The sequence below is a fragment of the Bufo bufo genome, chromosome 4 (assembly GCF_905171765.1).
Source record: "Bufo bufo chromosome 4, aBufBuf1.1, whole genome shotgun sequence".
NCBI lineage: Eukaryota > Metazoa > Chordata > Amphibia > Anura > Bufonidae > Bufo > Bufo bufo.
In genome coordinates, this window is record NC_053392.1 from 508,419,472 (window position 1) to 508,491,560 (window position 72,089).

The following is a 72,089-nucleotide window of genomic DNA, read 5'->3' on the forward strand; positions in this document are numbered from 1 at the left end:
ACCTCAGTGGTTTACAGAGTGACTCCAACCCAAGTTAGTTTATTCAATATATACGACAACTTTTACATATACAGTTGTGTTCAAAATAATAGCAGTGTGTTTAAAAAAGTGAATACAGCTCAAAATCCTTCTAATAGCTTTTATTTCCATACAAATTAATTGGGAACACTACACATTCTATTCCAAATCAAAACATGAAAAAAAATATATCAAATTTGTGTTCCTCTAAAAAAAATTGAAGAAAAGTGAATATTAGACTGTTCAAAAATTTTATTCTTCTTTACAAACTCAAACATTCACTATATAAACTGAAAAATGTTTGAAGATTTTGCTTTCCTTTGAATCACTTAACTAAAATTTAGTTGTATAACCACTGTTTCTGAGAACTGCTGTCCATCTGTGTTGTATGGAGTCAACCAACTTCTGGCACCTGTGAACAGGTATTCCAGCCCAGGATTAGTGTTGAGCGAACTTCTGTTTTAAGTTCGGCGTCTAAAGTTCGGCTTCCGGTTAGCGGAGAATCCCGATATGGATTCCGAATTCCATTGTGGTCCGTGGTAGCGGAATCAATAATGGCCGATTATTGATTCCGCTACCACGGACCACAACGGAATTCGGAATCCATATCGGGATTCTCCGCTAACCGGAAGCCGAACTTTAGACGCCGAACTTAAAACAGAAGTTCGCTCAACACTACCCAGGATGATTGGACTACATTCCACAGTTCTTCTCTATTTCTTGGTTTTCTATTGTATTAAGATCCGGGGATTGGGCTGGCCACTCCATAACGTCAATCTTGTTGGTCTGGAACCAAGATGATGCACGATTACTGGTGTGTTTGGGGTGGTTGTCTTGTTGGAACACCCTTTTCAAGAGCATTTCCTCTTCAGCATAAGGCATCATGACCTCTTTAAGTATTCTGATGTATTCAAACTGATCCATGATCCTTGGAATGCGATAAATAGGCCCAACACCGTAGTATGAGAAACATCCCCATATCATGATGCTTGTGCCACCATGCTGCACTGTCTTCACAGTGTACTGTGGCTTGAATTCTGACAAACTGTCTCCGGCCACTAGACCCAAAAAGAACAATTTTACTTTAATCAGTCCACAAAATGTCTCTTTAGGCCAGTCAATGTGCTCTTTGGCAAATTGTAACCTCTTCAGCAAATGTCTTTTTTTTTTTTAACAGTGGGACTTTGCGGGGTCTTCTTGCAGATAGCTTGGCTTCACATAGGCGTCTTCTAATTGTAGCAATACTCACAGGTAACTTTAGACCTTCTTTGATCTTCCTGGAGCTGATTGTTGGCTGAGTCCTTGCCATTTTGGCTATTTTGCTATCCATTTGAATGGTAGTTTTTCACTTTCTTCCACGTCTTTCAGGTTTTGCTTCCCATTTTAAAGCATTTGCGATCATTTTAGCTAAGCAGCCTATCATTTTCTGCACTTCTTTATATGTTTTCCCCTCTCCATTTTTAATCAAGGTACGCTGTTCTTCTGAACAATGTCTGGAACAACCCATTTTCCTCAGATTTTTTGAGAGAAATGCACTGTAATCAGCATGTACAACATTTGCTGCCTTCCTTCCTTAAATAAGGGCAATAATTGCCACCTGTTTTTCTAAGAATGAATGACCTCACTCATTGAACTCCACACTGCTATTATTTTGAACATGTCCCTTTCATTAAGTGATTGAATTACAGAGAATCAGCAGCATGCATGTCATGACTGTTGGGGCTGTTGGATTTCTATTACTTTACTACACCTCCTAGTAATTATTTGCCATGTAGAAATATAATTTCTACAAAAAACAGTGATTGATCAGGTTAGTGATGCCTGACTGCTACTATTTTGAACACAACTGTATATTGTATTATACACTTTTTTTTTTTTTTTTGCTACACCCAATGTATGAAAAGAGGAACCAATGAAACACCAGGGAGGGAATAAGGAAGGGTGCTGTCGTGGGGTCTGGAAAATCAGATTACTGGTAAGTGTAATTATAATTTTTTCCTTCCCCCACGACAGCACCACAGATAGAGATTACAGAGAAAACCCCTTCCTTACAGGGAAGCCACCACTTGAAGCACCTTGGTACCAAATAGGAGATTAGTGGCAGAATTCAGTTGGAGATGATAGTGCCTGTAGAAAGTAGAAGGAGAGGACCACATGGCAGCCTTACAGATTTGTTCAATTGAGACATTAGATCTTTCAGCTCAAGAGGTGGAGATTGCCCTAGTGGAGTGTGCTTTAACCACCTCAGCCCCCCTAGCTTAAACACCCTTAATGACCAGGCCACTTTTTACAATTCTGCACTACACTACTTTCACGGTTTATTGCTCGGTCATACAACTTACCACCCAAATGAATTTTACCTCCTTTTCTTCTCACTAATAGAGCTTTCATTTGGTGGTATTTCATTGCTGCTGACATTTTTACTTTTTTTGTTATAAATCGAAATTTAACGAAATTTTTGCAAAAAAATGACATTTTTCAATTTCAGTTGTAATTTTTTTTTTTTTTAAACTACATTTCTATATAATTTTTTCTCTAAATTTATTGTTCTACATGTCTTTGATAAAAAAAAATGGTTTGGGTAAAAGTTATAGCGTTTACAAACTATGGTACAAAAATGTGAATTTCCGTATTTTGAAGCAACTCTGACTTTCTGAGCACCTGTCATGTTTCCTGAGGTTCTACAATGCCCAGACAGTACAAACACCCCACAAATGACCCCATTTCGGAAAGTAGACACCCTAAGGTATTCACTGATGGGCATAGTGAGTTCATAGAACTTTTAATTTTTTGTCACAAGTTGGCGGAAAATGATGATTTTATTAATTTTTCCTTACAAAGTCTCATATTCCACTAACTTGTGACAAAAAATAAAAACTTCCATGAACTCACTATGCCCATCAGGGAATACCTTGGGGTGTCTTCTTTCCAAAATGGGGTCACTTGTGGGGTAGTTATATACCAGGGCAGTATAAATACCCCACATGTGACCCCATTTTGGAAAGAAGACACCCCAAGGTATTCCGTGAGGGGCATGGCGAGTTCATAGAAGTTTTTTTTTTTTTTGGCACAAGTTAGCGGAAATTGATTTATTATAATTTTTTCTCACAAAGTCTCCCTTTCCGCTAACTTGTGACAAAAAATAAAAATTTACATGAACTCGCTATGCCCCTCACAAAATACCTTGAGGTGTCTTCTTTCCAAAATGGGGTCACATGTGGGGTGTTTGCACTGCCCTGGCATTTTAGGGGCCCTAAAGCGTGAGAAGAAGTCTGGAATATAAATGTCTAAAAAATTTTACGCATTTGGATTTCGTGAGGGGTATGGTGAGTTCATGTGAGATTTTATTTTTTGTCACAAGTTAGTGGAATATGAGACTTTGTAAGAAAAAAAAAATAAATAAAAAATATCAATTTCCGCTAACTTGTGCCAAAAAAATGTCTGAATAGAGCCCTACAGGGGGGTGATCAGGGAGTCTATATGGGGTGATCACCACCCTGTCATTCATCACCCCCCTGTAAGGCTCCATTCAGAGGTCCATATGTGTTTTGCGGATCTACGGATCCATGGATCGGATCCGCAAAACACATACAAACGTCTGAATGGAGCCTTACAGGGGGGGGGTAATCAATGACAGGGGGAGTGATCAGGGAGTCTATTTGGGCTTTATGTCATTGATCACCCCCCTGTAAGGCTCCATTCAGACGTCCGTATGTGTTTTGCGGATCCATGGATCGGATCCGCAAAACACATACGGACGTCTGAATGGAGCCTTACAGGGGGGTGATCAGGGAGTCTAATATGGGGTGATCAGGGGTTAATAAGTGACAAGAGGAGAAGTGTAGTGTAGTGGTGTTTGGTGCTACTTATTACAGAGCTGCCTGTGTCCTCTGGTGGTCGATCCAAGCAAAAGGGACCACCAGAGGACCAGGTAGCAGGTATATTAGACGCTGTTATCAAAACAGCGTCTAATATACCTGTTAGGGGTTAAAAAAAAATCGCATCTACAGCCTGCCAGCGAATGATCGCCGCTGGCAGGCTGTAGATCAGCTAGTTTACCTCCGGTTCCGGTGAACGCGCGCGCGTTCACAGGAAGTCTCGCGAGAGGACGCGCCGGCGTGTCCACCCAGAATAACAGGGCCGCCGCAAAGACGCAATCCTGCGTACGGCGGTCCTGTAGTGGTTAAGAGAACTAGGAGTAGGACTTCCAGACAAGGAATAAGCTAGGGAAATGACTGATTTAAAGGGTTTCTGTCATGAGAAAAAATCGTTATGTAGCTGACTGACATTAGCGATGTGCTACTGTCAGCAGTGCATAACAGTATGCTTTATAACTCCCTGCCTACCGCCGTTCCCTCAAAATAAAGACTTTTATAATATGCTAATGAACCTCCTAGGACAGGTGCTAGTGGGGTGTTGCTGCAGCACCTAGAGGCTCCATCTTCTCACCCATTGGCACGCCCATGTACAGTTGACGTCCGAGTTCTCCTCAGTGTCCCGTAAATCCCACGTCTGCGCCGTCCCGTTTAGTATTCGGCACAGGCGCAGTGAGGAAGCTGGCAGCAGGAGCAAACAGCAGGTGGCGCTATACAGATAGATTTCATTGAATATCTCAATGGCTATAATACATTTTTAATTACATGCAATTACAAAAGTATTCAGATCCAGGTGCTGGTTTGAAACCTGTAGAATATTTTTCATGGGACAGCCCCTTTAAAGTAAGGTTTTCTTGTCATCCTTATATGTTCATCTCATTCTGCTATTGCATTTAGCCTTTCGACTAGAAACAAACTGACATATTTACCCTGTTAGGGCTCGTTCATACGAATGTATTTTGCACTCCGTATACAGGCCGTTTTCTGTGTTCCGCATACGGTCCATATACAGAACCATTCATTTCAATCGGTCCGCAAAAGATGCGGACAGCACTGGGTGCTGTCCGCATCTTTTGTTCCGTTCCATGGCCCCGCAAAAATTATGAGTCCTGTCCTATTCATGTCTGTTTTGCGGACAAGAATAGGCATTTCTATAATAGGCCTCCTGTTCCGGGGGGCCATCCGTGTCCAGCAGAGGAACAGCCCAGCAGAGTTTGCCATAGCCGGATACTGCCGATCCCCATTGACTTTGATTGCTCAGTAGCCAGTTGTATGGTTGCTGTATGGGTTCAGAAAGGGAAATTCCGAGCTCTTAGTTTATGCGACCACTAACATCTTTAAGTCCACTCAACAATAGCTGCGAGCGATAGGCCTATGAATCCGCAATAATGAATTTACATGTGCCACCAAATGAATTTTAGCAGCACATGCACAACCGCTTCTTTTTTTTGTAGTCATATCATAACTAATACTGCAAATAATGGCGCATGAGCGAGATTATTATGGCTTTATACTGCCTTTAGTTTGCGAGAAGAAAATCAAAATTGTACATTCCAAACATTAATTATCTGAAATAACGTTAGACTTTTGAACCCTCAAGACATAACAGTTTAGTGTCATATCAATTCTCTAGTAAGCAGAACAGCAATACATAGGGTGGTCATCAGAGACGTGTCTCTGGCTGGGGTCTTTAGGTGCCTTGGACCAATGGTCTATGACATTCAGTTCAACCAGCAACTAGTACGTCAAACTAACGTCCCTTTGAAGTTAGAATAAGCCTAGAACCTCAACTATGAGCTGACACAAACCACTGAAAGTACATCCCTGTTCGGTCAGCAAAAACTTGCCGGAAGTAATTATTAAAGGGGGTTGTCTTCAGCAAATGGTGTTTATCATGTAGACAATGTTAATACAAGTCACTTATTAAATGTACTGTGATTGTCCATTTTGCCTCCTTTGTTGGCTGGATTCTTTTTTCCATCACATTATACGCTGATCGTTTGTATGGTTACGACCACCCTGTACTCCAGCAGCGGTGGTCGTGCTTGCACACTGTACACACTAGTCTTTGTGTGCTCCTACGGTCCTGGCCAACAGAGGCCAGCACTTTTTCCTATAGTGTGCAAGCATGGCCACCACTGCTGGATTACAGGGTGGTGGTAACCATGGAAACGAGCAGTGTATAATGTGGTGGAAAAATGAATCCAGCCAGCAAAGGAAGCAATATGGACAATCACAATACATTAGTAAGTGGCTTTTATTAACTTCCTGTACATAATAGATGCCATTTACTGAAGTGAGACAACCCCTTTAAGAATAGGGAAGTGGGGGTGGGGGCACGGCACAGTTGCTGTGTAGGACATCTGCTCTCTGGACTTCCTTTTTAAACCTGGTCCCCTCTATAGTGATGGTTTAGAGACTCTAGGTTGATTCCACTTGCCATCGTAGACACCTTAGACTATGTTCACAGTGGCATTGTGAATCTGGTAGCCTGATCAGACAGGATGTACCTGCATAAATGCCAGTTGTCTACCAAAAAAAAAAAACCAGCACACAGCAGTATTTGTTTGGCCGAAACAGCTGCCAGATCTGGCAGTACATGGTTGTTTTTTAGCAATGCCGGATATGGTGAGCTCCGGTAGCTTTATCCTCAGCCAGATCAGGCCACTGGAATTCAAATGTAACTGAATGGAGCATTAATGAATTACCAACATGTTAATTGTATTCAATGCTATAAAAAAAAAAAAAAAAAACATTTACATGGACAGGATTGATATCATTTAGAAAGTTTGCTCACACAAAGTTTTTCTTCACTGTTCTCTATTATATGATTGTAAATTGTAACTGATAATTAGGTATTTTTTTTATTACAGCAAGATGTTTTGTTGAAATTATCGGGTGTTACAACCTATAAAAGACTCGTGTCTGCACGTTTCTACAAACACAAGTTGCAAATTTTCACAATATAGTGTGTGCTAAAAATTTTAAGTAAACATTTAGAAAAATAGGTGCACTACTGTGCGTGGACGCAATCAACAAAATCTAACTAAACCCTCACACTGATGTTAAAATGAGACTTTAGCCAACATTTCCTTATATGAAGGACATACCGGAGCCCGCGCACCACGTCAAGGTATCTCAGGTGGCACGGGACCTAACGCTAATCTACCTGTGCCATATGGGCAGCACCAGGGGCCAGTGGGCGAATTACAGAAGCGAAAAGGTAGAGATGTCTAGTTCTTGAACGAATCATTCTTTTGAATCTATTCCTTTTACTGAACTGGAGGAGTCGACGAGTCATCTGACTGAGCTGATCTGTTTGAAGGTAGCAGAGACTAACTGTTACAGGTCTTGTGTAACATGATCCTAGAGAGTGAAGGCTGGGCCCTCCCAACCCACCTGGTCTGCAACCATTTTAATTATATTAATTACTCCTCCTCTCCAGTCCTGAGTTTTCACCACCCCCTGGATGCTTGTTTTTTTAACTCCTGAGCTTCAGTTCACTTGCTTGTCAGCCGACTCAGCAAGTGAATCGAAGATTCGATTCATGAATCTGTTTGTTTGGATGAACGGATTCAAATGAACCAATTCATTTAGTAGATTCGAACTTCCCATCACTAGCGTACGGTCCGACTCACAGCAAATAGCTCCCAGGAGTTGACTCATATGATGCAGGCCTCACAGGTGCACCGAATGCTGCCTATAGATAAAAATCAGGCACATTCAAAATTTGGAGTTTATACACCTCCTGACATACATATACAAATGACATAATATAACGTGGTCTCCAGATTGCTCCCCCGGTTATAAATGTGCACAACTGCATATGGGGTTGAGCATTTCCTGCTTTTTGAGACCACGTTATGTAATTTCTAAAAATTTTAAGAAAACAGGACACATAAAAATATAAACCTTATTTTTATTAAAAGGCACCAGCACCCATTATATATAAAAACATAAAAGTACAATATTACAAAAAAAAAAAAATCTTAGGATACAAAGTAAATAATGACTTTGTTTTTACAATTGTTGGTACAGACACTTGGTATAGCTTTACATCTATAATATATCATAATATGTACACACTGTTCTTGTCCCAGCTCCAAAAGCATGGCATTAAATAACTGGCATGAAAAAATTTAGCACTTTTCCATTTTAATTTCTTTTTTTTTACGCTAATAGTCAGTAGTTTCCTCTATGAGAAATTCATTTATGATAAATATGGTGTACTAAAATGTAGTTATCCCTCTGCCATAGTAAAAATAATAAAATTAGCTGTAAAAATATAGAATTGTAAACATCTGTACAAAAAGTCTGTGTGTGCGTCTCACTCTCCCTCCTCTTCTGGTTCGGGACTTCCCTGGAGCACAGAATGAATTTTGTTTTGTAGAAGAGCATTGAGTTTTTTTGTGGTCTTCCTGAGAAAGGCACTGCCAGGGTGGGTATTGTAAACGTGCAAATATAAATCCTCCTGGGAGGGTCCGGTGTAACCGCATTCTTCACACACAAAGAGCTTGTCCCTTCTCTGCTTATATGCATAGCCTTGCTGCACCCCATGGATCTTCTTCAGATGAGATTCCAGTGAGCAGCGCTGGGTAAATGCTTTGTTGCAGATGTCACATTTATATGGCCGGATACCTGTAAATACATATTAATGATTAATAATTACATTAATATACTGTCTATATTCTCAGGTAGCATGTATGCACTAATATATACACACATATTGGCTAATAACTGGTTAAACCAGCAAATTAACAGAATGACTTGTCTAACCTGTAATTAGATGACTGATTCACTTTCTGATGTATCAATTATAGGTGTAGTGCTATGTGCGTGATATTCCTGGTCAGGCAATTACTATATTTTTCACTTGATGAGATGCATTTTTCCCCCAAAAGTGGGGGAAAATGGTAGTGCGTCTTAGGGCTCGTACAACGGGTCCGCAATACACGGGCACCGGCCGTGTGCCCCCCGCATCACGGATGCGGACCCAATCACTTGAATGGGTCCGCAATCCGCGCAGTGCGGACCGGAAGCACCACGGAGTGCTTCCGTGGAGTTTCAGTCCGCGCCTCCGCACGGCAATAATAATGTTCTATTCTTTTACTGTGCGGACGGATCACGGACCCATTCAAGTTAAATGGGTCTCGATCCGTCCCGGCCGCCGCACTGATGTTGCCCGTGAATTTGCGGTCCCCAATGCACGGAACGGCCGCACAACAGTCGTGTACATGAGGCCTTATAAAGCAAATACTAGTAAGCGCTACGTTATGGAAGCGGTCATTAGTATGCAGAAGGCTCAGGAAGTGTGGCGAGTCTAGAGCTGCTAGCACTGCCTGTACTCACCGCTCAGACCAGGGAGTGGTGAATGCAGGAGAAACCCCTGGATCTGCAGAGTGGCGGAGGAGCATAAATTTCTCTCTGATGGGGGTCTAATCTGAGCTATGATGGGTTTTGATCTGAAGTCTAATATAAACCTAGGTATGTTTTATCATCCAATGTGTCTTATAAAGCGGAAAATATACTACTTCCCTTTGATGTTAATATGAAAAATGCCACGGTTTAAAAAAAAAAAAAAAAAACACACACACACACACACACCACACAGAGCATGCTGTAATATAAAAAGAAAAAAAAAGAAAACACTGACCCAAAGAAGTAGCAAGAGAACAGCGAATTTCAGGTTATGAAATTAGTTCACGCTTCGTTTGGTGGTAAAAGCAGAATTACGTTATGGATTCCGTTACCACGGACCATAATGCAATTCTATGACGGAATGCCTTTAGAGGTATTCCGTCATAATAGAAAGTCTATGGCCTGCATAACGGATCCGTCCCGTTTCCATTATGCAGGAGAGGACTCCCCTGCATAACAGAAATGGGACAGAACCGTTTTGCAGCCCGTAGACTTCTATTATGACGGAATGCCTCTAAAGGCATTCCGTTATGCATTCCGTCATAGAATTGTGTTATGGTCCGTGGTAACGGAATCCATAACGCAATTCTGCTCATCTCTAGAAGTAGAATTTTTTTGGCATTAAAAAACTCAAACTTCTTAAAAAAAATATATATAATAATTCATGAATGCGAATGCACCTAGGAATGTGGAGATTATCTATAATCTTTCAATCAGGCAGATTGGTCCAGTCCTTGGAAAGTGAAGAATTTATCACTCATCAATTGCTGAACGGTAACTGCTCAAATTTGAAGAATTATCCGGAAAAAACTAAACGCATGTACATCCCTAGTGGTTTTAATTCATCATCTGTGTTTTCCAGGTGTTTCCTGGTGGGGATCCGATTCCCGGCACCACTGTTGATCAGCTGTTTGAGGAGGCCGCGGTGCTCAGGAGAATCCTGTGGCCTCTTCCTAGGCCAGTGATGTCATGTTCACCAGTCACATGCACTGCTGCTGTCCAATGGAGGAAGCCATGGCGCTTACCGGAGTGCCGCAGAGACAGCTGATCGGAGATGGGAGCCGTAACCCCACCAATCACATACTAATGACCTATCCTGGGGCCAGGTCATCAGTATAAAACACTCGGAAAACCTCCTTTAACTCCCTTGCATACAGTTCCCTACATGCAGGTAGCAGGAGGCCTGAACTCCCATTCCAGCATAGAATAATAAAACGTCACTACACAGGCTATGGTGCGTGCAGCTACTATCTGTGCTGGTTACGTTCAACCAAAACCATACAGATGAATCATACTTTTATCTCCTGGGTGGAGAACGAACTGCGCCTAACAACATAATGACTGAGCTCAAACAGGTTTAGTCAAGTGTTTTATATCTAGGATTACACTATAATATCTGCACATGACATAACCAAGGCCACTTAAACCTAATTCACACGTCCGTGGAACACGGTCCGTGAGATACCGGACTGGCATCCTGCTTAGTGCAGGAGCACATGGTGTAATTGGTTGCTATCACGTTGTGCGCTTTGTGCCGCCACCACAGCACAGTAATACACTCGTATGATCTATACGAGTGTATTACTGTACAGCAGCGGTGGCACAAAGCGGACCGTGTTCCACGGACGTGTGAATTAGGCTTTACTCAGATGTAGACTTTGGCCATGAGTTGTGCTTTATTATATATTAAAGGGGTTTTGACATCTGACAATGGGGGCATATCACTAGGATATGCCCCCATTGTCTGATAGGTGCGGGTCCCACCTCTGGGACCTGCACCTACAATGAGAACGGAGCAGGGAAATGAACGGAGGGCGCACTGTGCATGCCCAGCCGCCCTCCATTCATTTCTATAGGGCCGCCGAAAATAGCTGAGCGTTATAGAAATGAATGGGAGCAGGGGCCGTGCGCTCCTATTCACTTCTATGGGAGCAGTGCTTGGTGGTGAACAGACCCCAGGAAAACCGGGGTCCTCCAGCCACAGCTCTCCCCGCTCCATTCTCTGTGTAGGTGCGGGTCCCAGCGATGGGACCCGCACCTATCAGACAATGGGGGCTTGTCTCAGAAAAATTAACTGATAACTAAGGCCTCTTTCACACGAGCGTGGCGTGTTGGGGCCAGAAAAGATGCGGGTGCGTTGCAGTAAAATGCGCGATTTTTCCGCGCGAGTGCAAAGCGTTTTAATGCGTTTTGCACCCGCGTGAGAAAAATCGGCATGTTTGGGACCCAGACCCAAACCCGGACTTCATCACTGAAGTTCAGGTTTGGGTTAGTTGTTGTGTAGATTTTATTATTTTCCCTTATAACATGGTTATAAGGGAAGATAATAGCATTCTTAATACAGATTGCAAAGTAAATTAGGGATGGAGGGGTTTAAAAAAAAAAAAAAAAAAAGTTAACTTACCTGCTCCATAGCTGCCGGTCTCTGTTCTATCTTCAGGACCTGGCAAAAGACCTGTGGTGACGTCACTGTGCTCATCACATGGTTCATCACCATGGTGAGGGACCATGTGATTGGACGTCACCACAGGTCCTTAGCCGGCAGCAAAACATTGCAGAAGAAGACAGAGATCCGCAACTACGCGATCAAGTGGACTCGGTGAGTTAATTTTATTAATTTTTTTAACCCCTCCATCACTATTTTACTTTGCATTCTGTATTAAGAATGCTATTATTTTCCCTTATAACCATGTTATAAGGGAAAATAATACAGATTGGGTCCCCAGCCCGATCGTCACCTAGCAACCATGCGTGAAAAACGCAGAATATAGAGCATGCTGCGATTTTCACGCAACGCACAAGTGATGCGTGAAAATCACAGCTCATGTGCACAGCCCCATAGAAATGAATGGGTCAGGATTCAGTGCGGGTGCAATGCGTTCCACCTCACGCATTGCACCCGCGCGGAATACTCGCCCGTGTGAAAGGGGCCTAAGGCTACTTTCAAACTTGTGGCAGAGAGATCCGGCAAGCAGTTCCGTCGCGTTCATAGTAATTATCTGGCAGCGTAATACTGCTGGCGATTCCCAATTGGGCAATCCAAATATTTTGACATTGTTTGCAGGCGACAAATCGTAGTGTCTAATCACGCTCTGCTGCCGGCAAACAATGATTCAGTATAGGGAAGAGCGATGGTATAACGATCGTTCCTCCCTATACTGTGGAATCTCCTCCGCTAGCAAGTAGGCGATTGCCAGGAAGGAACGCTTCCTTCCCGACAATCGCTGGCAGAATCGGGCTGTGTAATGCAGCCTTAAAAGTGTCCAAAAAGATATCTGAAACTGAAAAAAAATGCATGTGGTTGGGACTGCATTTACATAATTCATATCAAATACCATGTTGAAAAACCACTATATCTATGTGAACGAAAGTCATAATTCCCATTGTAAGGGCCTCCACACACACACACACATTTTTTTCACCCTAGAGAGATGGGGATAAAAAAAAAATGCTAAAAGATACCACATGTTGTAATTGTAAAGAAATGCCAGCGAGCCCAAAAAAAAAAAAACACCAATTAGAAAAAAAAACATTATTAGACATTTTTTCCAGCCTAAGGCCTCATGCACACGGCCGTGGCCCGCAATTTGCGGGCACCGGCCATGTGCTCACTGCATCACAGATGCGGACCCATTCACTTGAACAGGTCCTCAATCAGGAGGTGCGGTGCGGGACGGAGGCACGGAACCACTACGGAGTGCTTCTGTGGGTTTCCTCTCTGTGCCTCCACAAAAAAAATAAAAATAATATATAGAACTTGTTCAATTTTTTTGCATTGCGGACGGATCACGTTCCTATTCAAGCTGAATGGGTCTGGACCAGTCGCACGTATAGTGCCCGTGCATTGGGGACTGCAAATTGCGGTCCCCAATACACAGGACGGTCAAGCAACGGCAGTGTGCATGAGGCATAAGGGTGCCTGCAGGTTGGGGATCATGTGCTTTTTTTTCCAGCACAGATTTCACCCTTTTCAATGGGGCGAGATCTGTGGCAAAACTGCATCAAATCCGAACCCAAAACTCAGCGAATATGTGCATTTTTCTGAGTGATTTTGGTCTGGATTTCCTGCACATAAATCTGCACTGTGTGCATATGTTGCAGAGTATGTTTTTTTCTATTTTTTTTATTTTTCACGTAGATTCCTGTGCGGAAAAACAGCAGCGTCGTGCAGTACCAGCAGATTGTATGAGATTACACAAATCTCATCTACACTTTGCAGACTGTTTCTGTGCAGAAATTCACCTACAGTTCAGATTTCCAAATCCTCAGCGTGTCAATTATGTTTGCGGTTTTAGCTGCAGATTTCATACTTTTCCATTGAAGGGTGAGATCCGAGGCCAAATCCACACCAAAAACCTGTTAGAAATTGCAAGTTATGGTGCGGATCTGCTGCAGAAACACACATAAATCAGTATGTATGCAGAAAAGAGCACCAAAACTGCATTAAAAACTCACATAAATCTGCACTATTTATTCCTGTTTTGGTGCTTTTTTTATGCAGTTTTTTTCGGTGGCCCCTGTTCTTGTGAATAATGGGGGTGCCTGTTGTGAGGCACCCCCAGTGATCATACAATTATCACTTATCCTGTGGGTCAACCTCTTTAACTTGCAGTCCCCACGTCAGTCTGAGGATTGATGGGGTCCAGGCAGTTGGATTTTTGTTTGCAGATTTTTAAATGTCGAACAATTGACACATAAAATAAATATGCAAGGCGTACATGACATCTGGCAACTTTCATTTACTTTGCTGGTACGGTATTACAAAACCGCACGTAATCAGCGGAGTTATATGCGGAAATTGTGCACCACAAATGCGGTTAAAAAGCGCAGCTATTTATAGCTTTCTTTGTGCAATGCAAGTGAACAAAAATATATTTGTGTTGCATTTCATAATTCCCATAGATTTACAGCTAACTTCTAAAATTGTGTTGTTTTTTTTAGCCTACAAAAAAAGTGCATTTTTTTTCAAAAATTAAACACTAGGAAAAAAAAACAAAAAACAAAAAAAACAAACATGTTTGAAACCAGCCTAAGGCTACTTTCACACTGGCGTTAATATTTTCCGGTATTGAGATCCGTCATAGGGTCTCAATACTGGAAAAAAACGCTTGTTTTGTCCCCATTTATTGTCAATGGGGACAAAACGTAACTGAACAGAACGGCATGCTCCAAAATGCATTCGGTGCATGCTGCGGTTTGCTTTCCGTCCTGGGATACGGCGCAAGATGGATCCGTCATGACTCACAATGCAAGTCAATGGGGACGGATCCGTTTTCTCTGACAATAGAAAACAGATCCGTCTTGGCTATGTTAAAGATAATACAACCGGATCCGTTCATAACGGATACAGCGGTTGTATTATCAGTAACGGAAGCGTTTTTGCTGAACTCTGCCGGATCCAGTCAAAGCGCTAGTGTGAAAGTAGCCTTAGGCAACCTGCAGAGGGTAGCAAAGACACTCATGACAGTGAGTAAAGTGTGCATACCTGTGTGAGTCCTCACGTGTCTCTTCAGATCGAACGTATCATTGAATCCTTTACCGCAGAAGGTGCAGAGGTGCCTTTTAACCTGGTTATGGCACTTGAGGTGACGATTGAGCATGCGCTGCAAGCGGAACCCTTTACCACAGATGTCACAGCTATAAATCTCCTCGCTGAGTGTCCCAGAGGTGACCTAAGAAAATGCACAAGGCATCTCACAGTTAGTACAAACATACCCCAAAAAAAAAAAAAAAAAAACACGCACACAACGGGCCAAATTTATGTTCCTGCAAAGAAAACAGAACATGTCCTACTCTTGTCGTTTTTTGCAAAGAAGAAAAGGCATTGTTACAATAGGTCTGCAAAGAAAAAGCGGATGCAATATGGACATCATCTATATTTTTGCGCACCGCAAAATACACATGGTCATGTGAATGCACCCTAAGAGGTAGTCCACTTGCAGATCTAGCGGTTGGACGACAATGTACATGGGCACCCTTAGGCCTCTTTTACACGGGCATTGCGGAAAAATGTGCGGGTGCGTTGCGGGAACACCCGCGATTTTTCCGCACGAGTGCAAAACATTGTAATGCGTTTTGCACTCGCGTGAGAAAAATCCCGCGTGTCTAGTACCCAAACCCGAACTTCTTCACAGAAGTTCGGGCTTGGGATCAGTGTTCTGTAGATTGTATTATTTTCCCTTATAACATGGTTATAAAGGGAAAATAATAGCATTCTGAATACAGAATGCATTATACAATAGCGCTGGAGGGGTTAAAAAAAAATTAAAAAATAATTTAACTCACCTTAATCCACTTGATCGCGGAGCCGGCATCTCCTTCTGTCTTCATCTGATCTCTGTGCAGCAACAGGACCTTTGATGACGTCACTCTGGTCATCACATGGTACGTCACATGATCTTTTACCATGGTGATGGATCATGTGATGACCAGAATGACGTCACCAAAAGGTCCTGTTGCTGCACAGAGATCAGATGAAGACAGAAGGAGATGCCGGGCTACACGAACAAGTGGATTAAGGTGAGTTAATTTTTTTTATTTATTTTTTTAACCCCTCCAGCGATGTTTTACTATGCATTCTGTATTCAGAATGCTATTATTTTCCCTTATAACCATGTTATAAGGGAAAATAATAATGATCGGGTCCCGATCGTCTCCTAGCAACCATGCGTGAAAATCGCACCGCATCCGCATTTGCTTGCGGATGCTTGCGATTTTCACGCAACCCCATTCATTTCTATGGCGCCTGCGTTACGTGAAAAACGCACAAAGAGGAGCATGCTGCGATTTTCACGCAACGCACAAGTGATGCGTGAAAATCACCGCTCGTGTGCACAGCCCCATAGAAATGAATGGGTCTGTATTCAGTGCGGGTGCAATGCGTTCACCTTCCGCAACGCATCCGCGCGGAATACTCGCTCGTGTGAAAGGGGCCTTAGGGTATTTTCACACTTGCGGTAGAAGATTCCGGCAGGCAGTTCTGTTGCCGAAACTGCCTGCTGGATCCGGAAATCCGGATGCAAATGGATAGCATTTGTTTCCGGATCCGGCTGACAAATGCATTGAAATACCGGATCCATCTCTCCGTTGTCTTCCGGAAAAATGGATCCGGTATTTATTTTCACAATTTTAAAGGTCTGCGCATGTGCAAATCGGGAAACCGGATCCGGTTTTCCTGAAGACTTGGTACCGGATCTGGCATTAATACATTTCAATGGAAATTAATGCCGGATCCGGCATGTGTTCCGGAATTTTGGCGAAGAAAATACCGCAGCATGCTGCGGTATTTACTCCAGCCAAATACCGCAAGAGGGACTGAACTTAAGACATCCTGATGCATACTGACTAGAATGCTCTCCATTCAGAATGCATTAGGATAAAACTGATCAGTTTTTTTTCCGGTATTGAGCCCCCAGGACGGAACTCCATATCAGAAAACCTTAACGCTTGTGTCAAAGTACCCTGAGGCCTCTTTCACACGAACGATACGGATGCGTTCAGTGAAGCTCGCACAATTTTGCAAGCAAGTTCAGTCAGTTTTGTCTGCGATTGTGTTCAGCGTTTGTTTTTCCGCGCGGGTGCAATCAGTTTTCATGCGTTTTTAGCAACCATCTGTGAAAAACGTTTCACTTCTATGGGGCCAGGGCTGCGTGAAAACCACAGAATATAGAACATGCTGCGATTCTAACTTAACGCAGAAATGATCCGTGAAAAACAACGCGCATGTACATAGACCCATTGAAATGAATGGGTTAGGATTTAGTGCGGGTGCTATGCGTTCACTTCACGCATAGCACCCGGATGGAAAACTCGCTAGTGTGAAAGGGGCTTTATCCTTTTTTTCTTTTGGGCAAATCAGTGTGGAAAAATGCCTCCAACCTGCCTCCGACTGGCGATTCTTTTTTCAGTGTGCTGAGAAAAAATAAATAAAAAAAAAACTCCTGCCCTATCCGGCCACAGCTTCAGTGCCGCAAACAGTGCTGAGACCGCAAAGGGTGCGCGCACACTGAATGAGGCTAGTCAGCACGAGGATGCGGAGCAGTTAGCTCAGCCTCGCCTTTCTGCAGGTTCTATAGGCCAAACACTCAAATTGTAACTTCAAGTATTTTGCCCATGTGAACAATACCCGGATAGGGGTTGCCATGAAAACTTTTTTTTTTAATTGAAGCTGGATGCTCTGCCCATCACCTGCTATTGCAAAGGAAACCACTTTTGGTCATACTTTGGCATTACATAATTATTAAAATGGGGAGAGGGTGGGCTCTAATGTCCACATGCACAGGGGTGGTCTTCATAAGGGTATGTTCGCATGGGAAGCTAATGAGGCAGTTGAGAGTCACATTACTACTATATTACATGAGAAACATATTTACATGAAGATTTGTTCTTGTATGACAATGGTATGGCTCTCTGCCAGTGTAATTACACTATATAAATATAGTGAACAGGTAAGTTTCATATATTTCATTATAGAAAACAATAAACACAGGGTTTTTTTAAATGTTAAAAAAAAGGAAAAAAGTGCACGAGTGCATTTGAACTATTGGGTAAACTCTGAACTAGGAATTTCCTAATATATTGATTTGATCGTCCTTGCACTCCCCACCACCACAGTAATGGGTGGTATAAGCTGTGATCCATAGGTTTGTGATCAGAATTTCCATGCTCTTCATATACCCATCTTACTCTTAGGGCTCATGAACACAAACTTATTTTTTTTCATTGTCAGTTAAAAAAAAATTGTGGCCCGTATATGGAACCATTCACTTCAATGGGTCCGCCAAAAACATTTTACGGACGTTAGCATGGCCGTTCTGCAAAAAAGATAGAACATGTCCTATTCTTGTCCGTTTTCAGACAGGGATAGGCATTGTTACAATGGATCCATGCAAAAAAAAATAAAAAATGGATGCACTATGGATGTCATACGGACGTCATCCATATTTTTAGCAGACCGCAAAATACATACGGATGACGTCTATACGGGCTCATGCACACGACAGTTAAAAACTGATAAACTGCCCATTTTTAAACAGACTTTTTTCACCGATGCTTTTCTGAGAAACGGACGTTAAAAACGGACCCATTCAATCTTATGAGGCAGTCTGTCTCTATTTCTAGTTCTATTTTTTGGACGTCCGTTTTTCACTGGCCGTCAAAAAAAGCTGCCGTGTGAATAACCCCATAGACAACCATTGGTCTTAAAACGGACGTGTGATGGCCGTTAAAAAAAAATGCCCATCACACATCCGTTTCTCACGGTGGTGTGCATGTAGCCTTTACTCTATTACTAGGATCACATTGCAATCTGGTATTAAAGTAGCAGTTGTGAAATGGTCAGATGTTCTGAATTAGACAGTCATATAAAAATATACAAACTTTACTAGTAAAAGTAGTAAACCTCCAGGAAAACCAAATAAAGTAATAAGTTAAGGCACATTTTATATATTATTTTATGTAATTATTTTGATAATAATATCTGATCAAGAAACCAGATTCAGGCACCAGATAAAACAAGTTCCCTAAAACATGCTTGTTCCCTTATTATTTCTACTGTAGTACTGGTTGCTATTGGCAAATCCTCCACCTTGTGCCTATTGTACCTGCATAAGCCAACAGAAGAAGATGTAACAATTACAGGATATATGGACACATTTGCGTCAGAGAAAACGGATGCGTCCCCATTGACTTACATTGTGTGTCAGGACGGATCCGTCTTGCTCCGCACCACAACGCGGACAGAAAAACGGTGCTTGCAGCGTTTTTTCTGTCCGCGATGAGGACGCAACCAAAAGGAACGGAATGCATTTTGGTGCATTCCGTTTCGTTCAGTTTTGTCCCCATTGACAATGGGGACAAAACTGAAGCGTTTTCTTCCGCTATTGAGATCCTATAACTGATCTCAATAGCGGAATTGAAAACGCTAGTGTGAAAGTAGCCTTAGAAATGTTCAATCTTTGGCTTCTGAAGCTTCTGTGTATCACCGTACATAGCAAGCTGCAGAATGCTATCCACAGCCAAATCCCTCAGAGAGCTTGGTCTCCAGCCACTCCTGGGTTACCCGCAACAATCATCTATACTCAGTTATGATCAAAGCAAACTCAGAGGTGTGAATAGAGTGTACTGCGCCCCACACCATACTTTACAATGTACTGTGCAGACCACAATCTAACCAGCACTCTGATATATTCCAGTATCGGGACACTAGTTTTTAACTTAGGCAAAAGAAAATCATTCCTAGCGTTATAGTATTGATTGTGAACATTGCTGTACATGCAATTTGGCATATCAGTAGCCGATTTACCAAAAAGATGACCAAGAAACACAATCAACCAATTTAATACCATAGAGCAAAGATTACCAATAATCTGTCTGACTCCTATGAGGTCCACTGAAAACCTGATATCTATAGATCAGACAGGTTAGAATTCTACTTATCTGATCCTTTCCCCTATGATAAGTAATGCCATAAGCTTGCTCCTAGATTTTAAAAGTTAGGACAAACTTAGACGTTTAATTGGTCGGCTGACCTCTCTCTCTCCCAGCCGCGCCATACACATGCATGCTCAGGTTGGCTTCGTGTACAGCTGTTCTGCATGGCGCGTCTGCCTTGAGAGCAAAAGGATCAGGCATGTTGTAGTAATATGTAGAGCAGGGGTAGGCAACCTCCGGCACTCCAGCTGTTGAGAAACTACAACTCCCAGCATGCATACTTGTTCTGCTCTTCTTAGAACTCACATCGAAATGAATGGAGCATGCTGGGAATTGTAGTTTCACAACAGCTGGAGTGCCGAAGGTTGCTGATCCCTGAAGTAGAGGATACGGCCAGCACTGCTGTAGGTGGGGGATTTCATTTGGTGCTGCACTGATCGAATGTGAGTAGTGGTGGTGCTCAGCATGAAAAACAAGTAGCATTTGCAACAAAGGAGAGAAAAGAAAAAAAGAATGCGGCACTCACCAAAAAATACTCTTTGCAGCTTTAGTCACATAAAAAAGGTCAGAGTCATGCGGGCAAAACACAGCTAGGAGGCAACAGCCGTTTCGCGCTTGTTGCGCTTTTCCAAGCCAGGATCAGGCATGTTGTAATTCAATAGTCTGATCCTTCTTTCTCCTGACATACTCATTAGATGGTCAGCTGGCCCTGCCAAAAATCGATAGGTTCAGATAATAAAAATCTAAAGTTTATGGCCAGCTTGAGCAGCCAAAGACACCCAATTGATTATATTAGCCTGGAGCCTGGGCCAGAAGTGGTCTTCACAGGCCGCAATCTTCATATTGAAAAAGAAAAAAAAAGCACATTCTGCCTGAGCCGTGAAGACCAGGCCGATAGCTGATTGTTTGGCCAGCAGCTATCTTGGGCCTTTGGCCAGCTTTACATTCCTTCAGTTCAACCATTTAGTTATTATTATTGATCTCTAAGGAAATAGCAAGTGACCGCACACCATAGGACGCTTCCTTTTATCTCTTCCCTATTTGTAATTAGAAGGAAACCCTCGCCTGTCACTGATCAAAGGCTCTGGTGCTGGGGCAATGTAAGGTTACGATCAGATGTGCTAGCTGAGATGTGACCAGCGGTGGTACCGTGCAGAAGACCTCATTGTGCTCTCCTGTATAACCCTAATCTATGAATATACGTACACATTCATTTATCATTTCCAGTATAAGCCCTAGCCATAATTGGGCTACCTGCAGACGTGGGGGGGGAATCATGCATAATTTTTTTTGCGTAGATTTTCATGCACAAAGAAAATCACAGCGTAATAACAGTACCAGCAAAGTGAGTGAGATTAGATTTGCTTTTTTTTTCTTCTGTGCGGAAATTGATCTGCCATGAGGATTTTAAAGTCCGCAGCATGTCAATAGTTTGTGCGAGGCCACACCTTAGATGTAGTGGTTTCCCCATAGATTTCATAAACGGCACCAAAAAACACATAAAAATGCACAAATAAAAAAAAAAACTGCAATAAGCAGTGCAGATGTGTGTTTTGGTGTGAATTTTTCTGCATACAAATCCTCATTGTGTGCCGTTACCCTTAGGGCTCATGCATACAAACGTATGTATTTTGCAGTCCGCAAAAAATACGTATGACGTCCGTGTGCATTCCGTATTTTGCGGAACGGAACAGCTGGCCCTTCATAGAACAGTCCTATCCTTATCCGTAATGCGGACAATAATAGGACATGTTCTTTTTTTTGGCGGAACGGAAATACGGACACGTGGAAACGGAATGCACACAGAGTAACTTCGATTTTTTTTATACAGACCCATTGAAGTGAATGGTTTCACATACATTCTGAAGGAAAAAAAACACGGAACGGACACACGGAAAGAAAATACATTAGTCTGCATGAGCCCTTAAGATACTAATTATTACCAATTAAAGATTTTTGCACATTTAAATCCAAAATTGGTGAAAAAGCAGTAGCTGAGTTTCCATAAGGGCTCATGCACACGGGTCCACAATATACGGGCACCGGCCGTGTGCTCACCGCATCAGGGATGCAGACCCATTCACTTGAATTGGTCCACAATCCAGAAGGTGCGGAACGGAGGCACGGAACTCCACGGAAGCAAAAAAAAATAAAATAGAATATGTTGCCCGTGCATTGGGGACCGTAAATTATGGAATGGCTGAGAAATGGCCGTGTGCATGAGCCCTAAAAAAAATAAAGGGGGCTCTGAATCCCCTGTCCCCCTAAAGATGAATTCACACACAGTAGATTTGGGGCAGAAATTTCTGCGACCCTTGCATTCCACTGTGAATGGCAAGTCCTTTCAGGGGAACAGTCACACAGATGTTGCAACAAATATAAATGATACCCTAACGGTTGTGGGCTGTCATGCAGAAAATCTGTGCGGTTTTTCAGGTGGATTTCTGCGCGAAATACTGCATGTGCTACTTGCGGTTTTTGGTTGAAATACGCACACAAAAAACACAAACATAATGGACATGCTGCAGATTTCTAAATCTTTTACAATCTGCACAGCATGTCAATTTCCACCTCCACGAGAGCGGGTGATCTCACATAAGATCCGCATGAATTCCAGCGCACACCAAAAACCGCATTTGTGACTTGTGGTTTTTGGTACAGATTTGATGTGGATTTTCCGCAGATCTCATACTTTCAGGATAAATTACGCACTAAGAGAAAAAAAAAAATAACAAAACAAGAACACACTAATTATATTGGCACGCTGCAGATTTGAAAGTCCACATGGCAGGTCAATTTCTCCACAGAAGAAAAAAAAGAGCAAAGCATGGCCTCTTGCACTCGACCGTACGGCTTTTTCAGTATTTTGCGGTCCGCAAAAAAATACGATGACGTCCGCGTGCATTCTGTTTTTTGCAGAACGGAACAGCTGGCCCCTGATAGAACAGTACTATCCTCATCCGTTATGCGGACAATAATAGGACATGTTCTATCTTTGAACAGAACGGAAATACGGAAACAGAAGGCATACGGAGTACCTTCGTGTTTTTTTTTTTGTGTATCCAATTAAATAAATAGTCCCGTATACGGAACGCAAAAAACGGAAAAAATAAAATAAAACGTTTGTGTGCAAGAGGCCTATACACGAGATTTGTCTAACCTCATACACTTTGCTGGTAATGTATTACGCTGTGGTTTTTCTGCGCACGAAAACCACATAGCTCCACACGATATCATGGTTTTTCTGCATTTCTACCGACAGCTTTGACGGAGGACTGGTGAGACATTTGTAATATTTCTCATCCAGGTATGCAAAAATAAAAATAGTCTGCACACAAGTCAGACCCCATAGGCTGCTGCCACACTGGCTTTTTTTTAAGCCACAAAACATTTTCATTTTTAGGCTGGGTTCAGACCTGAGCGTCTTTGATATGCGCGTTTAACGCGCGTTTTTGACGCGCGTTTTTGGCAATAGTAAACACGCGTTTGACTGCAATGTCCTATGGCCACAAACGCGCGTCAAAACGCCCCAAAGAAGCTCAAGTACTTGTTTGAGCGTAGGGCGTTTTACAGCGCGTTTTTCAGCGCTGTAAAACGCTCAAGTGAGAACCAGGGCCATAGGGAAGCATTGGTTTTCATGTGTTGAGCGTTTTACAGCGCGTTTGAACGCGCTGTAAAACGCTCAAGTGTGAACCCAGCCTTAAAGATTTTTTTTTTCTTAGAGGCTGAAAAAACACCACACCCACAGTATGCTGCAATTAAAAAGCAAAAAAGTAAGGTAACTGTCTCAAAACTCCACTACTAATGTCAGCGCACCTAGACACCGTCATCTGTGCCACATTTTTTACAAACTGGTGCATCCAGTTCTTGAGGACTCTTCTGCACCCTGCTCAACAAGGGGTTGTGGCTTCACCGGAGAAAGGTGTGCCCTAATACACAGTGCCAAAACTGCACCACAATTCTGGAATAAGATTATTATATTAGTCAGAGAAAAGGGTCTGTCCCTGCACCACATTTATCATTCAGCCTGAGCCCCTGTGATAAAGCTACACAGTGCGGGTTTACGTGCAGAAAAACCGCAGCTCCGTCCAGTACCAGCAAAGTGTATGAGATTAGACAAATCTGGAGTACACTTTGCTTCTTTCCTCCATGCCGAAACGGAGCTGATGTGTGGGCTTGGGCTTCGTTCACATCACCGTTCAGCAGCAGGAGAACGGAAAGGACGGATTCGCACATAACTGAGCCAGAGACTACAATGGGGTCCGTTATGTTTCCGCTCAGATGTGCATGCAGGACTTTGGTCTCCGCTTCAAAATCATCTTCTGAAATGTGTTGAGACGAAGGAGACCTTACATCATCCCCTGGAACACACGAGGAACCAACTCCAGCACCTTTTGCGCTATTCACTAAATGTCTGGTTGTCTAATGAAGTGTTGATTCACGATGTAAATTTATGAAACCTGCTTGTTCTTTTATTGATGACAACCAGACATTTAGCGAGTGGTACGGAGGGTGATGGAACTGGTTCCGCGTGTGTTACAGGAGATGATGTGAGGTCTCCTTTGTCTCAATACATATCAGACCGTTAGCTATGTAAATCCGTTGGCTCACAATGTAATTGTATGAAACATGTTTATTCTTTTATTGATGGAAAAAAAATCACTAAATAAAGAATAAAAAAATAATAATAATCATCATCTTCTGAGCGGAAACATAACGGACCGCATTATAGTCTATGGGGTCCTAAGGGCTCCGTTTGGCTCAATTATGTGCAAATCCGTCCTTTCCGTTCTCCTGCTCCGTTTAGGAAAGGCTGAACGGTGATGTGAACAAAGCCTTAGATATCCGCAGCATGTCAACTGTTTGTGCGATTTTTGGCGCGGATTACACGCTTTTCAATGAAAGGACGCAATCTGTGGCAAAACGCGACAAATCCGCAAGTAAACCACAAATCTGGTGCGGAAATGCATAGAAATCCACGGGTTTTCAGTTTTGAAATCGGGACTCGTATGCAGGTACCCTAAAGCTAACGTCACACTAGCAGCAAGCAGAGTGTCGCCTGTCAGTGTTCTCCGGATCCAGCACAGCCAGACAGTACCGCTTACCCCCCAGACTCCACTGACTGTAAGGGGATCTATCTGCCATTGCACACAACGTTCGGATCCGGAGAACACCTGCTGGACAGCTTTACCACAAGTGTGAAGTTAGCCTAAATGTACACCACCTATAGGAGAAGTAACTCTGACCTAGTGTTTATAGGGTTGTTTTTCTCTTTTACATAAGGGACCTAAATAGGTTTTCTAAGTTCTCTTTGCTTAGGCTACTTTCACACTCGCGTTTTGTGCGGATCCATCATGGACGGATCCGTTCAGATAATACAACCGTCTGCATCCGTTCGTATTATTTTTAACATAACCAAGATGGATCCGTCTTGAACACCATTGAAAGTCAATGGAGGATGGATCCGTTTTCTATTGCGCCAGATTGTGTCATAGAAAACGGATCCGTCCCCATTGACTTACATTGTGTGCCAGGATCCGTTTGGCTCACTTTCATCAGACGGACACCAAAACGCAAGCAGCGTTTTGGTGTCCGCCTCCAAAGCGGAATGGAGACTGAACTGATGCAAACTGATTCATTTTGGACCACTTGTGAGAGCCCTGAACGGATCTCACAAACGGAAAGCCAAAACGCCAGTGTGAAAGTAGACTTATCTAGCTTTTTGTTTATTTCATCTCTATCTTCATCTGTCAGTCATACAGTCAGTACACAAAACATGCAATGCAACAGCTCTCTGCAAACCAAATAAAGTACAAAAATGCATAATAATTGCTAATGCTATACTTATAAATTAGAGATGCTTGGCAAATGCATTTTGTACAAAATTATTTGAGCCCGTCTGCCGCACGTCAAGGCGATCTCTGTAAGACGGGGTCCTAACACTAAATTCTACCTGTTATGTGCCATGACGGCTACCATACAATTCAGCGAGTGTAGGTTCCACATGCATGCTGGGCCTGCTTTAATTTCTGTCATCTATGGTGCCAAAATGGCCTTCATTATAGCCAAGGAATGCAGGTACCAACATGCACCCGGGCACACTCCACACCACTCCTGGTGCCAAATGGCCACCAAAGACTGCAATGAGAGTCCACACTATACCTCTCCTGGTGCACAATACTATTTCGGTCATGTGAAGCAGGCTCCAAGCCCCAACTAGAAGGTCACTATACCAAAGCCCAATAAAGAACAGGACGATATCATACAGAAGTCTGAGATTATCATCTGAATAGTTGTATTCTAATGAAATGTATGTTCTCCTTTGGCTGCCTGACTAGAATGGTATTCTGCAATCAAACTGTACTGTAGTATCGTTAATTGTTTGAAATGAGAAATTCTATAAAAACTATTGAAACAGAACAATTTTATAATTGCCTATTGGTCAGTATGAAACATCTGGCCGCAGCATCGCTTGCCCTGGAAAAAAAGAAAACACATATATATATATATATATTTTTATTTTTTTGTGAAACCAGCCTTAGGCTACTTTCACACTGGCGTTTCTGGGTCCGCTTGTGCGATCCGTTTCAGGGATCTCACAAGCGGCCCAAAACAGATCAGTTCAGCCCCAATGCATTCTGAATGGATAAGGATCCGTTCAGAATGCAGCAATTTGGCTGCGTTTGGTGTCCGTTCCGTTTTTTAGATGTAAGTCAATAGGGACGGATCCATTTTTCACTGACACAATATGGTGCAATTGAAAACGGATCCGTCCCCCATTGACTTTCAATGCAAGTCAAGATTTTTCACTTAGACTTTTCTTTTTGAATGAATAATGCAAACGGATCCGTTATTAACAGATACAAGAGTTTGCATTATCGGTGCGGATCCGTCTGTGCAGATACAAGACGGATCCGCACAAAATGCGAGTGTCAAAGTAGCCTTTTACAAGCGACCTTTCCGTTCCCGGTTTGAAAAATCTGTGCTTCTGATGCATTACCTCCCGCCCCACCTCCGCATATTGTTTGCAAACCTGTTTCATACTACAGGTTTCCCATCAATATAAATTATTTGGATTCTGAATCGGTCATTGCCAATCTATATTTCCGCAGCTGAAACTGGAGGCCGACGCGCTCGAGCGTGCAGCAGATTACCGTTACCCTGCAAGGGGACTGATCCTCAGCAGTTCCATGTGAAGTGCCGCTTATTTCCGAAACACCCCATTTATATGCTGGGGGTGCAGCTTCTCATCAGATTTTGGTGTCAGAGTCCTCTCCTGCATAACGGAAACCGGACGGATCCGTTATGCAGCCCATAGACTTCTATTAGGCCTCTGTCTAAAGAGCATTCCGTCATGGAATTGCGTTACGGTCCGTGGTAACGGAATCAATAACGCAATTCAGTAAATACCACAACACGAACTAAGAACGAATTTCAAAATATGAAATTCCCTCATCCCTAATAATAATAATACTATAATAAATCTATCACTCATGCTGTGCAGCGGACTACAAGCTACTGCTGCGGTGATACCAACTGTAGTGTTTTTCAATGAGATCCAACAATCCCTGCCCCCATGATTACTACTTTATGTCACATATATCCAATTCTGTAAAAAAATAAAAACTCCAGAAATATTTACTTTAAATCTAATCATTCTCAAACATTTCAAAATGTCTTGCTCCTGTCTACAGAGGAGAATGCTGGCACTTTGCCCTTAAAATACCTTAATCTTGGATCTGACGGATGATTTCTTAAGATTCAGGGCTTGTTCCTCTACATTCTCTTCGCCGCTTCCTTTTGCTTCAGGGGACAACTCCTCTTCACACTGGTCGGCAGGGTTGGGGGTGGTCAGGCTGGAGTCACTGCTGCCCCTCTCAGGACTGTACCCTACAGGGTCGCCATTGCTGCTGCTGTTACTCAGGCTGTCTTCAGTCACATACTTTAAGATGCAGTCAATACTGTCTGAAGGCAAATCACAAGGGCGGAGGTGAGCAGATAAGTTGCATAAAAGGAGAGCATCACCTGCAGGGTAGAGTGAGGCAAAGGGTGGCTTTTTTCTAAAGTGAAATGAAAGGCAAATATGTAAAGCTGATCCCTTTTCCCCAGAGCAACAATCATTAGAGGAGGAGGAGGAGGAGGAGGAGGAGGGGACGGCAGGTGAGGGCCGCACTGTTTGAACTGAGGGTGTAGTCACAATGCAAGTCTCTCATTAACAAGTCAATGGCTTAAAGCAAACATATAGGAGCTGCAGTGATGGCGTGGACTTTCCGTTAGATTGTGAGCGAAGAAAGACAAACATAGAGCAGATAAGAGCCAGGCTCAGGCTGGGAGCCCCCCAATCTGAACTCGGACCCCCCTCGCCCACAGACAAGTCATTCCCTGAAGCCCCGGCCTAAATTGTTCCTATTGTTCCAAAGACAAACACGAGATCACCCAGCATGGCACCTGCGCCACTTGTGCAAACAGCACAGGTCCTGGAAACTTCACAATGGCCTCCACGGTCCCACGTACAAGGGGACGGTATACAGAGGCTAGCTGTAAAGATTACAGAAGTAGTAATGGGAGACGGTATACAGAGGCTAGCTGTAAAGATTACAGAGGTAGTAATGGGAGACGGTATACAGAGGCTAGCTGTAAAGATTACAGAAGTAGTAATGGGAGACGGTATACAGAGGCTAGCTGTAAAGATTACAGAAGTAGTAATGGGAGACGGTATACAGAGGCTAGCTGTAAAGATAACAGAGGTAGTAATGGGAGACGGTATACAGAGGTGTGTTTGTGTGTATATATATATAAAGCATATGTACGAATGTTGTACTACAGATATATGTATATACTGTATGGATTAAAGAGTATATATATATATATTCAATATGAGAAGTGTATGTATGAAGGTAGTTTGGATTTTAAGTCTCAGACTTATAAAGAAGTATATTATGTATGTATATAGGGAGGCAGTGTGTCTGCACATTATACAGCAGTGTGTGTGTATATATATATATATATATATATATATATATATATATATATATATATATAGTGTGCCTATAGGTTTGGAGGTTATACAGCAGTGTATATATTAGTGTATAGAGACGTTATATAGCAGTGTGTGTATATGTGTATATATATATATATATATATATATATATATATATATATATATATATATAGTGTGCCTATAGGTCTGGAGGTTATACAGCAGTGTGTATATATATTAGCGTATAGAGACGTTATACAGTGTATATATAATACAGGGAGGGTGCAGGTGAGTAGACGGCGGGTGTACGGGGCTCCCCTCACCTGGGATGTAGGTGTCCGCTCTCTCCTCGTCGGGCAGCTCGTCCCAGCTGCGGACCACAGGTGGCGGCGTCCTCCTCTTCACCAGGAAAGCTCTGGGCATGGCGATCCGATGGCTTCCAGAGATCTCACCTGCACCTGGAAGGTCCCGCCAGAAGTTTGCAGCAGCAGAAAGGGTCCGTCCCGCGTGCGCGGCGGAGGAGTCCGGGATATAACAGACCTCAGGTGTCCTCCGCTACCTGTATCCACTCTCCCAAAACTTCCGAGAACAGGAGCGCTAGAGAACCGCACCAGGAACTGCGGCAGTGCGCATGCGTGCTGCAAATATAACGGTGTCAACAAGCTCCTTACCTGTCCGACCGGTTGGAGCAGCTCAGCCCCGGCCCTTCCTCATGGAGCGGCTGCTGAGTGTCTGCACAGGAATGTAACAAAGCCCGGCAGAGCCCATTCATCGCTGCAGCCCACCCTGCAGATGGGGTTACCTGCTGGGGAACAGCAGGTGAAGGTGGGCACTGCCCCTGATAGTACAGTTCTATACACAAGCACCCATTCAGGGCACTTGGAGTCTGGTCCATTACATTAGGTTTGCTTTTGACATTGACCAAACAAACGTGTCCTCTGATGATTTTTTATTATTTTTAGGCTGGTAGTTGAGAAGGTCCCTCGTTCACACGACCGTATGTCTTTTTCAGTGTTTTGTGGGCCTTTTTTTTCCCAGATCCGTTTTTCCGGGGGGTGTTTCAGTAGTGTTTCCGGTTCCGTTCCGATTCTCCGTTGCATTTTTCTGTATGGCATATACAGTATATAGTAATTACATAGAAAATATTGGGCTGGGCATAACATTTTCAATAGATGGTTCCGCAAAAACAGAACGGATACAGAAGACATACTGAGTACATTCCGTATGTATTCCGTTTTTTGTTTTTTTTGCGGACCCATTGACTTGAGTGGAGCCACGGAACATGATTTGCGGGCAATAATAGGAAATGTTCTATCTTGAAACGGAAAAGGAATGCATACCGGGTACATTCCGTTTTTTTTGCTGAACCATTGAAATGAATGGTTCCGTATATGGACCGTATACAGAACACAAAAAACAGCCCTTATACGGAACGCAAAAAACGTTTGTGTGAACGAGCCCCAATTATCATCATTTCACAGATCACAGTAAATAATGACAATGGGGGACATTTATTAATAGTGTCATAATTTACAACAAAAAAATGGTAACATTACAAATCAAAAGTGGTGATTTCTTTTACCTCATATATCAAAAGGCGCAGGCCACTTTTAAAATGTGACTTTTTAAAATATAAACTTGATTTTCCCACCTATTTGTCTCAATTTGCGACATTTTAACGCCAATAGCACTAAAATGGGACTTAAAGGGATTGTCCGGGTTCAGAGCTGAACCCGGACATACCCCTATTTTCACCCAGGCAGCCCCCCTGAGGCTAGCATCGGAGTATCTCATGCTCCGATGCGCACCCTTGCCCTGCGCTAAATCGCGCAGGGCAAGCAATCTTTTATTTACAATAACACACTGCCGGGCGGAAGCTTCCGCCCGGCCGTGTGTTCGGTGAGGTCACTGGCTCTGATGGGCGGGCTTTAGCGCTGCCCTAGCCGTTTTACTGGCTAGGGCAGGGCTAAATCCCGCCCATCAGTGCCAGTGATGTCACCGGGCTTCCTGGCAGCCGCATGGAGAGCCCCGATACGTCACCGGATCTCCAAAAAATGCCTTTGTCCTGCGCGATTTAGCACAGGGCAAAGGAGAGCATCGGAGCATGAACTGCTCCGGAGCTCCTGTCAGGGGGGCTGCCGGGGTGAAAATGGAGGTATGTCCGGGTTCAGCTCTGAACCCGGACAACCCCTTTAATTTAAAACTGAAAAGCGCCATTTCATCCAACCCCTGCCAGACCGCACTTGCGACTTTTGAAGCATATTTGCCACATTTTCTGTGGTAAATTGCGACTTTTGTCTCAGACTCTGGACATTTTTGTTGGGGCTTATGCACACGATCGTATTTTCTTTCCGTGTCCGTTTCATTTTTTTTGCGGACCGTATGCGGAACTCTTCATTTCAATGGGTCTGCAAAAAAAAAAAAAGAAGGAAGATACTCCGTGTGCATGCCGTTTCCGTATGTCTGTATCACAAAAAAATAGAACGTGTCCTATTATTGTCCGCATTACAGACAAGGATAGGACTGTTCTATTAGGGGCCAGCTGTTCCTTTCCGCAAAATACTGGATGCACGCGAACATCATCCGTATTTTTTTACGGATCTGTCTTTTGCGGAAACACAAAACACATACAGTCGTGTGCATGAGCCCTTATTTTGTTTTTGTTAAATGTCAATTTTCTGACAAAACCTTGTTGTTTGGCTCATTTCTATTAGATAAAAATGAACGCATCCTGTTTTAACACTTACCTGCCACTTGTTCCCACGATGAGTTGGTTTTTCTTTTCATAAAAGCGACTTTCTGATAAAAGGTTGCATTTTTCTGCCATAAATGCGATTTTTTTACACAAAACGCCACCACATAAGCTGGCTTAATTGTACTCAACAATTTGAGCCATTTCTACTGATAAGAGGATGATAAATGAGGCGTAATATGCGCCAATTTGATAGCCCCGCCCACTTTGACATTTATAACCCATTTCTGGCGTGATGCTTTTTTTTATGGTGAAAATTCTGAAGAAAACTGTTGATATATTTGGTGCAAATCCAAACGCCATTCTTTTTGGCGCATTTTACGCCATTGTTCTGGCGCAACATGCTTACCGTAGTAAATGTCCCCCAATGAGTTTATATCACTATACGGAGCTATAGACATGTATTACAATCTTTACCATTTATTATTATTTTCAAATTTGTCCATAAAAATATTTGCTGTGATTTTTGGATAAATGTGCAGAAAAAAGAAAATTTCAGGTTGGCAGTGCTGCTGTGGAGGCGTTCAGCTTATCCGTCGGGCATTCCGTACACATACGGTGAAGGGAGAATAAATGCTGTGTGATCATAGTCTTAGGCTACCTGCACACACTGCGGATTACGCACGTTGTTTTTCCATGCAGGAAAAACCGCAGCGTAATACAGCACCAGCAAAGTGTATGAGTGTATTAGTCAAATCTCATATACATTTAGCTTTTTCGTTCAGTGTGGAAATCCACAGCATGTGTATTCTTTGTGCGGTTATTTTGTGTGGATTTCACCCTTTTCAATGCAAGGGTGAGATCTGTAGTAAAATCGCATCGAATCCACACCACAAGGCCTCATGCACACGACCGTTGTGTGTTTTGCGGTCCGCAAATTGCACATACGCAAAACACGGATGGTGTCCGTGTGCGTTCTGCAATTTGCGGAACGGTGCGGACAGCCATTAATATAACTGCCTAAACGGACAAGAATAGGACAGGTTATCATTTTTTTTGCGGACCACGGAACGGAGCAACGGATGCGGAAAGCACACGGAGTGCTGTCCGCATCTTTTGCAGCCCCATTGAAGTGAATGGGTCTGCATCCAAGCCACAAATACTGCGTCTCGGTTGCGGACCAAAACAACGGTCATGTGGATGAGGCCTAAACCGCAAGTAACACATGCGTTTTTTTGTGCAGAAACACATAGAAATCTGCCCAGAAATTCCTACAGAATTTCTGCTAAACAACCCGCAGCAGTGTGCAGGAAACCTAAAGCTTCTATAGTCTTCTTCTCAGGCAGCGGGATGTTATTCTTCCATTTTGAATTATTCGGAATATGTCCTTCAACCAGCGAGACAGCTAGATAGATAGAGAGTGTCTGGAACAACAGATAAATGTGGCACGTTAGGCAACAAGAGGGCTACATGGATAGATGTATAAGTGATAGATGGAGGTGGGGCGGCTGGAGAGATGGAGGCCTCATGAACTATTTTCAAGTTGTCATCAAGTCAATTATATAGAATTTAGTTTTTTCCCTGCCTATTAAGCTATAGTGTGAGAATGTACAATTACTTTCAGTTGCGATCACAACATAACTCAATCAGCCGATAGCACATTTACAATCTATGAGGATCATATGATGTGATAGATACATAGATAGATAGATAGATAGATAGATAGAGTAGGGATCTGCCCCAATGGTAGCCTTCAGATAATAACGCAGCAGCAGACGTTTAGCGATGAAAGCAAAGCAACGATTGTCTTTTATTCTTGACAAAACAACAAAGCAGTAATCGGCAGTGATCGGCTTGCTCCAGCCGGCCTCAAAGAAACAATAAAGTCCCATATCTATAGCACAATACAGGTATGGTTTTGCACAGTACCTTAACCCCACGGGGTGTATGTGGACTTCACTTTGTCCTCAGTCTTTTAGGCACTGCAACTCCAGCTCAGCACTCCACAGAGCGCCACTGTCAGAGAGAGGTAATCATCCCAACCTGACACTGCTGGCTGTTTTTTTTTGTAGGCCAGTCAAAACCTGGCCTGGAACGTGGGGAATAGTCACCCACCCAGCACTATGACTACTCCCAGTAAGAGCCGTCCCGGATCAGCTATTCACAGCTATACTAAATAAACGAAATGTCAACCACCTACTGCCGCTGACACATGAAATACTGGCTCTTACTTCACCAAGGCCAGGAACCTCGGTGACACATACAGTGGGGGAAATAATTATTTGACCCCTCACTGATTTTGTAAGTTTGTCCAATGACAAAGAAATGAAAAGTCTCAGAACAGTATCATTTCAATGGTAGGTTTATTGTAACAGTGGCAGATAGCACATCAAAAGGAAAATCGAAAAAATAACTTTAAATAAAAGATAGCAACTGATTTGCATTTCATTGAGTGAAATAAGTATTTGAACCCCTACCAACCATTAAGAGTTCTGGCTCCCACAGAGTGGTTAGACACTTCTACTCAATTAGTCACCCTCATTAAGGACACCTGTCTTAACTAGTCACCTGTATAAAAGACACCTGTCCACAGAATCAATCAATCAAGCAGACTCCAAACTCTCCAACATGGGAAAGACCAAAGAGCTGTCCAAGGATGTCAGAGACAAAATTGTAGACCTGCACAAGGCTGGAATGGGCTACAAAACCATTAGCAAGAAGCTGGGAGAGAAGGTGACAACTGTTGGTGCGATTGTTCGAAAATGGAAGGAGCACAAAATGAACATCAATCGACCTCGCTCTGGGGCTCCACGCAAGATCTCACCTCGTGGGGTGTCAATGGTTCTGAGAAAGGTGAAAAAGCATCCTAGAACTACACGGGAGGAGTTAGTTAATGACCTCAAATTAGCAGGGACCACAGTCACCAAGAAAACCATTGGAAACACATTACACCGCAATGGATTAAAATCCTGCAGGGCTCGCAAGGTCCCCCTGCTCAGGAAGGCACATGTGCAGGCCCGTCTGAAGTTTGCCAATGAACACCTGAATGATTCAGAGAGTGACTGGGAGAAGGTTATGATTCAGAGAGTGACTGGGAGAAGGTGCTGTGGTCTGATAAGACCAAAATAGAGCTCTTTGGCATTAACTCAACTCGCTGTGTTTGGAGGAAGAAAAATGCTGCCTATGACCCCCAAAACACCGTCCCCACCGTCAAGCATGGGGGTGGAAACATTTTGCTTTGGGGGTGTTTTTCTGCTAAGGGCACAGGACAACTTATTCGCATAAACGGGAAAATGGACGGAGCCATGTATCGTGAAATCCTGAGCGACAACCTCCTTCCCTCTGCCAGGAAACTGAAAATGGGTCGTGGATGGGTGTTCCAGCACGACAATGACCCAAAACATACAGCAAAGGCAACAAAGGAGTGGCTCAAGAAGAAGCACATTAAGGTCATGGAGTGGCCTAGTCAGTCTCCGGACCTTAATCCAATCGAAAACCTATGGAGGGAGCTCAAGCTCAGAGTTGCACAGAGACAGCCTCGAAACCTTAGGGATTTAGAGATGATCTGCAAAGAGGAGTGGACCAACATTCCTCCTAAAATGTGCGCAAACTTGGTCATCAATTACAAGAAACGTTTGACCTCTGTGCTTGCAAACAAGGGTTTTTCCACCAAGTATTAAGTCTTTTTTTGTTAGAGGGTTCAAATACTTATTTCACTCAATGAAATGCAAATCAGTTGCTATCTTTTATTTAAAGTTATTTTTTCGATTTTCCTTTTGATGTGCTATCTGCCACTGTTACAATAAACCTACCATTGAAATGATACTGTTCTGAGACTTTTCATTTCTTTGTCATTGGACAAACTTACAAAATCAGTGAGGGGTCAAATAATTATTTCCCCCACTGTATCTACCATCAACGATGGTCCCTTGTGCCTTCCTACATTAGATAAATAGGAGACATAGATAGATAATAGATATGAGATAGATGATAGATAGATACAGTTGAAACCAGAAGTTTACATACACTATATAAAAAGACACATATGCATGTTTTTTCTCAATATCTGACATGAAATCAGAATAAACCTTTCCTGTTTTTTTGTCAATTGGGATTACCATAATAATTATTATTTGCCAAATGCCAGAATAATGAGAGAGAATGTTTTAAGGCATTTTTATTACTTTCTGCAAAGTCAAAAGTTTACATACATTTCATTAATATTTGGTACCATTGCCCTAAAACTGTATGACTTGGGTCAAACGTTTTGGATATCCTTCCATAAGCTTCTCACAATAGTTGGTCGGAATTTGGGCCCATTCCTCCTGACAAAATTGGTGTAACTGAGCCATGTTTGTTGGTCGCCTTGCTCACATCTGCCTTTTCAGCTTTGCCCATAAATTTTCAATAGGATTGAGATCAGGGCTTTGTGATGGCCACTCCAAAACATTGACTTTGTTATCCTTAAGCCACTTTGTAACCAGTTTGGCAGTATGCTTCGGGTCATTGTCCGTTTGGAAGACCCATTTTTTCCCAAGCTTTAACTTCCTGGCTGATGTCTTGAGATGTTGCTTCAGTATTTCTACATAATCTTCTTTCCTCATGATGCCATCTATTTTGTGACGTGCACCAGTCCCTCCTGCAGCAAAACAACCCCACAACATGATGCTGCCACCCCCATGTTTCACAGTTGGGATGGTGTTCTTAGGCTTCCAAGCTTCTCCCTTTTTCCTCCAAAACGTAACGATGGTCATTATGGCCAAAAAGTTAAATTTTAGTTTCATCAGACCACAGGACATGTCTTCAAAAATGTAGGTCTTTCTTCCGGTGTGCATTTGCAAACATTAATCTAGCTTTTTTATGTTTCTTTTGGAGTAATGACTTCTTCCTGGCAGAGTGACCTCTCAGCCCATGTTTCACTGTGGATATTGACACAATCTTACCAACTTCCGCCATCATCTTCATAAGGTCTTTTGCTTTTGTTCTTGGGTTGATATGCACTTGTCGGACCAAAGCACGTTCATCTCTGGGACACAGAACCCGTCTCCTTCATGAGCGGTATGATGGCTGGACATTTCCATCTTGTTTGTACTTGTGTCTAATTGTTTGTACGGATGAATGAGGCACCTTCAGGTATCTTGAAATTGCATCCAAGGTTGAGCCAGACTTGTGCAAGTCCACAATTCTCTTCCTGATATGTTGGTTGACTTCCTTAGACTTTCCCATGATGCTACACAAAGAAGCAGTGTGTTTCAGGTGTGCATTTAAATACATCCACAGGTGTGTCTCATTAACTCAGATGTTGCCAACAAACCAAGCAGAAGCTTCCAAACACATGACATCATCATATGGGCAGTGCAGAATTGTTTAACGGCATAGTAATCTTAGTGTATGTATACTTTTGACATTGCAGAAAGTAATAAAAATGCCTTAAAACATTCTCTCTCTCATTATTCTGGCATTTGGCAAATAATAATAATTATGGTAATCCTAATTGGCCATAAACAGGAAAGGTTTATTCTGATTTCATGTCAGATATAGAGAAAAACATACATATGTGTATTTTTATATACAGTACAGACCAAAAGTTTGGACACACCTTCTCATTCAAAGAGTTTTCTTTATTTTCATGACTATGAAGGCATCAAAACTATGAATTAACACATGTGGAATTATATACATAACAAACAAGTGTGAAACAACTGAAAATATGTCATATTCTAGGTTCTTCAAAGTAGCCACCTTTTGCTTTGATTACTGCTTTGCACACTCTTGGCATTCTCTTGATGAGCTTCAAGAGGTAGTCCCCTGAAATGGTCTTCCAACAGTCTTGAAGGAGTTCCCAGAGATGCTTAGCACTTGTTGGCCCTTTTGCCTTCACTCTGTGGTCCAGCTCACCCCAAACCATCTCGATTGGGTTCAGGTCCGGTGACTGTGGAGGCCAGGTCATCTGGCGCAGCACCCCATCACTCTCCTTCATGGTCAAATAGCCCTTACTTTCAAAGTTTTCCCAATTTTTCGGCTGACTGACTGACCTTCATTTCTTAAAGTAATGATGGCCACTCGTTTTTCTTTACTTAGCTGCTTTTTTTCTTGCCATAATACAAATTCTAACAGTCTATTCAGTAGGACTATCAGCTGTGTATCCACCTGACTTCTCCTCAACGCCACTGATGGTCCCAACCCCATTTATAAGGCAAGAAATCCCACTTATTAAACCTGACAGGGCACACCTGTGAAGTGAAAACCATTTCAGGGGACTACCTCTTGAAGCTCATCAAGAGAATGCCAAGAGTGTGCAAAGCAGTAATCAAAGCAAAAGGTGGCTACTTTTAAGAACCTAGAATATGACATATTTTCAGTTGTTTCACACTTGTTTGTTATGTATATAATTCCACATGTGTTAATTCATAGTTTTGATGCCTTCAGTGTGAATCTACAATTTTCATAGTCATGAAAATAAAGAAAACTCTTTGAATGAGAAAGTGTGTCCAAACTTTTGGTCTGTACTGTACTGTATGTAAACTTTTTGTTTCAACTGTAGCTAGACAGATATTAGATAGATAGATAGAATGATTATTAGATACGAGATAGATAGATAGATAGATAGAAGGATTAATAGATATGAGATACATAGTTAATACAGTTGAAAAAATACATAAGTCCATCAAGTTCAACCAAGGGATCTGTGGGGACGTGAATCCCAGAAGGAAGTGAGACTTCTACACATTTTCATAAGCAGATGGATAGATATAGAGATGGATAAATAGATAGATAGACATTAGATAGATTATAGATAGATAGATAGATAGATAGATAGATGATATAAACCTTTTGAAAGTTCCTATTAGATGATGAAGTATATTGTGTTTTAATAAGCAAAAGGTCTAGCAGGCACTCTCTATATGGAATATAGCTGGACACTGAGGTATATGTTAAATATACTAGTTTATTACAAATAAATGGATGATGTACATATATTCATATATCTTAAGGCATATAATTATGCTATATGGTACTGATTGGGCGCCCAATATAAAATGACATAAAAATTACATAAAATGCAATATAAATACAATAATGAAAAATTAAAATAAATAATTGGAAAATAAAATAAATCTCCCAAAATGTCTCGCTGGTGTTGCGCAGTCCTGTGGTTGTAAAGTATAGCAATAGATTTGTATTTGTGCCACTATGGGCAAATAAACATGGGTTGATGTTAATGGCATGCTGCCTGTATTGTAGTTAACAGGCTTTGTTTGCGTTGTGCCTGGGCTGCAAATACTAGACTTGTACTAGTGTTCTTAGTCCACTCTATGTTATGGGATAAAAGTCCAGATTAAGAACGCTGGTATAAGGGAACAATGTATGGTCTATTTGACAATGTCTCCAGAACTTCAGTATAGACCTTGTACCTTATTTGTGATACAGCATATCATATGGATACAGGCTAATTTGTGGAGATAATAGAGCTCCAAGGCCTCGGTGCGGCATCTTGCACTGTCAGTAGCCTGGAGTGCACTTACCCTACCAGTGTGGGCTGAGGTATGCAGTCCGTCCGTATGGCAGCTGTAGTCTTCGGCTCTTAGCGTCCCACGTGGATACCTGATTTCTCGAGTAGCTAGGTCAGTGTGACGAGGTTCGCGTCAGGGGTCACGTGATCGGACTCGGATTTGCCGGCTGCTCTTTGAATCGGGTTGCCTGTAGGAGCGCTCGTATGAGTAATTCGATCTAATTCGATCTTTGTATGTAAGGTTACTTTCACACTAGCGTTCGGGGTTCCGCTTGTGGGTTCCGTTTGAAGGCTCTCACAAGTGGCCCCGAACGCATCCGTACAGCCCCAATGCATTCTGAGTGGATGCGGATCCGCTCAGAATGCCTCAGTCTGGCTCCGCTTGGCCTCCGTTCTGCTCAGCAGGCGGACACCCGAACGCAGCTTGCAGCGTTCGGGTGTCCGCCTGGCCGTGCGGAGGCAAACGGATCCGTCCAGACTTACAATGTAAGTCAATGGGGCCGGATCCGTTTGAAGTTGACACAGTATGGTGCAATTTCAAACAGATCCGTCCCCCATTGACTTTAAATGCAAAGTCTGGACGGATCCGTCTGACCAACTTTCACACTTAGATTTTTTTTCTGAAATATAATGCAGACGGATCCGTTCTGAACGGATACCAACGTTTGCATTATAGGAGCGGATCCGTCTGTGCAGACACCAGACGGATCCGCTCCGAACGCAAGTGTGAAAGTAGCCTAAGTCTTAAGACTTTCCAGTATCCTCCACGTCTCCATACGCGTTTCGGGACAACGCACGGTCCCTTCATCAGTGAGTGTTTTAGGTTTTATACTCTATGTATCACTCCCGGTGAAGTTTCAGGCAGCTGATATAATACTTCACTCCGGTACCACAACCATTATTATGTGGCACAGGGGTTTCCAAGCACTTTATAATTTGAATGGTTTGAGGGTATTTTAAGCTATTGTTGAAGTATCTCTCTGTGAGGGAAAGATACCATTTAGTGATACTCCACCCTTCCCACTATAGCAGGAACAAAGGGGCATTTACTGAATCCTCTTGTTTTAGTGTATTGTGTTACCATAAGGAGTCAATGATTGATCTGCACAATAATTGCCCAGTATATGGAAAGTAATGGGATTCATTTCTCATCATACAAACAATCTGGACTCTCATCTTTAATCTATGTACATGCAAAGATATATTCTACAAGAGGATGCAATCTCCCATTCTGGCAAAAGATCATTATGAGTAACAACTTTAGCTATAAAATCGGAATAAGAATGATTTTTTTCAGCAGCGCTGATAGTTGAACAGATTTCTATATTGTGCATGTCCATCATTCTAAAGATCAGTGGGGTTCTCAGCTCTCAGACCTCCACCTATCAAAACATGTCCCTGAAAGCACAGTGACCTTTTAAAGGAGATTATGGTGCAATGCATTGTGTGTGTGGAGCTGCATTCCTACAGTAAATAGACACATAGCCTTTTTGGACTGATGTACAGGCCCCGTCAGGTACCGCATGTGCAAAGATATTCTGACCAAGAATACCTCAGTATATTTGCAGTCTGATTATTATTGGGAAGCATTTCTCCAGACTCAAACCCTATTGAGCATCTGTGGGACATCCTCAAATGGAAGGTGGAGGAGCGCAAGGTCTCTAACATCTACCAGCTCCGTGATGTGGTCATGGAGGAGTGGAAGAGGATTCCAGTGGCAACCTGTGAAGCTCTAGTGAACTCCATGCCCAAGAGAGTTAAGGCAGTCCTGGAAAATAATGGTGGCCACACAAAATATTGACACTTTGGGCACAATTTGGCCCTTTTCACTTAGGGGTGTACTCACTTTTGGTGCCAGCGGTTTAGACATTAATGGCTGTGTGTTGAATTATTTTGAGGGCACACCAAATTTACACAAGCTGTACACTGACTATATATATACAATAGTGCCTGCGCTATCGCTATTAGGTTGTCTCTATGTGCACTGAGGCAGACAGAGCCGCTGCTGAGTACCTGATTGGATAACGGCTGCTCCGATCCAAAGTGGTATGTACAAGAATAAAAATGAACAAACTAATGTTCGGTACCAGCGCTGGGAATAGAATGGATATTAGTTTAGTTTTGGTAATTACCTTATTCCGGCAGGACCAGGGGTTTGATCGGATAAGGTATACACCGACTGTCCGGTGTGGAAACAAGATGAGGTGACTTTGCAGTGCTTCTTGCTTCTTTTCTTCTTGCTCAACCTCAGCTGAGGTTGAGCAAGAAGAAAAGAAGCAAGAAGCACTGCAAAGTCACCTCATCTTGTTTCCACACCGGACAGTCACTGTACACTGACTACTTTACATTGTATTAAAGTGGCATATCTTCAATGTTGTCCCATGAAAAGATAGAATAAAATATTTACAAAAATGTGAGGGGTGGACTCACTTTTGTGAGATACTGTACATGTGTATGGGGAAAGGGGTCAAGAAAAACAGCTATCGGTTGAATGAGCAGTTGGTCAACTACATCAATCTAAAGTATATAGCCAGCTTAAAGAGCATCTGTCAAGAGTTTAAGATATATAATCTGCATACCTGGTATAATTACTGCCACCCCACCTGCCCGTTCTGTTCTTTGAGTTCTTTTTTTATGATCCATACTGAGATATGTCCCCACAATCATCTCCAACAAAGTCCTGGTTGAGCATTATCTTGTGAGATCTAATATAATGACTTTGTTCTGAGCACCACCAGCAGTTAGATCAGAGGGACCTCATCGCTGGGAAATAAAGTCTTTATACTGATCTTGTGAGATATATTAGATCTCACAAGATCATGCTTTTATGGTATTCAAGGTGATTGGATGAATGAACATGAAGACTTCACCTCTGGAGAAAAGATGTGGTTGCCACCCTGTTGGGAAATCACAGTCTGTTTAGCATATATAGGGCACCACTGTGGACAGGGAACAAATTTCAGGATAAGAGGGTCGGGTCAGAAAAAAACCCTGAATGCTCAGGGAGCAATCGGGAATTATGCCAGGTACGCAGGTTACATTTCTAAAAGGGAACCTGCCACCATGTTCTGACATATAAAACCGAATGTACCATAATGCTTTGTTGCCCTGATAGTTCCCAGCGATCGATCCATAATCTTCTCAGGACTAACCTGTCCTATTTTATCGCCCTATCAACATTTGCCGCCTTTTATGCTAATTAACATAAAAGAGTCATATCTTACTTGTTTGACATGAGAAGAGTCAAGCACCTTAGTTCCGCCTAAGAAATGCCCCTATAGTTAAAGGGGTTCTGCACTTTGTTTAAACTGATGATTTATCCTGTGGATAGATCATCAGCTTCTGATCGGCGGGGGTCCGACACCAGGGACCCCCGCCGATCAGCTGTTTGAGAAGGCAGTGGCGCTCCAGCAGCGCCTTGGCTTTCTCACTGTTTACCGCAGGCCCAGTGACGTCACGACTAGTATTACTGGCCTGGGCGGGGCTAAGCTCCATTCAAGTGAACGGAGTTTAGCCCCGCCCAGGCCAGTTGATACTAGTCGTGACGTCACTGGGCCTGCGGTAAACAGTGAGAAGGCTGCGCCGCTACTGGAGCGCCGCTGTCTTCTCAAACAGCTGATCGGCGGGGGTCCCAGGTGTCGGACCCCCGCCGATCAGAAGCTGATGATCTATCCAGAGGAAAACAAACTGCAGAACCCCTTTAAGATCTCGCGCATGCGCAATATTCATTTCGGTCAGAGCTCCGTTGCGTAAGTATTGTGAAGCGGATATTTGAGAACATTCCAGCACGTAGTGGCGTGAGGGGGAGGGGACATGCACTAAACTATCTGACGAGACGAGATTACAAGCAGTGAGGGCAGAAATCGTCTGTCAATCAAAGTTTAGGGAGCGGGAAATAGGCTATGATGGTGTAAGGGAAAGGAATAATTTATGCAAATGAGCCTAACGGCGAAAAAGGTTTATAGGGCGATAAAATAGGAAAGGTTAGTCCTGAGAAGATTATGGATCGATCTCTAGGAACTATTTGGGTTACCAAGCATTAAAGAGGACCTTTCATCATAATCAAGTATGTAAACTGAATATACAGACGTGTAGAGCGGCGCCCAGGGATCCCCCTGCACTTACTATTATCCTCAGGCGCCGCTCCGTTCTCCGGTTATAGCCTCCGGTATAGTCATAGTTAGGCTCCACCCACTTGAGCCTGCCGGCGTCTCTTTCTCCTATGCTGTAGCGCTGGCCAATCGCAGCGCTCAGCTCATAGCCTGGCTAAGAGCTGAGCGCTGCGATTGGCCAGCGCTACAGCATAGGAGAAAGAGACGCCGCTCTACACGTCTGTATATTCAGTTTACATACTTGATTCTGATGAAAGGTCCTCTTTAAGGTACATTCGGTTTTATATGTCAGAACATGGTGACAGGTTCCCTTTAAGCTCATGACAGGTCCTCTTTAAGGTATTGTCTATGTTGGGTCAGTGTGCCCTAATAGATACCAGAAGAGGCAATAGATATGCAGTAGATTGCTTCTAAGGGAGAATACCTTTGTACATTCAAAATCTAATGGATCATTCTACAATTTTAAAAGTTTATGAGGGCTATATTATAGTTCGGTACATCTTAGAGGTTGCACAAGCCCTTTAGTTGAGTTTTAATCTTGATCCTATTGGTTGTAACTCTGGTTATGGCTCATGCATTTCTATTTAAAGGGACACTTCTATCAGAAAGGGGTCATCTTTTTAAAATCAATATTCAGAGAAAATATTTTTTAAAATTTTGGCTGTTTTTATTTTTCATTTTGGAAGTAGTATACCATTGAAAAATAACTACAAAATGTTGTCCTCCTTTACCAGTCAGCAGAGGGTGATAAATATTATATAGATAGGTACTCCATTGTCAGTTTACTGCTGCTGATAGTAATGCTCGTTATAATAGTAGACTTGAGGCAACAGTGTGACAACTCTATTATTCTCTTAAACAATAGGAGCATTGCACTTAGCAGTGTAATATGTGATGCTCTAATTAAGTCACTACATAGGGCTCTGTCTGGTCACAGTGATGGTCTGACTGACAGAGTTAAGTGAGACTGGTATTTGTGCTTAAAATCCAAAGAAAGTTAAAGAGGTATTCCCATCTGGGACATTGATGGCATATCACTAGGATATGCCATCAATGTCAAATAGGTGTGGGTCCCAGAGGCTCCTGTCTCCAGAATGGGGCCCCTGAAATCTGTGTCCGCCCTCCGTTCACCTCTGTGGGAGTTCAGAAAAGAGCTGAACGCTGGCTTGGCTGTTTCCGTCAGTCCCATGACAGTGAATGAAGAGGTGGCCATAGTTTCCACGGCATGTTCCATAGCAGTGAATGGAGAGCAGACCTCACACGCGCAGTGTCCTCTCCTTTATGACATTAATATCCCAGATGGGCATACCCCTTTAAAGAACCAGGACAGGAAGTAGAATACAGACTTCAAAAAATGATATCCAGACGTCACAAGGCCTAGGAGAAGATGGCGAGAAGGCCGCATCACTACTACGAGCGCCGCTGCCTTCTGAAACACCGATCAGATACTGATGACCTATCAATATAAAGTTCTCAGAAAACCTCTGTAAATGTGATGGACGTATTCCATATCTGTTATACCCTGCTGCTTGCGGTTGTCAGTGCAATGTTGTTCCTCAATATGTCAGAACCAGACAATTATGTAACTCGTTTTTCATGTAAAAATGTCAAACAATAAAGCAGTGTGCACCGTTTGGGTGGTGCCCACGTCATTGACTCTACAGTGGGTGTCATAATATGGAAGCTGTTCTGCTTTCAGCAGATGCTTTTTGAGCCTGTAATGGCAGACACTAGCAGGGACAGAGCTTTATGAGCAGCAGATATATTGATATAAAGATACAGGACTGTGAGAGTCTTTGTATTATACTCTTATCATTTTATAGGGCCAGTGCTTGCCAGCTGTAATGTTTGCATTGAATAATTGCTTCTTGCATGGAAGAGAAGAACATTTAGTCCAATGCTTCATGGCTTGATGTCCCACAGACAGCCGCACAGCAGGTCAAGCTGTTTCCAGAAGACATAGTTGTCTTCATGTTAATTCAGACACAAGAGGTGAGGTTTATAATTAGTAGGAGTCAACAGAAATTCCACCAAATGTATCAAAATGCTACATGTGTCATATATTTGCTAGGTATCAGACAAAGTATATTTCTCCAGATGCACCTTACGTTAAACACATTTCTCCATTCTTATGCCACCTTATGGCTGAATAAAATAGAATTTTTCACCAAACAATAACACATATTTAATACATTTGGTCCATTTGATAACCTCTCTTAGCACCAACATTTTCTTTTCTTTTTTTTTTAAACTGTTTACGTACATGTAAAATGTCCCAAAAACTTGGAGCACGCCATGCAGTCCACTATTATAGCACAATTTTCAGTCAAGGGGTTGTCCATGACTAGAAAAAGATGGCTCCTATATTCCAAAAATAGCACCACACCCGTCCACAGGTTGTGTGTGGTATTGCAGCTCATTCCTATTTACTTAAATGGAGCTGAGCTGCAATACCAGGCACAACCCATGGATAGGTGTGGGGCAGTTTTTGGAATAAAGTGTTAGGGGCGGTGCTGGAGGTGAGGCAGAGAAAGGAGAAGTGCATCATGGGTTTGGTTGGATGCATCAACAGGAAGTGCTACATACAAGATGGAAACAAACCAGAAGGATTAGTTTACATGGTGAAAACAGGTCAGGAGAGTACAAGTTTAAAAAACAAACAAAAAGAGGATAGAGGAGAATAGAGGAGGTGTACATAAGGCAAGCAACTGCATGAGTGGATCTTTTAAATACCATAATAATTCTGGAAAACCCCTTCTTTATCACATGGAAGTCACAGTCATGTGCAGTCAGTATTAGATTTGCATTGTACCTCTCCTATTTGTAGGTGTACATGTATGCTAAAGGGGTTATCCGATTTGATGACCTCTTCTCAGGATAGGTCATCAATATCAGATCAATGGGGGTCCACCGATCAGCTGCTTTGTGAGCGCCGCCATCATCGTACATCGGTCACATGGCCTAGTTTCAGCTCAGCCTTGTTGGTGAATAGGGCTAAGCAGTAATACTATACAATATAATATATATAAGTAATACTATACAATATAAGCAGTACACTATGCAATATGTACATAGTATACTATAGTATTCTATGTAAAGCACTGTGCTGCTGGGAGAGAGGCGGCTCCCTGGAACAGCTGATCGTCGGGGGTGCCAGGACTCGTACCCCTGCTGATGTTATAATGAGGACCTATCCTGAGGATAGTTCATCATTATCTGTTACTGGGTAATCCTTTTAGGGCTCATTCACATGTTCCTAGCTATTTTTGTGGTCCGCAAATTGCAGATCCGCAAAACACGGATTTTGCAGAACGGAACATATGGCCCCTAATAGAACAGTCCTCTCCTTGTCCGTAATGCGGACACGAATAGGACATGTTCTATATTTTTTTTCCGCATCTTTTGCAACCCCATTGAAGTGAATGGGTTCGCATCCAGCCCGCAAAAATGCGGATCGGATGCGGACTCAAACCACGGTCGTTTGCACGAGCACCGATCACACATGATGAATCCGTTGTGGATTTTTCCTGAGGATTGTTGTGGATTTCGTTGCAGAAGTGCTGTGGGTTTTACCCCCTGGATTTTTTTAAAAGCTATTCCTAACCTTGCCTAACAACTTTATCTACTGGCAAGTTGTAGTCGAAAAAAGTTCTCTCTATTATATATCCCTGAAACTTGGCAGGAACAAAGAACAGAAGAAATGGCTTTCAAGGTGTTGAGGTACTACAAGTCACAGCATGTTGGTGCTTGCCTCTTTCCAGAAGCTGGAGAGCCACATGTTTTCTAAGCCTGGCGCTTGCCACATACACCCTTGTCGTCTCTCTCTCAGGCATACCTCTATCTCCTGAACATGCCTCCAGCATTGGGAGGCAACCGCTTTCTAACCTGACACCTCACCTGCATGATCATGAAATGTGAGCAGTCACAGACATCCAGAGGCCCAGCAAGCACGCCGAGCCAATAGCGCTTGTCTCTCAAGGGTGACCTTTGGAAGCTGAGCACTTAACGGATCGTTCCTTCTCCCCTTAGAAAACACGACTGATTTTCTGGTGATAGTGAAGACGTTACACAATGCAGCCATTCTTCCACGACCTGCAGTGTGCGCATATGACCTACATCTCCCAGTAAATGGCAAAGCCTATTTTACTTGCGTATTCAAAAGCTTACAGACATGTCCAATATATCCCTTTTTTGGTGCACTCAAGCATATTTCATGTCGTATTCCACAGATGAAGCTAATATTAATCAATCCACCTATTCACACGACTCTATTTTTATCTTGTGGCCCTATACAGTATACGTTCTCCACATCAGATTCAGTGTAGCCTGCTTCCTCCGATTTTCATCCATATTTATGTATTTGGTTTTTTGGGGTGAAGTACCGGCTCTTTTTAAAGGGGTTGTCTCATCACATGAAGTGACATTTATGATGTGTACCAACCTAATACAAGTAACTTACCAATATGCTTAATGTTACAATAATGCTGCCTGATCTTTCTTCTCATAATTTTCCTTGTCTTTATACACTGCTCGTCTCTAGGGGTTACAGTCACCACTGGAATATACCAGTGATGGCTGCGGTTGCGCTCTGAAAAGAAATAATGCCGGCCTTTCTGGTGGCCGGGATCGCGGGAGCGAGCGCGCATAGTCTGCCATGCCTGCACATTAGCTCCTGTCCCCGTATGTGCTATGAATCTCTCAGTGCGGGAGCGTGCACGCTCAGGCACATAGGGACTTACAGCTCCTCAGCGCTGCTGGCCTGTCGTGCCAGTCATGTTCGCAGGCACCCCCCCAGAACACCACAAGTCCGGACCTGCCGTTCTGAAGAAACAAAGTGAGACAACCCCTTTAGGGTCCATTCAGACGTCCACAACTGTTTTGCGGTCCGCAAATTGCGGATCCGCAAAAAACACGGACGCCGGCCATGTGCGTTCCGCATTTTGCAGACTGCACATGGCCGGCACTATTATAGAAATGCCTTTTCTTGTCCGCGGCTGCCGCGGAACGGAAGTGCGCATTGCGGACAGCACACTGTGTGCTGTCCGCATCTTTTGCGGCCCTATTGAAAATGAATGGGTCCGCATCCGTTCCGCAATTGCGGGCATGTGAATGGACCCTTAAGGAGACCAGCTGTGTATGGAGACTTAGGGCTGATCCACACGACCAGGCTCGGAAAAGGAAACGCGGTCCGTGTGTCAGCTGCATCTCCCGGAGCAACTAAGGCTCGACCCGAACTGACTGCATCATAGTGTTTTATGATACGGTCAGTTCCTGTCTGATTGCAGGTCTGTTCTACCGCGCTCGCATCATCATTTGAGCACAGTACAATAAACCTGCAGTCAGCAGGGGTGCAACTGGAAACTTAAAGTGGCCCTGGTAAAAAAAAAAAACTAAAAGGGGCCTCATGTTGCAGCTGGGTTCAAATTAATAGAAAGCAGCCAACAAAAGTAGGTGGAGCCAACACAAGAAGGCAGGGGCAGCAATACCATTTTGTGGAACAATATACCACCCCATTAGAGCCAAATACCACAGTGCAGCAGACTATACTAGAAGAACCAAATACTATAGTGCACCACAAAATATCTCCCAGAAGATGCCCCACTGTCACCACATTCTTCCATCCTACACCAGTTGCCTCAGGATGGCACCTGTAGCAGCCAGCTAGGTACATAGGTACCTGATGCTCCCAGCTCTTGGAGCACCTGATCATTACTTACTTGGCTGGAGGCCATGAAGAAGGCTCAGACATCCCCCCTGGACTATGGCCAACCGAGAAGTTTCCCTGTAGGGTCTATGGCCAGTCCACCCCTGGCAATCAGATAGGAACTGACTGTATCGTAATTCTTTATTAGGTTAGGGAAGCCTCAGACAACACGTGGACCGTGTTTCCCAAACTGAGCACAGTCATGTGAATCAGCCCTTAGTGGCAATGCTTCGTGGGAAAATGATATGCAAAGAGGTATCCCCCAGGGAAAGAGAACCTTCTCACTAGCAGCACCTAAGTGGGGGTTCTTATCCCTAGGAGATACCTCTTTTCAAACTCAATGCTTCACTACTGCAGCCTCAGGCTTTAGGCCTGTAACTTCATACACCCAAATATCATAAAAGGAGAATCAAACCGGTTTTCCCAGGACTTTTAGAGATTTATATCTGTAAGCCCCTTTTAAAGTACAGTTAATTCAACAGTTCACAAATTCAATCACTTGCACAAAAAAAAAGTCAGTGACGATATTCACTCATCGTCCCGTCCGTTTCTGCACTAAGTGTGTTAAATGCGTGGAGGCTCGGGTCGAGACAATACCTTTACTCAGTCTGTTAAAAGGCTTTTTAGACTCCCACCCCCAGACAGAGAATTGCAGGCACACCCTTTCATTCTTTGAATCACTTATATACTGACTTAGAGAGAATTAGGACACGGCCCTTTTTTCGCTCACAAAACCAGCAGCTCCTCTAATGTTGTGTTGAAAGGAACCTATCAATAGCTGCGTGTAACACTACAATTTACCCTTTATACCATGGTCGTGTTTCCATTATATCCAGGGGAATCTGACTTTACATTCTGTCTTTTTCCTCACCCAGTGCATCCGATCAGTTACATCATGCTCACTCCAAAGCCCTCTGGCTCTGAAACTGTGGTATGCTCCCAAGCAGTTTCACAATATAGCTGTATTGTCAGCAGATGTTTTATTATTTTATACCGTGTTATACAGGTATTTGTTGTGGATGGGAGGATCCTTTATGTCATAATCAGATGCACGCCTTACTTAATGGGCATGATTTGTGATTAATAAACCGAATCTCCAGTTTTGTGGAGAGTCACAAGATAATGCTGTAAATAGCTCCTCCGACTTGTTCAAAGCCCGGTGTCAATAGCTGGAGGGAGCTCCTCTGCCGCTGAGCTCAAATGCAGCTGCTTTCAACATATTCCTCAAAAGTATTTGAACTGTGTATGAAAATGTCATTGTGATAAACCGAAACATAAAACTGCTGCATTTGGCACCTTTATACTTGGTCTAATAGTGTATTGTTTTTTTCACCTGTGGCACGTTTGGTGCAGGCGGTATGCAGGAATTTTGTTATTCCATATAAACCTTGGCCTTTTAAAGGGGTTGTCTGGGCCTCAGGATAGGTCATCAATATCAGATTGGCAGGGGTCCGATACCTGGCACCCCCGCCGATCAGCTGTATGAAGTGAAGGCGTGAGCAGTGTGCACATGCCGTCTCCCGTCTCTCTTCCTGCTGCTGCTATGTCTATGGCAAAGCAGCAGCAGGAATAGAGATGGGAGACTGCACGTGCACACTGCTCGCGCCTTCCCTTCATACAGCTGATCGGCGGGGGTGCCTGTTGTCGGACCCCTGCCGCTCTGATATTGATGACCTATCCTGAGGATAGGTCATAAACAAGGGTGGGATTCAAATTTTTAACAGGTTCCCTACTCAATGGCGGATACGCACATGTTTACATATACATACACCATATATATGCAACACACATACACCTAAATACACCATATACATGGTACACATACATAAACAAACCATATATACACTACACACACATACCACCCAACTAAGGAGCTAAACTATCAGCGGCACGAGAAGCAATGGATCAGGACTCAGATGGGAACACGGTTCTCCGATCCAGTTGTAATTTTAACAACCAGATCTGGAGAACTGGAGGGAACTGGCTGAATCCCATGCCTGGTCATTAATATTAAAAGCCTGGAGAACCCCTTTAAAACATATAGTTTTATTATACACGTTTAAGTAGAATTAAAAAATCTTTTTATGGGAATAATGAAGGGGCCCCCAGAGCAGATAGCTTGGGGGACACATGGAGGCACAATCACTTTATGTTATTGCTAGTTTTATTGTATTGGCTGGTGGTGGTTGTGTGGTGGGTCTCCCCCTTCCCCCTTTTTTTTTTATATTTCAGGCTTACTTGGCATCAAACCTGGTCCCAGCTGGTTTGTCACATCTTCTACCCAGTGACAGCTGTCAAAGGAGTCAGATGTTTATTGGTCAGCTGTTGGGCGGCGGGAAGATTGTCGGCGACGGATTGTCAGAAGTCTTGTTCGGCGGGAAACCTGCAGATTTATAAGAAGTTTACAAGCGGGAACTGGAGCCACAGGAGCAGTGGCGTAGCGTGGGAGGGGGGGGGGGGCGCCGTTGCCCCGGGTGCAAAATTGCAAGGGGCACCAGGCAGCAAGCACTTCAATGAGGGCCACGGGAGCTTATGGCTCCCGTCCCCTCCGTTCTTCCCCATAGGCTTCAGGCTAGTGGCCTGAAGCCTATGAGGCAATAGAGCGACCGTAGTGTCTAGAATGGAGTTGCTCCTAGGAGGTATGATCTCAGGGGAAGAGGCGGAGCCTCATCATCCAAGGGGGCGGGGCCTAAATATGTGCGAGAGATTCTACAGAGCACAATGTTGGAGAGAGGAGCAGAGGCTGCAGCAGGTCAGTGTGTGGAGGAGAACAGTGACTGTTATTTTTTACTTGGGGGACTTTTTGCAGGGGCTGAAGGGAGGAGGACTAATCTTTTTACTGGAGACTGTATGTTAGAGGGGTCTGAAGAGAGAGTAGTGGGGGTGATATTATTTACATGGGACTGTATGCTGGAGGGGCTGAAGGCAGGGGGGTGATATTATTTTACATGGGACTGTATGCTGGAGGGGCTGAGGAATGTCTACATCACAGGAGATGTCACTGGATGTAAGAGGTATGGTGCTGTATTCTACTGTATATGTCATAGCAATGTATGTTATGTCCATCCAAATATCTGTTTTGGGGGGCTGGATATAGAATTTGGCCCACACTGTAGCAGCCTGGCCTCAGACTACAGGTCACACTGTGCGTGTTCTGAATTCTGGGGCCTCACACCCATCTACTACACTATCTGTACTCAGAGAGTTATCCCTGTGTTATCTGTGGTGTTACATAGGACTGCAGGTGACATCCACTGCATTATTTGTAAAAGGGGCGTGGTCACAATACTTGGCTCGCCCCGGGTGCTGGCAACCCACGCTACGCCACTGCTCAGGAGGCAAAATCAATCAGCTTGGAGCAGGTAAGTATGCTTCCATCTGCAGATCAGGTGACATAGGGGAACTGGCTGAAAGGCATCCAAATGTGGTGTCTCCCAACTCTTCTAAGGATTGGGCAGTTGGATTTCAACACGTTCAATCCTTTAGTTCTAACGGACATAAGCCTCTGCCAGAGGAGTCCTGCAGCATACTGGGAATATATGTTTTCTCAGCAGGGCCAAGAGTGCATGTGTATGAGGGGTCAGACGATATACAGTACATTTCAGCTGAATCTCTGTGACTGATCAATTCACTATATTTGAATGAGGTGCCTCAATGGCAAAAAACATGGATTTCTGTAAACTCTATTGAGGTTGAATGGGACAATCGTAGACATTTCTGTGTCAAATCAGCCTATGAAAGCAGCATTACTTGCAAAATGGAAGCACAAAGTCAATGTGAAGAATCATGGAGATAATGTGGCACGTCCTAACAGCTATAGGATTTTGGATGGCTGCGTTGCTTCAAGCTTTCTGCATCAAGAACATGAGGGCATGAACCATTGATGCTATTTAGAAATGTACTTCTTGGGTTTAAGTCACCTGCAATAATGGACTGTATGGAATGCAAGCACCTATGCAACCTCTATTGGTTCCGGTGGTGACAACTAATTAATCGTAATTCCACTGGTAGCAGCAAAGGTTATTTTAACATGATTCTTTTATAATTTTAGTGCCACCCTACCCTGTAATCCACATATCTCAAATTGCTTAACAGGGTGTCCCACAAAAAAATTCTAAATTTTTCAAACCAGCACCTGGATCTGAATATTTTGCTAATTGTATTTAAAGGGATTCTGTCACCAGGTTTCACCCCTGTCAGCTAAACATATGCTGATGTTCAGGGCCTCATCAGGATTCCTAATGTGGGCTTCTAAATGTGATCCGTAGCCTTATTTTGCTAAAAAACAGGTTTTACTAACCTGTCACTCAAAGAAATAAGGTGCCCAAGGGGATGTCAAGGGAGGCAAGGTGCCGGCCGCACCCACCGCCGTTCGTGCCCAGCGCCGCCTTTCCAGACTTCTGCACCGCCTCCTAATCCTCTGTGCCGCCTCTCGCTCTCCCTCCATCCCCCCTCCTCCTGCTGTAAGATCTCGCGCGTGCGCACAGGGCTCTGCCTGATGCGCCCGTGCGGACTTCTCGATTTGGCTTCTTAAAGCGAAGTACGCATGCGCCGGCACTTCGCCCAACCCAGGTATGACCTGCAGTCTGGCGCCAGCCTCTCAGAGCCCTGTGCGCACGCGCGATATCTTACAGCAGGAGGAGGGGGGAGGGAGGGAGAGCGAGAGGCGGCACAGAGGATTAGGAGGCGGTACAGAAGTCTGGAAAGGCGGTGCTGGGCACGTACGGCGGTGGGTGCGGCCGACACCTTGCATCCCTTGACATCCCCTTGGGCACCTTATTTCTTTGAGTGACAGGTTAGTAAAACCTGTTTTTTAGCAAAATAAGGCTACAGATCACATTTAGAAGCCCACATAAGGAATCCTGATGAGGCCCTGAACATCAGCATATGTTTAGCTGACAGGGGTGAAACCTGGTGACAGAATCCCTTTAATTAAAAATTTAGTATAGTTATTGAGTTATTCAATAAACTGTATCTGTATCGTTCCACCTGTTGTTAGTTCTTTTCCTTATCTCTCTGTCCACCTTAGTAACATTGCTGGGGTGGCCACACATGCTCTGATTTTATCCTTCAACTGTCTCAAGCTGTATTTACTGTTAGAGGCTGTAACAGTTACAAAAAGTGAGCTGAGCTGAAAGGGCATGCCCTCCTGAGCAAGAACATACCCCATAAACTGTCAGCTTGAAGAAAATCTAGTAGGCTATATGGAGAAATGAATGGTGAGATCTCTGGCGCTATGTGAGGTACAGTTCTGATTCTAACTTTGTTAGAAAGTGATTGTCATGTACATCAACTCCTTACTGTTTGCCAATATGCCTTTTTATGCTTTTACGGTGGCCTAGTGAAAGCAATGCATGCGTCCCCAAGGCAGTGGAGAACAGGATTGCAGCTCTCTCATGACAGCTGATCTCCTACTCAAACCGCACATATGGACAGAAGCGGCAATCCGGGCTTTTTAACACCTTACATGCCACTGTCAATAGTGACTGCTGCATCTAAGTGATCTATTGGGAGGGGGCTCCCTCTATCAGGCATCGGCACCACCACAACGAGATTGCAGGTTGCTGATGTTATAGTATGGCAGACAGGGGCCTAATGAAGACCCCTAGATCTGCCTGCAGTGTATGTCTATATCCCACTTACAGTATAATATACTGTATTGCATACACAGTACAGTGTATTATAGAAGCAATCAGAAGATCACCTGTCCCTTGTGTGACTAATAAATGCTAAAAATAAAATTAATAAAATAAAGTTTACATAAATCTCTGTAGGAAGGTACAAGGGGTCGTCATTGATGGTAGGTATGTGTCACCAAGGCTCTTACTGGGAGTAGTCAAAGTGCTGGGTGGGTGACTACTCCCCACGTTCCAGGCCGAGTGTTGGCAGGCTTATAAAAAACAGCCAGCACTGTCAGGTGGTGTGGATTACCTCTGTCTGACAGTGGAGCTCTGGCGATGTCTGTGCTGAGGTCTGAATCCAGGCTTTTTAACACCTTAGATGCCACTGTTAATAGTGATCTATTGGGAGGGGGCTCCCAACTTTCTAAGGCTGAGCATTCAGCCGGGTGTGAACTGACACCCAGGATACCAGGTGAACTTTATTTTGTTTTTCTGTGTGTGAACAAGCACCAAGCCTGAAAAGTGATTGTTGTGTTATGTTATAAGTGTGAATAAACACTGAAGAGTGATTTACAACCTGGTCCTTTGCCTCTATACTGCGTCTGCTAACCTGCCTACCAGAGCGAATCCCCACAATTGGTGAAGGATGCGGGCAAGCGCAGTGAGGCTGGTCTGAAGGCCGAAAAATTTTAGTTTTTACGGGCACGGTTGTATGTCTTACATCAAACCAGCGGTATTACAACCCATGTCCCTTGACAAAATGGAAGCTTTCATGAAAGCCCTCATGGAGGCTAACTTGCAGCAGCGGGAGGCTAATAAGCAGTAGCAGGAAACCAACTGGCTGCTACTGTAGCATGTGATGGCTTTACAAGCAGCAGGAGCGTCCCAGAATGTCCGCGATGCCCGGAAATCCCTAAGATGACCCCCTCGGACCACATCGAGACCTATCTGGCGGTGTTCGAAAAGGTGGCCATGACGGATAAGCTACCCCGAGATCAATGGGCTGAGGTCATCGCTCCGTTCCTGGCATCCGGACCCCAGCAGGCGTTTTTCAACTTACCGGATGATCAAGCGGCCGATTACATGACAGTAAAGGGTGAGATTCCGGCAAGACTGGGGGGTGAATGTGTTGGTCCGGGCCTAGCGGGTGCATCAGTGGGAGTTTAACCCGGCTGAACCCACGAGACCTCAGTATTATCATCTGTTACACCGGTTGCAAAAATGGCTGAAGCCTGACGTGCTGAATTCCACTGCTATGCTGGACTGTCTGTTGGCTGATGTATTCTGGAGAGGTTTGCTGTACCCTCTCCAGCACTGGATCGGCCAGGCTGGTAATGCCCTTGAGATGGTCGACCTGGTGGAGCGTTATGAGGCTACCAGGAATCTACGGGGGGGGGGGGGGGGTATTTTGGGAGGGGGGGCAGTCAAACCCTGGAAATCTCCACCCCAGACCCGGCGGCTGGTGCCAGCAAAACCCGCCCGGGATGTACCCCCTGCAGACCCAGCTCCGATGGTCTGCTGGCGGTGTAAGGAGCCTGGCCACATAAGGGCTGACTGTCCCCATCGTGGCGAACCCATGGATACTAACTATGGCTACTGCCACTCATTGTATGCCAGGAAGCTGTGTGCAACAGGTACCCCAGAGACTTTAGACAATAGCCACCTGTGCCAGGTGGAAGTGGGAGACACTCTGGCGGTGGCTCTGCTGGACTCAGGGAGTCTTGTGTCCTTGGTAAGAGCTGCCCTGGTGCAGCCCGCCGAGTATACTGGCCGAAAAGTTGGGGTCGTGTGCATCCATGTAGACTTAAAGGACTATCCCACCGACCTGGTGTCTCTGTCCACAGTGGCCGGCAGGTGGACTCACGAGGTGGCCGTCGCCACCAATTTACATTATGAACTTATAATTGGGATAGACTTCCCGGATTTCCCGGCACTGTGTCCTGATGCGAAAGTTACCGATACCCATGAGACAGGTGTACCCCCATTAGAGTGGCCCTGCTCAGGGGGGAAACCAGAACCCTGGGAACCTGAGACCGAAGGGCCTGCCTCCAATGCGTTGGAAGAGGGGGAGGCAACCCCGCTGAGTGTAATGGAGACGTGGAGGATTTACCGCCGGGTACTGAGTTGGCAAACCTCAACGTCTCTGGGGGAAATTTCGGTACAGCACAGCACCGGGACTCAACACTATCTCGGGCCTGGGAAAATGTTGTAATAGTTGATGGTGAACCTCAACAACTGGTTTTCCCGTTTTGTGGTTTATCAGAAAATGCTGTATCGGGTTAACCAACTACGGGGTGAGCAGATTGAACAGCTGGTGGTGCCCAAGGCGTATCGCAAGCTTGTGTTGGAGCTAGCCTACCAACATGTTCTTGGGGGACACCTGGGATGGCAGAAAACACAGGACCGGATTCTACAGCGGTTTTACTGGCCCAGTGTGTTCAGAGAGGTGGAAGAATATTGTAAGTCTTGCCCCACCTGCCAGATAACTAGCCCCCAGCCACATTTCCATAGTCCCCTGGTACCTCTCCCGATTATTGAGGTTCCGTTCGAGCGAATCGCTATGGATCTCATAGGCCCATTACCGAAGTCCGCTAGAGGGCACCAACACATCTTGGTCATCCTAGACTATGCCACTCAGTACCCGGAGGTGGTGCTCCTGTGACATACATCGGCCAGACTCACAGCTAGGAGTTAATGGAGATGTTTTCCCGAGTGGGACTACCTAAAGAGGTTCTGACCGACCAGGGGACCCATTTTATGTCAAAGGTCATGAGGGAACTCTGTAAGTTACTGCACATAAAACAGCTACTGACATCCGTTTATCATCTGCAAACGGACGGCCAGGTAGAGAGGTTTAATCAAACATTAAAAAAACATGTTAAAAAGAGTGGTGTCTAAGGATGGGAGGGATTGGGACTTTCTTCTGCCCTATCTTATGTTTGCAGTGCGAGAGGTGCCCCAGGCCTCTACTGGGTTCTCGTCCTTCGAACTGCTATATGGCAGATAACCTCGTGGTCTGTTGGACATAGCCAAAGAGGAGTGGGAACAAAAACCCACCCCGTATAAAAGTGTAATTGAATATGTCACTCAGATGCAAGAGCGGATGGAGACAGTGTTGCCGCTTGCTAGGAAACCCAGTGAGCCAAGAGTAGGGTCTATAATCGGCAGGCTCCGGTCCGGATCTTTAACTCGGGAGATCGGGTTTTGGTTCTGGTACTGATGGTGGACAGTAAGTTCCTGGCTAGGTGGCAGGAACACTACGAAGTACTCGAAAATGTTGGTGAGGTAACCTACAAGGTACACCAGCCAGGGCAGCGAAAGCTGGAGCAGGTGTACCATGTGAATGTACTTAAACCTTGGAAAGATTGGGAGACCAGTACGGACAACAGCCCGAGACTCAGTTTTCTAGGGGAAGAGTTTCCAGCCCTACGGTCTGATGCAAGGGAAGCAGTTGCCACAGTAAAGATTGATGACAGCCTTTCCTCTAAACAAACTCAGGAGGCCAGGGAGTTCGTCAGCAGGAACACGGATGTGTTTTCGGACCTCCCTGGACGCACTTCTACCATCCAACATGATATTGTCACTGAGCCTCAGGCCAGAGTCCGGTTGAAACCATACCTGGTACCCGAGTCTTGGCGACAAGCCATCTCAGAAGAAGTACAGCTAATGCTACAACTAGACGTCATTGAGAAGTCGAAAAGTGAATGGGCCAGTCCAATAGTCTTAATACCCAAGATGGAAGGGACGTTACGGTTCTGTAACGTTTTCCGCAAACTAAATGAGATTTCTAAATTTGATGCGTATCCCATGCCTCGGGTGGATGAGCTTATTGAGAGGTTAGGCAAAGCCCGGTATTTTTCTGTTTTGGACCTCTCCAAAGGGTACTGGCAGGTACCCTTGAGAAAGGCTGCCAAAAAGAAAACTGCCTTCATCACACCAGAGGGACTGTACAATATAAGGTGTTACCCTTTGGTCTGAATGGCGCCCCTGCCACTTTTCAACGGCTCATGGACATTGTGCTGCGTCCACATTGTCGGTATGCTTCGGCTTACCTGGACGATATTGTCATTCACAGTACCGACTGGGAAAGTCACCTACCAAAAGTACAGGCTGTAGTGGACTCCCTTCGAAAGGCTGGACTAACAGCTAACCCCCAAAAATGTGCAATAGGGTTAGAGGAGATAAAATACCTGGGGTATGTCATTGGGTGTGGAGTCATCAAACCCCAAGTGAACAAAATAGAGGCGATACGGAATTGGCTCCGACCTGTCACTACTAGGCAAGTAAAGTCGTTCCTGGAAATGGTGGGATATTATATGAGGTTTGTCCCCCACTTTGCTACAGTGGCCGCATCATTGACAGGGCTCTTGAAGGGACACAAGTCAGTGATGGTCCACTGGGATGATCAGGCGGAAGAGGCTTTCTCCGCTTTGAATTCGGCCCTGTGTGGGTCCCCGGGAGAGAGTTTATAGTACAGACCGATGCCTCTGAAGTAGGCATCGGTGCTGTACTGTCTCAGGGAGTCGACGGGGAGGAGCATACCATTGTCTTCCTCAGCCGTAAGCTTACCCCAGCCGAGACCAGGTACAGTATAGCGGAGAGAGAGTGCCTGGCTATTAAGTGGGCACTCGAGTCTCTCAACTATTATTTGTTGGGGAGAAAGTTCCATCTGGTGACCAACCACTCCCCTCTCAAATGGATGAGCCAGGCCAAGAACAGAAATGCCCGGGTCACCCGATGGTTTCTCTCCTTACAGAACTTTAAGTTTTCGGTGGAACACAGGGCAGGGCGGTTACAGGGAAACACGGATGCCCTGTCCCGGGTACACTGTTTGATGTGTGTGTTCACCCCCTCAGGGTTGAACAAAGGGGGGAGGTATGTAGGAAGGTACAAGGGGTCGTCATTGATGGTAGATATGTATCTGGCTCCTGGCCTCGGTGAAGTAAGAGCCGGTATTTTCATGTGTCAGCGACAGCTAATGCTGATTGACACTTTGCTATTTAGTATGGCTATACTGGGAGTAGTCAAAGTGCTGGGTGGGTGACTACTCCCCACGTTCCAGGCCGGGTCTTGGCAGGCTTATAAAAAACAGCCAGCACTGTCAGGTGGTGTGGATTACCTCCCTCTGACAGTGGAGCTCTAGAGATCTCTGTGCTGAGGTCTGAAGACCGTGTTTCAGGCGAGCAGGCCTCTTTAAAGCCTGCAAGTGGACTTTCTGCTCAGCCAGGTGTGAACTGACACACAGGATACCAGGTGAACTTTATTTTGTTTTTCTGTGTGTGAACAAGCACCAAGCCTGAAAAGTGACTGTTGTGTTATAAGTGTGAATAAACACTGAACAGTGATTTACAACCTGGCCTCTATACTGCGTCCGCTAACCTGCCTACCAGAGCGAATCCCCACACTCCAAGTTAAACAAATGCACCCACAATTTATCCCACATGGTGAACCCATAACAAAAAATGACAGAATTGCTGATTTTAGAGTATTTGCCACAAAAAAATAGAATAAAAGGCGATCAAAAGGTGTTATGTACCCCAAAATATTGAAAATAAAAACTACATGTTGTCCATCAAAAATCAAGCCCTCACGCAGCTCCATAGAAAAAAAAATATAAAAGTTATGGGTTTTGGGATGTAGCCAGATAAGACATATTTTTTTTTAAAAAAAAGGGGTTTTTATTGTGCAGAAGTAGTACAACTAATATACACTCACCTAAAGAATTATTAGGAATACCTGTTCTATTTCTCATTAATGCAATTATCTAGTCAACCAATCACATGGCAGTTGCTTCAATGCATTTAGGGGTGTGGTCCTGGTCAAGACAATCTCCTGAACTCCAAACTGAATGTCAGAATGGGAAAGAAAGGTGATTTAAGCAATTTTGAGCGTGGCATGGTTGTTGGTGCCAGACGGGCCGGTCTGAGTATTTCACAATCTGCTCAGTTACTGGGATTTTCATGCACAACCATTTCTAGGGTTTACAAAGAATGGTGTGAAAAGGGAAAAACATCCAGTATGCGGCAGTCCTGTGGGAAAAAATGCCTTGTGGATGCTAGAGGTCAGAGGAGAATGGGCCGACTGATTCAAGCTGATAGAAGAGCAACGTTGACTGAAATAACCACTCGTTACAACCGAGGTATGCAGCAAAGCATTTGTGAAGCCACAACACGCACAACCTTGAGGCGGATGGGCTACAACAGCAGAAGACCCCACCGGGTACCACACATCTCCACTACCAATAGGAAAAAGAGGCTACAATTTGCACGAGCTCACCAAAATTGGACTGTTGAAGACTGGAAAAATGTTGCCTGGTCTGATGAGTCTCGATTTCTGTTGAGACATTTAAATTGTAGAGTCTGAATTTGCCGTAAACAGAATGAGAACATGTATCCATCATGCCTTGTTACCACTGTGCTGGCTGGTGGTGGTGGTGTAATGGTGTGGGGGATGTTTTCTGGGCACACTTTAGTCCCCTTAGTGCCAATTGGGCATCGTTTAAATGCCACGGGCTACCTGACCATGTCCATCCCTTGTTTCTGACCATGTCCATCCCTTCATGACCACCATGTACCCATCCTCTGATGGCTACTTCCAGCAGGATAATGCACCATGTCACAAAGCTCGAATCATTTCAAATTGATTTCTTGAACATGACAATGAGTTCACTGTACTAAAATGGCCCCCACAGTCACCAGATCACAACCCAATAGAGCATCTTTGGGATGTGGTGGAACGGGAGCTTCGTGCCCTGGATGTGCATCCCTCAAATCTCCATCAACTGCAAGATGCTATCCTATCAATATGGGCCAACATTTCTAAAGAATGCTATCAGCACCTTGTGGAATCAATGCCACGTAGAATTAAGACAGTTCTGAAGGCAAAAGGGGGTCCAACACCGTATTAGTATGGTGTTCCTAATAATTCTTTAGGTGAGTGTATATGGTATCACTAACTGTACTAGCCCAGAAAATAAAGTTACACCAACATTTAGAATGTAAAAACTCAGTGGCAGTATTGTTGTTTTTACCAATCCCCTCAGAAAGAGTTACCGTATTTTTCGCCCTATAAGACGCACCGGCCCATAAGACGCACCTAGGTTTTTGAGGAGGAAAATAAGAAAAAAAATATTTTGAACCAATAGGTGTGCTTTTGGTGGGTTTTGAACTAATTGTGGTCTGTGGATGGCGCACTGTTACGGGGGATCTGTAGATGGTGCACTGTTATGGGGGATCTGTGGATGGCGAACTGTTATGGGGGATCTGTGGGTGACGCACTGTTATGGGGGATCTGTGGGTGACACTTATGGGGGATCTGTGGTTGACACTTATGGGGGATCTGTGGGTGACACTTATTGGGGGATCTGGATGGCACTGTTATGGGGATCTGTGTATGACAGTTATGGGGGGGATCTGTGGATGACACATATATAGCATCTTATGCTATGTGTCATCCACAGATACCCTCCATAACAGTGTCCCTGTAATGAATGACCCTCAATACAGGGGGTGGGGGATAATGACAGCGGGGCCCGTGCAGTGACTGTATTCTACTACACGGGCCCCGCTCACTGTATAATCGTATCTGTAATAGTTAATTATGTATATACCGGTAATCGCATAATCAGCGCTACTTACAACTACAAGCGCTCGGTAGGTAGCTGTCACGGATGGTGTACAGGGAAACAAGACAATACAATATAATCTATGAGTCACTGGATCCACAACTAAGGAACAAAAGGGAGACCCCTGCATGAGACCTGCCACTCTCCCTGACTGCTCAGCCTATGCGAACACCCCAAAGGTGGATGGGCGCATATCCACGTACCTCGACTATCTTACAGCTGAAGACCCTACAATAGTGAGGGGACAAGACCACCGGCCCCCTACACAGACACGGAGGGAGCCAGGGTCACCTGGATCCAGCAAACAGAAAATCACAAATACATAAACAGTACTTATCTTGCAGACGACTGGGAACTAGGAAAGGCATGCACACACACTCCAGGAAGTTGTATAAGCCGCAACCTAATGCATCATGGGGAGGAACTTAAAGGGAAGCAATCAGTCCAACTGCATGACAGCTGAGATAGGCTAACGAGATGAGGAACTGAAATCAAAACAAAGAAACTCAAGGAGGAGGTTCTGGACAGCTCCTGTCAGAGCCTCTCAGCTGTCTGGTTGTGACAGTAGCAGAGAGGAGGGAGGACGCAGGCTGGGAGGACGGGCGCTGGCAGTGTGAGTCACTACGTCATGCGCCCACGCCGCCTGCTTCATTCATAAAGTGGGCGGCGCAGGCGCGTGACGTAGTGAGTGACGCGCCGCCCGCCCGTCCTCCCGGCCTGCCCCCTCCCTCCTCTCTGCTACCTACCGAGTGCTTGTAGTTGTAAGTAGCGCTGATTATGCGATTACCGGTATATACATAATTAACTATTAGAGTTACGATTATACAGTGAGCGGGGCCCGTGTAGTAGAATACAGTCACTGCATGGGCCCCGCTGTCATTATAAAAGCAGATGCCGGCCCCCAGCCCCTCCTCCCTCACAGCTGATACACCCGCCGCACGGCATCGCGGCGGGTCTATCATTGGAAATACGGCAAAATCAGCAGCATTCGCCCCATAAGACGCACTGCTATTTCCCCCGACTTTTGGGGGGAATAAAGTGCTTCTTATAGGGTGAAAAATACGGTAATAAAAATTAATCATTAAGTTATATGTACCCTAAAATGGTGCCATTAACCACCTCTGGACCGCCTAACGCAGGATCGCGTTCCGGAGGTGGCAGCGCTGCGCACAGTCACGCATATATGCGTCATCTCGCGAGACGCGAGACTTCCTGTGAACGCGCGCACACAGGCGCGCGCGCTCACAGGAACGGAAGGTAAGAGAGTTGATCTCCAGCCTGCCAGCGGCGATCGTTCGCTGGCAGGCTGGAGATGTGTTTTTTTTAACCCCTAACAGGTATATTAGACGCTGTTTTGATAACAGCGTCTAATATACCTGCTACCTGGTCCTCTGGTGGTCCCCTTTGTTTGGATCGACCACCAGAGGACACAGGTAGCTCAGTAAAGTACCACCAAGCACCACTACACTACACTACACCCCCCCCCCGTCACTTATTAACCCCTTATTAGCCCCTGATCACCCCTGATCACCCCATATAGACTCCCTGATCACCCCCCTGTAAAGCTCCATTCAGATGTCCGCATGATTTTTACGGATGCACTGATAGATGGATCGGATCCGCAAAACGCATCCGGACGTTTGAATGAAGCCTTACAGGGGCATGATCAATGACTGTGGTGATCACCCCATATAGACTCCCTGATCACCCCCCTGTCATTGATTACCCCCCTGTCATTGATCACCCCCCTGTAAAGCTCCATTCAGATGTCCGCATGATTTTTACGGATGCACTGATAGATGGATCGGATCCGCAAAACGCATCCGGACGTCTGAATGAAGCCTTACAGGGGCGTGATCAATGACTGTGGTGATCACCCCATATAGACTCCCTGATCACCCCCCTGTCATTGATTACCCCCCTGTCATTGATCACCCCCCTGTAAAGCTCCATTCAGACGTCCGCATGATTTTTACGGATCCACTGATAGATGGATCGGATCCGCAAAACGCATCCGGACGTCTGAATGAAGCCTTACAGGGGCGTGATCAATGACTGTGGTGATCACCCCCCTGTCATTGATTACCCCCCTGTCAAGCTCCATTCAGATGTCCGCATGATTTTTACGGATGCACTGATAGATGGATCGGATCCGCAAAACGCATACGGACGTCTGAATGAAGCCTTACACGGGCGTGATCAATGACTGTGGTTATCACCCCATATAGACTCCCTGATCACCCCCCTGTCATTGATCACCCCCCTGTCATTGATCACTCCCCCTGTCATTGATCACTCCCCCTGTCATTGATCACTCCCCCTGTCATTGATCACCCTCTGTAAGGCTCCATTCAGACATTTTTTTGGCCCAAGTTAGCGGAATTATTTTTTTTTTTTCTTACAAAGTCTCATATTCCACTAACTTGTGTCAAAAAATAAAATCTCACATGAACTCACCATACCCCTCACGGAATCCAAATGCGTAAAATTTTTTAGACATTTATATTCCAGACTTCTTCTCACGCTTTAGGGCCCCTAGAATGCCAGGGCAGTATAAATACCCCACATGTGACCCCATTTCGGAAAGAAGACACCCCCAGGTATTCCGTGAGGGGCATATTGAGTCCATGAAAGATTGAAATTTTTGTCCAAAGTTAGCGGAAAGGGAGACTTTGTGAGAAAAAAATTAAAAATATCAATTTCCGCTAACTTGTGCCAAAAAAAAAAAATTTCTATGAACTCGCCATGCCCCTCATTGAATACCTTGGGGTGTCTTCTTTCCAAAATGGGGTCACATGTGGGGTATTTATACTGCCCTGGCATTCTAGGGGCCCCAAAGCGTGAGAAGAAGTCTGGTATCCAAATGTCTAAAAATGCCCTCCTAAAAGGAATTTGGGCACCTTTGCGCATCTAGGCTGCAAAAAAGTGTCACACATCTGGTATCGCCGTACTCAGGAGAAGGTGGGGAATGTGTTTTGGGGTGTCATTTTACATATACCCATGCTGGGTGAGAGAAATATCTTGGTCAAATGCCAACTTTGTATAAAAAAATGGGAAAAGTTGTCTTTTGCCAAGATATTTCTCTCACCCAGCAAGGGTATATGTAAAATGACACCCCAAAACACATTCCCCACCTTCTCCTGAATACGGCGATACCACATGTGTGACACTTTTTTGCAGCCTAGGTGGGCAAAGGGGCCCATATTCCAAAGAGCACCTTTAGGATTTCACAGGTCATTTACCTACTTACCACACATTAGGGCCCCTGGAAAATGCCAGGGCAGTATAACTACCCCACAAGTGACCCCATTTTGGAAAGAAGACACCCCAAGGTATTCCGTGAGGGGCATGGCGAGTTCCTAGAATTTTTTATTTTTTGTCACAAGTTAGTGGAAAATGCTGATTTTTTTTTTTTTTTTTCATACAAAGTCTCATATTCCACTAACTTGTGACAAAAAATAAAAACTTCCATGAACTCACTATGCCCATCAGCGAATACCTTGGGGTCTCTTCTTTCCAAAATGGGGTCACTTGTGGGGTAGTTATACTGCCCTGGCATTCTAGGGGCCCAAATGTGTGGTAAGGAGTTTGAAATCAAATTCTGTAAAAAATGACCTGTGAAATCCGAAAGGTGCTCTTTGGAATATGGGCCCCTTTGCCCACCTAGGCTGCAAAAAAGTGTCACACATCTGGTATCTCCGTACTCAGGAGAAGTTGGGGAATGTGTTTTGGGGTGTCATTTTACATATACCCATGCTGGGTGAGAGAAATATCTTGGCAAAAGACAACTTTTCCCATTTTTTTATACAAAGTTGGCATTTGACCAAGATATTTATCTCACCCAGCATGGGTATATGTAAAAAGACACCCCAAAACACATTCCTCAACTTCTCCTGAATACAGAGATACCAGATGTGTGACACTTTTTTGCAGCCTAGGTGGGCAAAGGGGCCCATATTCCAAAGAGCACCTTTCGGATTTCACAGGTCATTTTTTACAGAATTTGATTTCAAACTCCTTACCACACATTTGGGCCCCTAGAATGCCAGGGCAGTATAACTACCCCACAAGTGACCCCATTTTGGAAAGAAGAGACCCCAAGGTATTTCGTGATGGGCATAGTGAGTTCATAGAAGTTTTTATTTTTTGTCACAAGTTAGTGGAATATGAGACTTTGTAAGAAAAGAAAAAAATAAAATAAAATCATCATTTTCCGCTAACTTGTGACAAAAAATAAAAAGTTCTATGAACTCACTATGCCCATCAGCGAATACCTTAGGGTGTGTACTTTCCGAAATGGGGTCATTTGTGGGGTGTTTGTACTGTCTGGCCATTGTAGAACCTCAGGAAACATGACAGGTGCTCAGAAAGTCAGAGCTGCTTCAAAAAGCGGAAATTCACATTTTTGTACCATAGTTTGTAAACGCTATAACTTTTACCCAAACCATTTTTTTTTTACCCAAACATTTTTTTTTTATCAAAGACATGTAGAACAATAAATTTAGAGCAAAATTTCTATATGGATCTCGTTTTTTTTGCAAAATTTTACAACTGAAAGTGAAAAATGTCATTTTTTTGCAAAAAAATCGTTAAATTTCGATTAATAACAAAAAAAGTAAAAATGTCAGCAGCAATGAAATACCACCAAATGAAAGCTCTATTAGTGAGAAGAAAAGGAGGTAAAATTCATTTGGGTGGTAAGTTGCATGACCGAGCAATAAACGGTGAAAGTAGTGTAGGTCAGAAGTGTAAAAAGTGGCCTGGTCTTTCAGGGTGTTTAAGCACTGGGGGCTGAGGTGGTTAAAAACTACAACTTGTAACAAAAGTCCTCATTCAGCTACTTGGACAGACAAATTAAAAAGTTATAGCTCTTGGAATGCGACAATTAAAAATAAAGGCCTCATGCACACGACCGTTGTTTTATTCCATGTCCGTTGTTCCGTTTTTCGTGATTTTCTGCGGACCCATTGACTTTTAATGGGTCCGTTGAAAACTCGGCTAATGCACCGTTTGTCATCCGCGACCGTGATCCGTGGTTCCAGTCCGTCAAAAAAAATATAACCTGTCCTATTTTTTTCACGGAAAACGGTTTGCGGACCCATTCAAGTCAATTGGACCGCGAAAAAACGCGGAGGCACGCAAGATTTTCATCCGTGTCCGCTTTTTTCCTATCATTTGCATGGCAAACTTGACTTAGACTTTTTTTTACTTTCCTTTATGTCGGGTGATCCTCCAAAAATAAAGGAAGACACACAGAAACAAAAACGGAGACGGATCACGGAACAACAGAACCCCATTTTACGGAACACAACAACGGTCGTGTGCATGAGGCCTTAATGAGAGAAAGCACATTATGTTTCAGGTTCAGACGAAATTCCATTTCAGGGCTTGACTCAGGATCAATGGTAGAAAACAAAATTGGCCCCTGTCCAGTTGCAAAAGCCACAAAAAACATGTCCTTCAAGAGTTCTTGGGATCATGGAAGTCTGTGGGAAACAAAAACGGTTAAAGAATCATCAAGAATGCATTCACCTCTTACAGCCAATGCTACCTGTACAGAGAGGAAAACTGTTACTATTATGCCTTGGCATTCCTGCTGTGTAGCCATCAGGCCTTTCTCTTGTTCTACACAAACTGTAAAAAGGTTGTTGGATCTCAGGTCCATTATTTTAGAGGCAGGTGTTCCCTACTTACAGTGTATTAATGGCTTCAGACTCTTTCACTTTTTATTTTATTTTATATTGCAGCCTTGTGATAAAATAAAAAAGTTCAACTTTCCCCCCATCATTCTGGACTCATTACCCCATAATGACAAATGAACAAAAACAGAAGGTTCAAAGTCGTTGCTAATTTATTGAAAAGGAAAAACTAAAGTCTTGCATTGACATAAGTATCCAGAGCCTTTACTCTGTACTTTGTTGAAGCACCTTTGGCAGCGATTACAGCCTCCTGTCTTATTGAGTATGATGCCACATGGTTTTGCACACCAGGATTTGGGAATTTTCTGCTATTCTTTTCCGCAGATCCTCTCAAGCTCTGTCAGGTTGGATAGGGACCGATGCTGGAAAGTTATTTCCAGGTCTTTACGGAGATGTTTGATTGGTTTAAAGTCATGGCTCTGGATGGGCTACTCAAGGACATTCACAAATTTGTCCCTAAGCCACTCCTGTGTTGTCTGAGCTGTGTGCTTAGGGTCATTGTTTGTTGGAATGTAAACCTTTGGCCCAGTCTGAGGTCCAGTGCAAACCTTATAAGGTTTTCATTAAGAATATCTGTACTTTGCTCCATTCAGCTTTCCCTCAACTCTGACCAATCTCCCTATCACTGAAAAACACCCTCACAGCATGATGCTGCCGCCGCCACCACCATGCATCACTGTAGCGATGGTATTGCCTGGTTTCCTCTAAACATGACACTTAGAACTGTGGCCAAAAGTTTAATCTTGGTTTCATCGGGCCAGAAAATCTTGTTTCTCACAGTCCGAGAGTCCTTTAGATGCTTTTTTTTTTTGCAAACTCATGTGTCATGTTTACTGAGAGGCTTCTTTCTGGCCACTCTGCCATAAAGCCCAGATTGGTAGAATGCTGCAGTGATGGTTGACCTTCTGTAAGTTTATCCCATCTGCACACAGTATCTTTGGAGCTCAGCTAGAGTGAGCTTTGGGTTCTTGGTCACCTCTCTAAACAAGAGAGTTTGGTGGGGCAGCCAGCTCTAGGAGAAGTTCTCGTTGTTCCAAACTTTTTCCATTTAAGAATTATGGAGGCCGCTGTGCTCTTGGGAACTCAGTGGAGTAGACATTTTTTGTACTCTTCTCCAGATCTGTGTCTCTACACAATCCTGTCTCTGAGCTCTACAAGCAGTTCTTTCCTCCTAATGGATTGGTAATGCTCTAATATGCATTTTCAGATCTGAGACTTTATATAGACAGAGCTGTGTTTTTCCAAATCAAGTCCAATCAACTGAAGTTACAACTGAAGTTACCACAGGTGGACAGCAATCAAGGGTTAGAAACATCTCAGAGATGATCAAGAAAAATGGGAGGCTTCAGAGTTAAATTTCAAGTGTCGTAACAAAGGGTCTCAAAGCTTATCTCCATGTAAAAAAATATATATTTTTATTTTCAATACATATGCAAACATTTCTAAATTTTTGTTTTTCACTTTCTCATTATGAGGTATTGAGTGCAGAATGATGGGGGAAAACTAGATTTTTATTTTATTTTAGCACAAGGCCGTAACATAACAAAATGTAAAAAAAGTAGGTCTGAAAACTTTTCAAATGTACTGTATGTGATCTTCCAATATATATATAGAGCCCTTAATATATGCTGCTGAACTATCTGCCCAGTTGACACTCTGAATTATGTTGAAAAATTGTGGCTGAAAGATGGGACTTGCTGCCTTGCAAAATGTCAATATGAACATTCTCAATCACACTGTATTTCCTGGAAGTTCTTCCTTGCAGGAGGTCCCGGAAGAAAAATGATCAACAATCAGCCTTTGACATTTTGCAGAATGTTATTGCTTATGTAGGTTGATAATATCCACAACACAAGGTTCTCAGATCTCTTCTGTCCAGTAGTTGAAAATGCAGGCAGATCCATTCTGTCAGGAGGTCTTATACTCATCCCCCAAATATCTGAATCTCTGCAGGGAAGTGTACTTGCTGAAAGAGAATTACCACTGCCATTGCCATAATGCGATGCAAACTGTGGCAAAACAGTCTTCCAGGCTGGTATTCCATAGAACAAAGGATAATTTTGGAGCCAGGCTACATATGCTTAAATAGGGAGGAGTGGAAGACCATTCTTCCGGACATCAGTCTTGTACAATGAATCACAGCATTGCACATATTCAGATTCAGAGAACCGTATGGACAGCTAAAATATGTTCTTGCTACTCTGTTGTATGATAAGTCAACTCTGATTATATAGGCTGTGGATTCCCGGCTTTGTCTCTTTTCAAACATTAAAAAATCTTAAAAATACTGCAGCTTTTGGTGCTCTTTATCTGAGAAAGAAAACTTAAGACCTCATCTATCTAAGCAATCTGAGGTTCTGAACCGTCTTTTAGAATTCTGCCACCAATGCCTCAATAGGACTGGTTCACGGTTTAAGCGAAGAACCTCAAATCTGCACTCATCAGAACAAAGGACAGATTTCCACTGGTCTAATGTCCACTGCCTGTGTTTCAGTCTTTCTCGTCCCCTATACTGTGTCCGGCGTCCTCTCCCTCTGCCCTCCTAGGGGAGCAGGAAGCCGGAGTGAAGTGCTGCATAAGCATAACCTTGTTGATGATGGGAAGAAACCTTTTAATCTTAGGGGTGCACTTTGAAGACCCAAACCCGCCCTGTTGGGCACTTTGGAGCCATTAAAACGACTTTTTCCAGACAATCCAAACATGATCTAAAAATTGTGAATTTAAATTGCGGTTCAAATCAGGAATTTAGGTGCAAATTTTTTTAGTAAAAAGTCAAAATCAATTAATAAAGTATATTAGAAAAAATATTTTTAGGGCATTTGGGACATTTTTAAAGAAGTTCAATAAAAGTTTAGTTACTCTTTAATTATGTTTTTATTGTGTGAAAGGTTGCGTGAATGGGGTTGGATGGAGGGTTAGGGGTAATTAATGTTTGACTATTCATGTCCCTGATCTAGAGAAAATTTTAAGAGGATGTAAATTATGTAAAAGGAAGTATATAGATAAGTGATTGCTACTAATTTTGTATATTTTACATTTAAAACTAAAAAAGAGTTAAATAAAATAAACTACAATTTTTGTGATTATTTCATATGTGGCATAAATTATATAACAAGATAATAAGGTAAATAATAAGCCCGCTATCGCAAAGATCAAGAGCTTATACAGAAGTGACTCCTACATCTTCAACATGACTAAAACCAGACGTAACATGTCATTTAGCCAACGACAGAATTCCTGCAACACAAATATACTAAGGCTGCAAGGAATCATTAAAAGCGCGTGTGTCAGGTGACCGTTTAACTGTTTGAAGAAGTGTCAGTCCAGTAAGATTATTAGTGCTATCTTTGATCTCTGTTCCAAACTTTATGACTAGATCCTATTTTCTGTTTTTTTTAAACCAATATGAGACTAATTTTATTATGACTATGATATATGTATGGACTTCTTTGATTTAGTAATCATTTATACTGTAAGGGACCTTCCATATAGGGGAGATTCAGCCCTGAACAAGTGCCATTCGACTCAGATTTATCAGTACTCGTTTTCACATGACCCAATCCATACTGAATGGGGGAGGGGTGAAAGAGCATTACCACAATCATTCATCCCCCTTTTAGTTTGCATGTTGTCAGCAGCACACCAGCTGATAACTATTGTTGTTGCCACATGATAAATGCTATTACTTGCCCGATCGATAGGTGATCAGCAGCAGTTTTACATGGGGCAATAATCGGGAGCCAATGTTTTTTTAGTTCCCAATTTTTGGCCTATGTAAAACGGCCCTTAAAGGGGTTATCCAAAATATAAAACATTCCCCTCAATGCTAGGGCTCCTCATATAGATTATACTTACCCCACTCCCTGGCACCTGCGGCGCTCCTGATCCCCGCACGGCCGCTGCTGCCAAGCAGCCAATAGCAGGCCGCGATGGGGACGAACCTCCCTAGCATTGCAGGAGATGCAGCAGAGGCCGTGCTGGGATCAGGAGCAATGCGGGTGTCGGGGAGAAAGGTAAGTATAATCTATTTGAGGGGCCCGGGCATTGGGGGGCATGTATTATAATTTGGATAACCCATTTAATCAAGAACATTACAAGTTTTCAGACATTAAAGGGTTGTACCCATCTAAGACATTGCTGGCATATCGCTAGGATATGTCACCAATGTCAGAAAAGTGGGGACCAGCTCCTATTTCCAGAATGGGGCCCCCGAAGTGAAGAAGAGTGCACCAGAGGTTATATACGTTTCTTTATAAGCATGGCCAATGTATGTAACGTGGTCTTTACCATGGTTGGACTTCATGTTCAATGTGACAGCTTCACTTTAAAAGGTATGTTCCATATTTCCAAGATTTTCAGCGTGCTATATTTTGCAGTATATGTCCAGATGAAATTATATAGT

The 72,089-nt window shown here is 43.8% G+C and overlaps 1 protein-coding gene across 1 annotated transcript; it reads right to left on the reverse strand.

The window, feature by feature from the left end:
• Positions 1–8,022: 8,022 nt before the first annotated feature.
• On the reverse strand, positions 8,023–29,330 carry OVOL2 (ovo like zinc finger 2). Its single transcript, XM_040429668.1, has 4 exons — positions 29,046–29,330; positions 27,469–27,707; positions 14,797–14,983; positions 8,023–8,531 (listed from the first exon to the last, which is right to left on the reverse strand). The coding sequence occupies exons 1-4, from the start codon at positions 29,143–29,145 to the stop codon at positions 8,221–8,223; spliced, it is 837 nt and encodes a 278-aa protein (XP_040285602.1). The 5' UTR covers positions 29,146–29,330; the 3' UTR covers positions 8,023–8,220.
• Positions 29,331–72,089: the final 42,759 nt, after the last annotated feature.

Excerpts from the sequence above, each read along its gene's own strand:
- OVOL2 (XM_040429668.1), bottom strand. The coding sequence starts at position 29,145 with ATGCCCAGAGCTTTCCTGGTGAAGAGGAGGACGCCGCCACCTGTGGTC. Across the intron at positions 27,708-29,045 it reads AGCGGACACCTACATCCCAG|ACAGTATTGACTGCATCTTA; the intron begins GTGAGGGGAGCC and ends ATTTGCCTTCAG. Across the intron at positions 8,532-14,796 it reads ACACGTGAGGACTCACACAG|GTATCCGGCCATATAAATGT; the intron begins GTATGCACACTT and ends ATGTATTTACAG.